Source organism: Bacillus rossius, chromosome 3, assembly GCF_032445375.1.
Source record: "Bacillus rossius redtenbacheri isolate Brsri chromosome 3, Brsri_v3, whole genome shotgun sequence".
Classification (NCBI taxonomy): domain Eukaryota; kingdom Metazoa; phylum Arthropoda; class Insecta; order Phasmatodea; family Bacillidae; genus Bacillus; species Bacillus rossius.
The window spans coordinates 127549998-127622086 of record NC_086332.1 but is presented as its reverse complement, the minus strand read 5'-3'; the positions used below and the strand labels follow the sequence as shown (position 1 = coordinate 127622086).

Below are 72089 nucleotides of genomic sequence, written 5' to 3'. Positions count from 1 at the left end.
CCCTCTCCTTAACCTGTGGGGACTGCCGCCTCTGGAATCTACCTCTGATGATGAGTCACTGGAGGCCGTGCTCGATAGTGTAGCGTGCAACCTCACGAAGACCCGCCAAGCTGTGGCTTATTTGTATAACGCTTCACGGAGACCTCATGGTTTTGTAATATGAGACCTTGTGTTGGTTAAGAATTTTTTGTTGCCTAAGTTGGCTGATAACATAAATTCTAAATTAATTCCTCCGTACGTTGGTCCGTACGTCATTAATAGATTCTTAGGTGACAACACTGTTTTGTTGCATAGTGCTGCGGGTTCTAAGAAATTCAAAAAGGCCCATGTTGGGCAATTAAAGAAATTTAATGTGTAGCCTTGATGGCCTGCAGTTGTTTTGGCGTGCGCGTCTGGCTTTGTTTTTTTTTTTTGTTTTCAGCTTGTTTGGTTATTGTTTCCCCCTCCCCCTTCCTCGTCGAGGACGCCACGCCCACAAGAGGATCCGCGCCGCTGTGGACCTGACGCTCCTCTGCCTGCTCGCACCGCCGTGGTTGCTGATGCCCGCCCGCTCGCCGCTGCGTCTACGAGGCCACCCGCCTCTTCTGCCGCCTGAGCCATCTGGAACCCCGTGTACGCATGTTGCTGTGCGGCCATACGCAGCCTCTCAGGGCAGGGGCCCGCCCTGAGGAGCCTTCTTCGTGTCACCGCGGTACGCTCGAGGCTGTGCTGGCTGAGTGAGCGGCCGTCTACTCTGCGACTCTGGCGTGCTGGCGTGCTGGCGTGCTTACTGGCGTGCTGGCGTGCTGGCGTGCCGGCGTGCCGACGTACTGGCGTGCTGGCGTGCTGGCGTGCCGGCGTGCCGACGTACTGGCGTGCTGGCGTGCTGGCGTGCTGGCGTGCCGGCGTGCTGGCGTGCCGGCGTGCTGGCGTGCCGGCGTGCTGGCGTGCCGGCGTGCTGGCGTGCTGGCGTGCTGGCGTGCTGGCGTGCTGGCGTGCCGGCGTGCTGGCGTGCCGGCGTGCCGGCGTGCTGGCGTGCTATCGTGCCGGCGTGCCGGCGTGCTGGCGTGCCGGCGTGCCGGCGTGCTGGCGTGCTGGCGTGCTGGCGTGCCGGCGTGCCGGCGTGCCGGCGTGCTGGCGTGCCGGTGTGCCGGCGTGCTGGCGTGCTGGCGTGCCGGCGTGCTGGCGTGCCGGCGTGCTGGCGTGCCGGCGTGCTGGCGTGCCGGCGTGCTGGCGTGCTGGCGTGCCGGCGTGCTGGCGTGCCGGCGTTATGGCGTGCTGGCGTGCTGGCGTGCTGGCGTGCCGGCGTGCCGGCGTGCTGGCATGCCGGCGTGCTGGCGTGCTGGTGTGCCGGCGTGCTGGCGTGCTGGCGTGCTGGCGTGCTGGCGTGCCGGCGTGCTGGCCTGCTGGCATGCCGGCGTGCTGGCGTGCTGGCGTGCCGGCGTGCTGGCGTGCTGGCGTGCCGACGTGCCGGCGTGCCGGCGTGCTGGCGTGCGTGCGTGCTGGCGTGCTGGCGTGCTGGCGTGCTGGCGTGCCGGCGTGCCGGCGTGCCGGCGTGCTGGCGTGCTGGCGTGCTGGCGTGCTGGCGTGCCGGCGTGCCGGCGTGCTGGCGTGCCGGCGTGCTGGCGTGCCGGCGTGCTGGCGTGCTGGCGTGCCGGCGTGCTGGCGTGCCGGTGTTATGGCGTGCTGGCGTGCTGGCGTGCCGGCGTGCTGGCGTGCCGGCGTGCTGGCGTGCCGGCGTGCTGGCGTGCTGGCGTGCCGGCGTGCTGGCGTGCTGGCGTGCTGGCGTGCTGGCGTGCCGGCGTGCTGGCCTGCTGGCGTGCCGGTGTGCCGGCGTGCTGGCGTGCCGGCGTGCTGGCGTGCCGGCGTGCCGGCGTGCCGGCGTGCCGGCGTGCTGGCGTGCGTGCGTGCTGGCGTGCTGGCGTGCTGGCGTGCTGGCGTGCCGGCGTGCTGGCGTGCCGGCGTGCCGGCGTGCTGGCGTGCCGGCGTGCTGGCGTACCGGCGTGCTGGCTTTTGGCGTGCTGGCGTGCTGGCGTGCTGGCGTGCTGGCGTGCTGGCGTGCCGGCGTGCTGGCGTGCTGGCGTGCTGGCGTGCTGGCGTGCCGGCGTGCTGGCGTGCCGGCGTGCTGGCGTGCCGGCGTGCTGGCGTGCTGGCGTGCTGGCGTGCTGACGTGCGGGCATGCTGGCGTGCTGGCGTGCTGACGTGCTGGCGTGCTGACGTGCCGGCGTGCTGGTGTGCGACCCTCATCTCACTCGTCTGGAGCCGCGACACTGGCCGTGAACGAGTCGCAAAGAAAGTCCTCGCCCCTGTGAGCATGCAACACGCTCGACAGGGGTGCGAGGTGAGGAGCCGAGTCAGCCAGGCACCCGTTTGCACGCAGTGTTGCGGACGCCTAATGCTTGCTGTGGCTGGTGGCGCGTCGGCTGTCGACTCTCGAACTCTGGTGCTCGAATCAATTGAACGTGAACTTTCCTGGGACGTCCCGCTAAATTCAAGATTAATCTTCAGCGCTGAAGAGACCAATGTAATAATAACATTGAAGATACCAATGTAATGATGAAGATACCAATGTAATTGGACTTTGTAAACATTCATTCAAGAAACTTTGGTCTATGTAATTGGCGTATTTAATCACGTGTATTTTGGATTGTATGTGTACGTGTTTGGACATTATTGGAAATTATTTTTGGACTGACAGTCAGACCTTTTCGTGGACACTTCAAGTTTTTTTTTGCAACCTATATAACTTTGAAATTGACATTGACTTTGTTGCTTACGAGGGCGGCGGGCACGGTTGTTCCAGGGCAGGGGAGTTGAAGAGTCAGGATCGCCGCTTCGTTCGAAAACCGCGCGTCAGTGCGGGCGTCGGCACGTCGTCCCCTCCTTCCTTCCCCCTCCCCGTGTGTGCTTGCTTGCTCCTCGCCTCCCCTCCTCCGGTCGGCGCATGCGCGCTGCACCGAACCTATTCCTTAAATACGGCTGTAAAGCCTTAATTCGGTCTTGTTTGTCTTGTCTTGGTCTCTTTCGGTAGCTCAAGTAGCTGCATTGTCTTTGTAATCCAGCATGTAGTCAGTTAGGCTTAAATTTGTCCGACGTGCGTGAGCGATCTCGGGGGAAAGAAAATGTAAGTTTGGAGTGAGGCGGTGGCCCTTGCCATAATGTAAGCTTTTGTATCTTTTTGTCTGTTTTGTTTAAATTCCCTTTCGATCGCCACCTAGAAAATTATTTTTATATATAATTGAATAATTTAACTTCACTTTGTTTGTAACTGTTCTCCCCTGAGACATCGACGTACGTAAAACGTAACATAATTGATCTGTTTTAAAATGTAACTTACGTCTGTAACGCATATAACGCGCATTATGTAGTAGGTTTTCCCTACATAACAACTTTGTTGTAATTTTGCTGTTTTCAATGCGTCTACCTTGTGACGCCCCTTTTGATGGTCCGTAATGGGACCGCGCACTGTTTCGCCGGCGTAACTCGTAAATCTAGACTGTTCTCTATTTTTGTGGCCTTGATAATGGCTCGTTCACTTGAAATTTTGCTGTGTGTATAATCACTTTAATTGATTTTGGATATTTTGTTGACCCTATTGGTTGTTGTTAATTAATTAATCAATTTGTGTTTTTTTTTGCCTAATTAAAATATGTTATTAATGTTGAATACTGTTGTGAAACAAATACCATTCCTCAATACTTGCTATGCTATGGCCTCCCACCCCGCCTCTATGCTTATAGGTATTTCACCATGACATCAGTGGCTCAGGAACTGTGATGAAGTGACTCTGGGATAGAAGAGGCCAGGGACACAGGACTATATCGCGGTAAGCCGTTCACTGCAAGCGGGGCGAAACGATACACTCTGAAGCTTACAGACTCGTGACTCCGCCAAGCTTACTGACTCGGCAATAAACAACATCCTGGAACAATTCTTCTTCTCGTACAGTTCAACTACTCCATCGAAACAACACACTTGCACACGTACTTACCTGTACAGTGACTCTCCCTGCTCGTATCGCAACCAGTTCAGCGATAACACCTCGTACAGTTTTAGTGTGCCATTGCGTTCTTGTCCTAACCCTCCTCTGAAAATACTACAAAAAATATATAGCATACATATAAGTTTTATGATCACAATAACAAAACATAATAAATTAATAATTATACACAGCAGTATACACATGAAACTTCTCAATAACAAGACATAAATAAATACACAAGTACCCTTCTCATCAAAACATAAATAGATAGATGTTTGCAACAATACATCAGTTGTTTACAAGATTATACATTTACAGTTACACATGTTTACATAGGTTAAATTAGTTGGCCCAAGAGCTCTTTTGTGTGTGTGTGTGTGTGTGTGTGTGTATATATATATATATATATATAATGTGTGTGTGTGTGTTTATTTTTTTAAAAGATTAGAGATTTAATGTTTTTCTCTATGGGCATATTTTTTTAATATTAATATTTAGATATGCATAACATGCATAACATTATGTTAAAAACACATAAGCACATGACAACACTTATTTACATATACAATCCTTACATACAATAATCAAAATTTTGACATTATAATTATTACATAATATTGTCTTCGACATTTCACAGGAAAACATTATAACATGACACAATACAACAATACAAAATACCCTAATTCACATTACAAACATCTTAATTACAATAGACAAGGCACAACGACATTACAATAAAAAACATATTTACCATTAAATAAGATATTATTTTAGTTAAATCGCAATTAAATGTCTCTACAGCACTAGCTATATGCTGTCAATTTATTACTGTCACATTCTTTTGTAGTGTTGAATTCATGCTGATGGTGGAGAATATAGTCTAATAGTACCTCTCCTTTAAACATCCATCATTTTGTCCTCTTTACACTGCAATAACAATATACCAGCTTTAAACACACGGCAAAATAAATTGTTCAGTACCTACTGAAGATTCTTCAACGAAATAAGTCTTCGTGAATCTCTTCCAGATATGCAGCAACGTACGAACGAAAAAAAAAAAAATTACTGTGCATACGTGTCGAAATAAAATATCCTGGTTTATTCCTGAGATCATTCACTAGCAGATAGACTTCAAGACGAGTTACATATATTCAGCCAACCAAAACGTGTGATGCGGTGCTAAATGTGTAACAGGTAGGTCATAGAGTCTTTACTGGCCTGGATGCATTATAAGGTCAGTAATTATGCTAAGTTTCTTCTCTGACTTACAGTGTGCTAGGATGTGTTAGGATGTTACAACATTTAGGCCTCTCGATACATTATTGTTGCCACTGTAGCATACGGCTTAGGCATACGTCGTTACAAAAAAAATTATCTTGCCAAATTTCTCAGATACAAGCGGCGTCCTCATTGTTTATGGCAGTTAGGACCGATCTAACTGGTGTTGTCGATGTGTACACACAGTACACAGGTTCGCGGTACATCCCCTTTAGGTCAGCGCCTAGGGACAAGAGCATTCTACTCTTGTACCGAACCCAAATAGTATAGGAAGATTTGGCTTCTCTAGACTACACATATCAGCTGAAACACAATACGACATCCCAGTGCTAGCTGCGGATTGCCTGTCCTCGTCACAGGACAAACACCATAATCCCTCGGTAGTTGCGTACAGTAATAAACAACATTATCTTCGCCTTGCACATTATTTCTCGTATAAGTAACATAATTTCTAAACGACACGTAGTCTAGCTTTCAAAAAAGCATACTCAGCTAGTGAACAAATGTACACAGTTGTTACAGTTGTTCCACAGGAGTGGTATACGGCCTTAAATGATTAATGTTGTAATTACCAACATGAGCTCCGGTGTTTACATCCTGAAGTGCATAGCAGTTCTCACGTAGCACTTTCGTAATCCTGTACGGGCCATTGTACAGAAGAAATAGCTTCCTTGTGACGTTCGCCCACTTTTGGCTGGTAGGCGCGGTGCGTTTCAGTACCAGTTGACCTAAATCTAGCTTGTGCGCATTACATTCGGACTTGTTGTGCTTTCGTTTTCGGGCTTCCGCTGTGAGCTTGTCCTTAATTAGCTCGTTTATCTCTTGTCTGCTAGGAATGTTGTCCTTGTTGTCGTTGTGTGTAGGTAGGTATTGTGGTGGTAATAAAGTGAACCGGACCAGAACCAGACAGATATCTTCGTGAGGGGTGACGCCAGTAGACGTGTGCACAGTGTGGTTAAGCACACACTCTTCTAAGGGGAGGCGATCTCGCCAACTTTGTTGTGCGTCATGACAGTGTGTGCGTAACATATTTCCTATCGAACACATTTGCCTCTCCACCGGGTTGCTTTGTGGATGCCGAACAGATGACGTTGTACGGATGGTACCCAGTCTGCGTACACCCTCTTGCCACCAAATCTCACTAGAAAACTGTGTACCTCTGTCGCTTAGCACATAGGCGACAGGACTTACAACTTCAGTGTAGTCTTTAAATTTTGCTAGTACAGTCTTAGCATTTGCTGTCACTATGGCATAATGTTTTGTGTATTTACTGAAAATGTCCAACATGACGAAAATATATTTCACCCTGGCCTTCGAAGGGGGTAGTGGACCGAAGAGATCGACAGATACCAGCTCTAAGGCTTTCTGCGGTAGGATAGACTGCATGTCACCGTGCAGCCGCTCATGCGGGTGTTTAGCTTTCTGACACAGATCGCATGACGCTGTCACTATCGCCACTGATCTAGCCATGTTAGGCCAGTACAACTGCCAGCAGATGGCTCCGGAAAGCTTACTCACACCAACATGACCTAGGCTCCTATGCAGTTCGCAGGCTATCTTGTCTTGAATAACTTCTGGCACCACGGGCCTCCAATTATCTTCAAAGTAGGCGGGTGTTTTGCTACAGTGAAACAAAACTCCGTCAGTAGACTTGCAGTAGACCAAATGATTGTGTGTGTGGGTTCACATGTTGCCAACTTATTAATAATTCCTAGGCAAAATTTATCACTACCTTGCAAAGTTTCTATTTCTGCTAGCATTCCCTTTAATTTTTATTTTTTTTTTTAGATATCTATGACCTTGGCTGGCGCGACTAAGAATTATTTCGCCTTCCTTTCGGGCAGTAGCTCGCCTGTTTCTGACGTTGGTAGCCTGCTCAAGTAATCGGCTACGGTATTGTCGGCTCCCTTGATGTAACACATATCAATGTCGTACTCTTGCATAAGTAAACACCATCTCGTTAGTCTATTGCCGAATACTTTTCCTGCTCGTAGGCACGTTATAGCTTGGTGATCAGTGCGTAGCTTAACTTTCTCGCCCAACAAAAGGTCATGTTATTTCTGTAAACTCCAAATAATTGCAAGGGTTTCCTTTTCAGTCACAGTGTAATTTCTCTCGGCTGCATTTAACGTACAGCTGGCCATGGCTACTGTTTTTTCTACGCCATTGTCATCTTTTTGAGATAGCTTACAACCCAGCGCATAATCAGACGCGTCGGTATACAGATAAAAATCTCTGCCTTGAACAGGGTGGTTTATAACTTGTTCAGCTAGGAATAGTTGTTTTAGCTCGGAGAATGCATTACGTTCCGCATCATTCCAGACCCATGGATGCTGCGTCTTTTTTTAACAATGTAAACAAAGGAAGTGCCGTTCCTGCGACCTTATCACTGCAGTTTCGGTAAAACCTCACCACTCCTAGAAATGCTCTCGATTGCTTTACGTTTCTAGGCTCAGGGAACTCTTGTATAGCCTTGAGCTTATCGGGTGCCGTTTTTATGCCAGTAGGTGTTAAAATATGGCCAAGGAAAGGTAGTTATTCGTGGCAAAACAATGACTTCTTGATCTTCATGGTCATTCCCGCAGCTTGCAATTTTGACAGAACAATGTTAATGTGAGACAAGTGCTCCTCAAACGTAACGGACATCATCAAGATATGTCTACGTAGGCGCGGGCGAAATCTTGGCACTCAGGACCGAGTGTGGCAGCTGTGCACCTTGTAAAATCCGCTATGGCGTTACATAAGCTGAAAGGTAGAACTTGAAATGTGTATTGTTGATTGCGGAATAGGAAAGCTGTATACTGGCAAGAATTAGGCTCCAAAGGAATTTAGTAGGTATATATAGTAAGTTCTGGTGCAGGGGTGGGGGGTGGGGGATTTGAGACGGCCATCTTGGATGACGTCACTTCTGGCGGCCATCTTGGATTATGTCACTTCCGGCGACCATCGTGGATTACGTCACTTCCAGCGGCCATCTTGGATTACGTCAAGTCCGGCGGCCATTTTGTTTTATAGAACATTCCACCATTTTGAGTTTCGTCCGCCATCTTGAAAATCTTTATTTATTATCCGATTTTAATGGAAAAAAATTTTAAAATTTAAAAAAAATTAATAATCAAAATTGTAAAATAAAATTTAAAAAAATTTATTTAATAAAATTTTAATTAAAAACCTACGCATCGAACACCCCACTCCTCTAAATTACAAATACATCATCTAGCACCCCCACCCCTCTGTTACAATAACATCGTCATCGAACACCCCACTCATTCCTGTTACAATTTCGTTACATTCACCATCTTGGAAAATCATAATTATTAACTTAGAAAATCAGGAAAAAAATATATACCATCGTTGTCTGCTGGAGGCAGCCATCTTATTTAGTGGAGACTGCCATCTTGATTTCATCTGATGGGTGTCGTCATCGGTTGTAGGTTTATAAAGTATGTTAGTGTATGTAAGGTCGAGTTACAATTCTCTACCAACATTGTTATGAACCTTATAGACCAAAATCCACGGAATCCACAAAATCCACAAAAAATACAGGCCTTTTGTTGTTGTAACCGACATTTTTTCATAAAGTCTTATCATTTATAGGTTTTAACTAAAATATATGTTATCAATACTATCGTTGTGGATGCGTTAGTTAAAGTAAAGATAATTTAAAAAAAAAAAACATTTATTTCTCCATCTTAGTGGACCAGAAATTTTTCAGATTTCTAACTCACAAGTAATAATCTCTTTTCATGTTTGCATACTCGTGTTTAAAAACTGCATGGAAGCAGATATTTTAATGTTTGTGTATAATTACATTTCACAATTCTGTAAGACATTTATAAGTATCAGTACCTCGTGGGATATAGGTTCTATATTAAAAATAATAAACAATATGTAGGTAAAATTGTATTTATTAAATTAAGAACACATTTTGCACAACAAAAATGGAAACTATACAACAAAATGAAAACTATAAAACAAAAACAGAAAAACTATAAAATAAATGGAAACAACCAAACTGCCAAACTATTTACATCAAAAACTATGTACAGAAAAAAATTATTCGTCGCCTCCAACATATCCGTGGGGGACTGTGTGGATACCATCTTCGCAGATCAGCCGTTTGTCGTCCTCCCACGTTATGGCCAGCTTATTGCTATATTTGCTGTATAGTATATGCTGCCGGGGGCGAATTGCTCTAACACCTGCCCTCATTGTGCGTTGTTCTTGCAGGGCATCCAGGTAGTCATCGAATGTGATGTGGTTTTTGACCACACATCGCTGGATACCCTAAGTCTTCTTCTCTACCTGGCCGCCGCACCTGTATGCATACAGTTTGGCCCGTAGGCTTACAAACTCCTCCATCACTTCTCCCACACACTCGTCCTTAAACTTTCCAACAACCTTTTTGTTGACGGGGGAGAAGCAATGGTGGTCGTAAAAGTAGCAGCTGGTGTCGAATTTAGCCATCAGTGTAGGGTCGGCTCTGAGATCATGGTAGAAGACACAAAACTGTCTGTATCCATATACATCAGGTGAATATTGTCATGGTATTTTGGTTTTATGGTATTGTAGTGGAAGTCGTACATGAGAGTCTTTGAAAGATCTAGTACGGCCAGTCCAATATAGATCGGCTTGTCGAAAATGATGGTCTAATGATTAAGGTGGACAAGACTCAAGTTTGGCTCGTACATCGTGCGGTCCTTGAAGGACGGACGACACACCAACTTCTTGAATCTCTTCTCAGAGCACACCAACTCCATTTTGAGCCTCCGTCTCTTGTTTTCCATCAGTTTACCAAATGTCGAGTTCACAGCTAGCTTAAAGAATTCCTTCTCGAACTCGTTGGCTGCTGCTTTCCGCTTGTTGGTATTCAGCCGAATATAGGGCTCCAACCATGCTGACTGCTCAAACTTTAGGACTCGGTGTATCTTAGTCACTCTAAGCCCATTCGATACTGCTTGCTGTAGGTTTTTGTAGTGAACGATATAATGCTCTTTATGTTACAGCATTGTCATCAGCTTTGATTGCTTTGAGCCGGGTGGACACTGATTCATGGGGAAAAATGGCAGGTCTTTGTGACTTTCGTGGAGTTCGTGAGGATACTCCACATCACACTCAAGAATGTAGCCTGTAGGAGAATCATCTGGGACAGACATGACATCAATGGATGTGTCTGCCCATTGGAAATGACGAATTGGAAGCGGCAGAGACATCGCCCACCCGTACAAGTTGTTTGCATCAATGTACTCCAGGAATGTGGATGGCTTGGATGCATCATATGTCTCAGGTATGTAGGAGTTATTGGCTATGCAATGATGTTTAATGCTTTGCGCTACTCCTCCCCTAATACCTGCTTCCACAAACATATACATGTCATAATCTGTGAGAAGATCTAGCTGCACACCTGTGGTACGAAGCATCGCATTGAAAGCGAACCCAGGACAAGAAATGTAGTGAGACGGATCTAAACTATATGTCTCCAAACATATGGAACGGAAATTTTCGAATACGTCCGCCAAAATCAGGACATCCGTCTTTAGGTACAAGTCAGCGTACTCCCCCAAAGTAGCACACTGAAACTTATCCCAGACTTTCACTGCATGAGCGTACTCCACCTCGGAAATACCGGAATCAGTAAGACTGTTGTAGAACTCATCGATAGGCGGAAGACTAGTATCATCTAGTCGAGCAAAAGAATCGACAAAATCATACGGGAAGACTCCCTTGCGAGTAACCAACTCCAACTCATCAGGCGCGAAAAACTCAGCAGTACTGACAAACTTGTCTGCAGGCAAGAACTCAGCGAGCGAAGCAAGACCCCGACTCATGAAACGGAACGTATCGACAAACTGAATGCTGAACTTATCATGCAACTTCTTAGAAAAAGTTATCAGCTTCTCCTCTGAATTCGGGATTATGAAGATGTCTTTACTGTCGTAACCCAACTTCCTGATAATGAAGTTCTGGTCGTATGCCAGGTTGTGGAATAACACAATCATCTTTTTCGGTCTGCGCCTGAGAAGGTTGCAGTCATTACATGCAGGCCCCAGATATTCACCAGTAAAGTGATTATGATCACGTACTTTCTTTGCAGTTCCTCCGAACTTTCCTCCACAGTAGCAACACATACTTGCTTGCAGAAAAGCAGTGTTCTGCGAATGTGTGAGCGGAGCCATAGAAACAGATGTAGAAAATATTTTTTGTACATCATGACCAATCTCCACAATGCGAGAAATTTACTTATCTTCTGCGTCACAACCTCGATACAATTCAGGCTCTGATGGAAGTGCTGAAGTGAGGTGTACAGGAATGATGGTGTTATCAGCTTTCACATAAATGCAGTAGCTGTATGCTTTATGCTTTTGATACTGCAGTGTGTATGCTTCATCAGGATTCGGGCAGCATGTAAGGATTTTCTCCAGAATAGCTTCAAAGTCGCAATATACCACGATGGGCATCTTATCAGCATGGTGGAAGTTTTTAAACTGCAGAACAGGTGGCTGCCCATTTTGAACATGGGATGGCATTTCCATTCGAACAGCAGCATGCTGTTTGCAGAGTTCACGGTGTTTTGCCAAACACTGAAGACCAGTGAGCCCGCTAACCCTATCCTGATCATCATAATGCTTGAAGCATATTTTATAGACATGAATAGCCTCAGTGTGTGTAGTGATTTGGGACCTAATCAATGCTGAAAAATTAGTTATGTAGGTGAAATGGGACGAATCGTCATTAACCAAGAGCAGAAGGTCGAAATGATTTCCTTTTTCTTCAGGAGCGACTCGTGCAGGTACAACATTCAGATTCTCGTCGATGCTGTAAATGTTGATGGAGACTCCAGGGTTCTGTTTTTCGAACAGCGGTATTTGCCTGATTGGAGTAGGAAAATCGATGTTCGTGAAGTTGAATTTCTCTTCCAAGTCATGGTATTGCTGGTTGACACGCTCTGGATTCCGCCCTTCCACGTACTTCACAAGAATAGACCACTTAAAACACATGTGGTCTTCGAGGTTTTGTGGATTTATCACCGCATGTCTTGACTCGATGGTGGTAGGCAGTTCGATGTAGGAGCTGGCACGGAGTGGATCGAGCTTGTTTATGCGAAGTTGAAGTCGCTTAACGGCCGACAAAGTCCATCCGGACCCTTTTCCCATGTAATCTTCCTCCTCCTTGCAGATCTTAGAGATGGACTCAGTAACTGCTTCCTCCACCTCATGAACTGCGTAGAGGGGCACATTAATGGTTTTGAATGCTCTCTTGTCTTCGCTGGCATCCACAGGTTTTTCGTAATCACACTCAAGCACGATGTTGAATTTGAGTGGACCGTTCTCCTCTATCTCCTCTACAAGTTGGCTCATTATTTTTGCCTTGATGGAGTTCAGGTACGAGCAGAGATCCTTGGCAGTACTTGATGTGTTTTCTACCATGTACGTCTTCAAGTTGCCTTTGAAACCTACTTCGGCGATGATGAAACCGTGGACATTGGCCAAACCCATGCCGGTCACCACCTTTGTTCGGCTGGTCGAAGGCTTGGGTGTAACTGCAGGCTTAATTGCTGCCATCCTCCACTTCTTTATTGGAGGTGGAGCAGGTCCCTTGCATACCTTGATGTGAGCTTTTAACTTATCTACCCTGGCGAACTCCTTAGCACAGTTTTGGCATGAATGTACTTGACGGTTTGGGTTAAGTCCGCAAGCCGACTTCTCATGTAGTCTGGCGACATCAGCACGGGCGAAGGCCTTAGAGCAGAAGCTACACCGCATGCCTGATGTCGTGGCGACAGCTCCAGTACATGATGCAAGGTGCTGCTGCATCTTATCGCTGCGTGCGACCATCTTTCCACATAGGTGGCACTGCTGGTGGTCACGATGCTGGTTCTCAGCACACTGGCGCTCGTGCCGGTAGAGGTTGTGTCCCAGCGAAAACACAGCAGGGCAGAAATGGCATTTCTGCATGGTAGATGCCATCACAGCTATCTGTAGACTGGTCTCAATGTACGGAACACGCAACGGTAGCTCGACGTACGGAGAACTATAACAAAAGAATTAAGAATACAATGTAGCTAAATGTTACACGAAAAAATTGCAAACATAACCTCAAAACTCTAGCCCTCAAGCTTACTAACCTAAACTGATAGTAAAGTTACTAAATGATTTAAGTTATGCACATAACCTCCAAACTCTAGCCCTCAAGCTTACTAACCTAAACTGTTAGAAATGTTACAAAATAAAAAAGTTACAAACATAACCTCAAAGCTATTCCTTCATGTACAATCTTAAAAATAGTAGAATATTAAAGTACTGATAAAAGTTAAAACTGAAAAAGTATTCAGTGTTAACTAAACATGATTGATTACATAACCTCAAAACTACTCTAATGCGCAACCCAAAAATGCTAGAATATTTAAAGTAGGTACTGTTAAAAGTTTAAGCTAAACAATTCCTGGTTACCCACACATAAGTGTACATAGAAAAAACTAGCTAGCAGATAACCGACGAAAAAGCTGAGAAACATAAAAATATTAACGAAACATGTAGCAAACCTCAGAAAACGATGAAGTGGAGCTGCAGAAGATGATGTATCGTTGGCGGTAATAATCGTGGTAGCAGCGAAACTCACACACGAACTAGCTCACTCAAACTCCAAGAACACAATGAAGCTCCGACAGCTAATCCTGGCCTTTTATAGCCTCGGACCTACCTGTTCTTGGAAAAACCATTAGGAACAGAGTATTTTTGTTGTATCCGCCAATAGGAATGTAGTACATGGAAGTGCCATTGTCTTCGGAAAAACACAGCATGACTCATGTGCATGTCGTAGCAGGTCTGTGAGGGGTGGGGGTAGAAATGTAACCTTACAGCCAAACATGGGAAACCACTCTCGGGTAAAACCACTAATGACCTATGTGATTAGAGATTAGGGCGCGAGGCACTGCCTGCATCGTGACTCATCACTCAGTAATGTCGTCTCGCAGTGCCGAGGGGACCCAAGAATACACTTTACCGTGTATGTCACAACAGGTACATTAGTCCGCGACTTTGTGGCGCCATGAGGCGCTCTGTCTGAGCCTGCCACAAACAGCTCGTCAAAGTGTCATCACGAAGCACTCGAGCTGCAGTCATGACGCGCATGCTACAACAGGCCCGCTAGTCACCGACTTCGTGGCGCCAAGCTGACGCTCGGGTAGACAGGTAGCTAAATGATAGTACTAGTAATGCAAGGAAATAAAAAAATCAGGTATGGTTAATACATTTATTTAAAAGTAAGAACACATTACAAAACTAAAACATTAAAAATTTATTCTACATTTATTATGACCAACATTCGTTTAAAAATTTTTAGCATTTCATTGCGAACAATCAGTTGAACATCCACAGTATGACACATTTTGCTGATGTTCCGGGAACCAACTCTTTTCACAACCATTTAAGGAGACTTTGTTTAAGCTCTCTTTTCATTGGTCAAATAAAACATCTCCCTCTCTTCCCCTTTTACAATGTTGCTGCTTCACCATCACACTAAAATTCTGTAAGACCAAAAATAATTTACTTCCCTTAAACCTTATGGTAGAAATTTCATCATAGGATGCTGTTACTGCATCTAGAAATTAAAAATTATATTATCTCATACAGGTTTTATTTACATGTTAGACTTAACCATCCTACCACACACACACACACACACACGCACACACACACATGCGTGCGCATGCATGCACTGAAATGAAATACATACTTACTCACATAATGTACTTTTATTTACAAATGCAACATATTAAAACACATAATATTTAAATTTTGTGTAGATTGGATGGTACCAGAAACCATATTGCAAAACGAGCGGACAACACTTGAGTCTTTACTAGGATTGGGCTGACGGATTGCCTCTGGAACGCCCTTGTTGCCTTCAACGACTTAGAATTAATACTTTTATCCATCAAAAAACAACAACAGTTTAACTAAGCAAACATACACCCCACAACACTCAAAAAATTGTTATTACACAAGGCATTATTTACATGGCAGGAGATTGCACATACGAATTGCGCAGCTTCAGGTTAGAAATATTGATTAAACTAACTGCTAAAGATGCTAATTTGTTTATGAAAAAATTGCACATGAAATACAGACACTTGGTTATTTACACACACATACATACATACATACATACATACATACATACATACATACATACATACATACACCCTGCATGGCTTCAGAAAGAATTACGATATTTTGAAAACCACTCAAGACTTAAAATCTGTTTATGGAAAGGAGCTAAAAATTAAAAAAACTTCAAAGTTAATTTTAGAGATGAAACATCATGTGCAAGTCCTTGCATGCGAGAACATTTTATTACGCAATTATCTTCATTTTCCCAAACCATAGGTCTGATGTCTGGATACCACACAAATCCCACACCTAACATATGCACTACGAGATGACTGCACGCCAGTCCAAGCCCCTGCGCTTAGAGACGAAACTGCACTAGAAGCGTTAGCAAGCATTGCAATTATCTCGCTTCACTAATGCAGATTCACCTCTAGGTGGACCTCCTGAAACAGTAAACATAGGACAGTGAAACACATTAAAATAATGCATTTAAAAATAATTAAATAATATAAAACACTGCATATTTCTCGAAAATCACCACGCAACTGACAGCCCTTTCAATCACAATTCTGCGAATACTATCACAGAATGCTAGATTTAGAAAGAAAGGATCATTCATTCCTTCATTAGGGAACACAGTAATACATCACATGAAGAGAAACAAAAAAAGGCACACACTTCGTTCTTAGACTCGTGCCGCCTCCTTGACAGAGAGAAAAGATTTTACACATAAAATAGTATATATTTCTTTTTCAGCGATGAAGCTGTACTAATATCACCTTGACAATCTTAGATCATCTAGGGAGAGACGAAGTAAATATATTAACAAAAAAAAGTCGACTAAAAATCATTTACAAACAAAATACTTAACATTCCTTCGATTACATATTTTTCTCAATTTAATAAATGAGAGAACACAAACATTTGCTTAAATCACTATTTATCAATTTTAAACTCTCGTGTACATTAGGAAAAAATATATAGTATCATTCATTATTAGTTGTAGTGTAAACAATGCAAAATCGTTTCTTTGTGGGATGTGGAATGCTCACTCACGATCGAAAAAAGGAGGGGCTTCGCTGTAACTCAAGGGGAAACCATCTTGAAAGTTGACGTTTCTCATATATTTGGATATATAGTAATCAAGCAAGTAATAACATTTGGTGGTATAATCTCCATCTGATTAAAGTTTATTTGCTAACATGAATTCACAAATTAAACGAATCTCTGAGTACATTTGCTTATCTTTTATAGAAAAAAAATGTACAGATTGATTGTTTTATCATGAATAACCAGGGGCACACCAAAAAAACCAACGAAATTCTCGCCAATAATTACCAACAGCACACGAACAATAGAAAATGGCTCGTAGTCGCGTAGTCATGATGTCTTGGAGCCTCGCATACTTGTAGCTACGTAGCCAAGTAGCCTCGTTGACTTGTAGCTATGTAAACAAGCAGTCATGTAATCTTATAACATAATGCTGCTGAAGTAGTTGGAGCTTTGTACACTTGAAGGTAGTTGGAGGAGTCTTGTACACTCGTAGAATTGTAGTCTCATAGTCTCTTAGAGTCGTAGCATTCTAACCAAATATCATTGGAGCTGATGAAGCAAAAGGCCGTTGGAGCCAATGACTGTTGGAGGCAATGACTGTTGGAGCCAATGACTGTTGGAGCCAATGACTGTTGGAGTCGATGGCTAATGGAAATATAAACTGTTGGATTCATAGACTGATGGAGAGATTATATCCTAACTTATCATTGACGATCGCATCCTACCAAGTTGAATGAACGAGAGAATGTGCCTCCTTTTCGTTAAATGAGCTTTCGTTTTATAGAATTTCCGTCCAAACGTGCTTCGTTTTCATTAAATGCTTGTCCTGCGCGAACGAAGCGTAGTCATTGTGTGTACATTGCATATATATTGCGTACATTGCGTACATTGCGTGTACTTTGCGTAAATTGCGTGTACTTTGCGTGTACTATGCGTCAATTGCGTGAATATTACGTGTTCGTTCCGTTTCCTGTGTGTACGTTCCGTTTTCTGTGTGTACGTTCCGTTTACTGTGTGTACTGTGTGTACGTTCCGTTTTCTGTGTGTACGTTCCGTTTCCTGTGTGTACTGTGTGTGCGTTCCGTTTCCTGTGTGTGTGTGTACTGTGTGTACGTTCCGTTTCCTTTTGTACTGTGTGTACGTTCCGTTTATTGCACGTAAATTGCATGTATTGCGCGTACATTGCGTACATTACGTGTTGGAGCTGATGGAGCTGTTGGAGCACTTGAAGCTAATGGTCAATTGAAGCATAGGAGCAAAATGTAGATGGATCTGATGACGCGAATTGTATCTCTTGGAGCCTGGCGTATATTGGAGAGATCGAATTTTTTTTTTCGATCAAATGATCCTCTTTTTTAATTTGTAGATTTGACTCTAGTATTATTGTAAATGGTTCTTGATTTGACTAGCGTATTATTCCATACGGTGCATGTATATAAGCGAGTCCTAGACAGCAGGTCGCTCAGTTTGTTACTGACGTCGGCGGTGTAAGGATCGCCAAGTTTGTTTCTTCTGGTGCATAAGTCGTGTCAATTAGCTGTTCTTGAGACCTTGATGGCATCTTTACTGTCTTTAACGTCGAACTCGATGGAGGTTGTACCGTCGACTACGGGAACCTTGACGACAGCTACGATGGAGAAGGTGCAGATCCCGTTGACAACGACGACGTCAACATTGGAGGAGATTTCAACAGATGTGATACCACCATCATCCGAAGTTTCATCATCGGCAATGGATTCTTCAACTAATGAAGAGCGTACATTGCGTCAGTGCAAATACTGTGACGCATCATTTAATATCACCTCAAATGCTCGCAGACATGAAAGAAGCAGTTGTTCTAATAATGTTAAAAGAATACAATTTCAGTGCAATAAGTGAAAAAAACTAATTTCACGTCTTGATAGCTTACATCTTCAATATAAAAAATGATCCGAGAAAGTTAAGTGCGAGTATAATGAACATGGTTATTGTTTTGACTCTTGTGTTGTACCGGCTGATGAGTCTATATAAGTGAGACCCTGGTGATATGGACTTCAGTCCGTGTCTGGCTGCGGTGTTGAACGGATCGGATAGTTAGACTTGTATAACATAATAGACCTGTATCTAGCTATTCCTGAGAACTCGATGGCATCATTACCACTATCTACACCAACCTGGATCGAAGGTCTACCATCATCAGTGCAGAGCACGATGACAACGACGTCTACAGCTACACCTGCTCTCTCAGCACAGCAGGAGATTTCGACGTGTGCAACATCTTCCGCAGAGCAGACCTCAACGGCTTCAGAAGTTAACATGTCAGCAGTGTTACAATGGTTGTCAACAGTTCCAGTGGCATTGATGAAGGAAGGAGCATCCAGCGGTGTTCCATCACCCGACTGCACGTACTGTGAGAAGATCAAAAACTTGAAATTACGGGATTATGTAATACACAATTGTAGTAGTAACTCTGAACGCATTAAATATCGATGCAACAGATGTTTAAGCAAGTTTATACTCTATGAAAGATTAAAAAGTCACCTCAGGAATTGTTATAGACTGGCTGTAGATTCATCGGAATCAAGCTGTATATTTTGTAACAAAACATTAGCAAATATTCAAAGTGCACAACGACACGAAATGTATCACTGTCCTTTAATGAAGTCGATAATTCGTCTTTGTGTGAAAATTGTGGTGAACCAATATGTCGACCTGATAAACTGAATAGACATTTAAAGTCATGTAAAGGACTTAGTCCGTATAGTAAGAAGACTGTTTGAATCGAGAGATCCACGAAACTTTGGTAATTTGTCTGTGTGTTTTTTGTACTTGTGGTAGTGTATAATTTATGTAATAAAAGTTTTTTTAAAAGAACTTGCGGTGTTTTTTATTTTCTCAAGCCTGACACTTTAGTGGTACTTTTTTAAAATATTAAAGTTGTTTTGTATCGGCCAGGGATCGAACCAAGGACCTAAGTCGATCTAATCAATCAGTATATAGATTACAAATTTATTTAATGAATTTTGAACTTTTTCCCGAATCTCTAGCAATATAATTACGAATTTTCCAAGATGGTGGTCTTGATGTCTTATAGGATGATGGTAGTAGAGGTTTTAAAGTCTCTTTAAGAATGTTGAACATGGTATATTGAAATTATTTTTTTTACATAAAATTAAACATTATTGCATCGATCTGGTATCGAACCAAGGAATGAAACTGGTCGAATCAATATGTATATTAATGAGTGATTTATTTAATGATTTTTAAAAATTTTCCCGAATTCCTAGCTAAATAATTACGGATTTTCAAGATGGCGTCTAAATTTCAAGATGGCGGGTGTCACAGTAATAATTGATTACTGCACTCTAGCGGGTGAGAATTCAACTAACATGGCGTCAGCGCACTCTCGCCGCCGATACAATGATGATGGCTTCCAGCATCGAAGACAAGATGGCGGACATGATGTCATACTAGGTGACGATATATATATGCTTTGAAAAAAAGTGGTGGGAGTCAGTATGCCAGCAGCCACCGCGGGGGAAGGATCGGTCTTCATTTTTATTTTTTTGCACTCGTCGGGTTCGAACCGAGGACTCTGAACTCCGTGTCGTAAAAGTATGATTTTTATAAAAAATTTATTAAAATTGTATTAAGTGAATTTTTTATAAATTTTAAAAAAAATTTCATTAAAATCGGATAATAAATACAAAAGTTAAAGATGGCAACCGTAACGGAAACTGTAACGGTGATGTCATCATCCAATATGGCGGAAAATGTTCGAGAACACAATTACGTCATCCAAAATGGTGGATCCAAGATGGCCGCCGTGATCTACTTGTCCCGTTGCAATGTGTCCCGTTGCAATGTGTCCCGTTACGCTGTGTCCCGTTACACTCATCCAAGATGTCTGCCGTGACGTCAGAATCAGATATGTGGCTCGGCTCCCGGCTCCACAGCATGAAGCCTGGGCCCGGAGCCCCTTTCCTATACTACTTTAGTACAATCTAACCTGTTGCAAAACATAAAAGTCCCGAAAAGTCCGTAGGTCCGATTAGATACAAACATACAAGTTACAGCATTGAATATGTATAATGTATTAAAGTCGCGAGCCCAGGTTAAATTTTCTGTCCGTTTTCGCAGAAGAATTGTAGTAGTAGCAAGCTCCGTCGCAGCGATCGCTTCAATCGCTGGGTATCGACAGCGCACGCCCCTAGCGGTGTTAGGACGTACTACGTTAACCAGCCAGTCATGCCACCTCCCTTCACCCTCCCATGTACGGGAAGCTGGTATCAGCACCACTCGGCGACCTTGACGATAAGTATTCCTTACCACTGCCTTTGAGAGCCACGAAACCCCGGGAGAAGACAGTTACTGAGATCACTGTATGGAGGGATTGTGTACCTTAGTAACGGGAAAATTAGCTCCTTATAACTTTGTACCAGGCCTGCAGTCAGTGCTGAGTTTAAATTATGATTTATTTTAAAAGTAAAATACCCATTTATTTTAACTTTATTTCGCATTGATAATTTTATAATATCAAACATTCTGAAGGGTAAAAAGGTGCGTACACGGGTTGTCAGAATACGAGGATCAGTTCACGAGGCACATCGATGTTCCGATGTTTCGCTTTCCAGTTAAAAATAATGACAGGGAAGTTGTGAATTATAACTTGCCAATTTTGTTTTACATTATTTTTCAGTTAGATACTGTGTAAAAAAAAAGGTTGACGCGAGTATGCGAGGAATGTCCTAATTATTTAGTGTGAATTAGTAAAGAATTATTTTCTTTTATATTTAAAATATCCACGTTTTAATTACTTAAAAAAACTAATTAGATTACAACAACCACATATTTTTAATTTCATAATTTTGACTGAAACCGAGTGAACGCTAGTTAATTTTCTATGTAAATTTAAATAAACACAAAGTTTTCGCCAAGTATTACCCACGTCGTCTGTTTCACATAAAATGCATTTGTTTGGCAAGCGTTTCAACAAAAATTTTAAGATCGATTGCAAAATATGTTTAAGAAATAACTAAACAATTAATTATTTGTGAGTAGATAGTAGTATAGGAATGGGCATACTGGCGCAGGGTCCAGGGTGAGGATTGAGGAGTGTGCCGACCGCCATATTGGATTGTGACGTCACGGCGGCCATCTTGGATGGTTGTGACCTTGACCTTTGACCTTGACCTTGACCCCGGCGGCCATTTTGGATCCGCCATCTTGGATCCGCCATTTTGGATGACGTCATTGTGTTCTCGAAAATTCCGGCATTGTGTTTCCGCCATATTGGATGATGACGTCACCGTTGCAATTTTCGTTACGGCCACCATCTTTAACTTTTTTATTTATTATCCGATTTTAACGAATTTTTTTTAAAAATTATAAAAAAAATTCAAATAATAAAATTTTAATAAAATACTTATAAAAAATATACTTTTACGACACGAAGTTCGGAGTCCTCGGTTCGAACCCGACGAGTGCAAAAAAATTAAAAATGGCGACTGATCCTTCCCCCGTGGTGGGTGCTAGCATACTGACTCCCACCACTTTTTTTCAAAGCATATATATCTTCACCTAGTATGACGTCATGTCCGCCATCTTGTCTTCGATGCTGGAAGCCATCATCATTGTATCGTCGGCGAGAGTGCGCTGACGTCATGTTAGTTTAATTCTTACCCGCTAGAGTGCAGTAATCATTTATTATGGAGGTGCCCGCCATCTTAAAATTTGGCCGCCATCTTGAAAATCCGTAATTATTTAGCTAGAAATTCGGGAAAAGTTCCAAAATTCATTAAATAAATCACTCATTAATTTACATATTGATTCGATGGATTCCCGTCTTTGGTTCGATACCCGATCGATGCAATAATGTTTAATTTTATGTAAAAAAAATAATTTCCATAAACCATGTTCAAAATTCGTAAAGAGACTTTAAATCCTCTACGAACATCATCCTATCAGACACCAAGACCACCATATTGGAAATTCGTAATTTTTATGCTAGAGATTCGGGAAAAAGTTCAAAATTCATTAAATAAATTTTTAATCTATATACTGATTGATTAGATCGACTAAGATCCTTGGTTCGAAACCAGTAAGAGCAAAAAAATTAAATATAACAATTTAACATAATAGTGTAAGGTTTGAGAAAATAAAAACACCGCAAGTTCTTTTAAAAAAACTTTTATTACATACATACTACACTACTACAAGTACAAAAAAAATACACAGACAAATTACTAAAGTTTTTTGGATTTCTCGATATCCGCATCAGCCACCCACGAATTAAAGCGAGGTGGAAAGCCACACCACTTGACGTAAGACCGTCCATTTCTTCGTTTTATAATCTTCTCCACCAAGTACATATCGGGATACAACGTAGGCTGAATCTCTTCGGCATAGAAGCCGCCATGGATAGGTTTGTGGTCCAAATCTTCGAGGTAGTAGGTCCTAGGCTCTGATTCACGAACATGCGTCACACGGAAAAGTTCGGGACTCCAGTTCGCAGTGAAACCTTTCTCGAAGATACCTTTCTGCTTGGAGATTCGCACAATGTCACCGACGTTAGCTTTACGCTTTCGTGGATCTTTCTTCTTCGTGTTGGAAAACACTGTTTGAAGCAGGCGATTGTCCTTTACGTCCTTTGGCTTCATTTTCGTGGTAGAATGCACAGTGGAATTATACTCGCTTATTAGTTTCGGCAAGATGTCAAGCCACTTGTAATTTCCGTTAGCTGTGAACTGTCGCCACATCTTGGAACGCAAAGTTCTGTTAAACCTTTCGACAACGCAGGCTTTGACGTTACTAAATGTACAGTAGTGTTTGATGCCATACTTCTTCATCAAAGCCTTGAAGGTCGCATTGTAGAATTCTTTCCCGAGGTCCGTTTGCAGGTGCGACGGTACACGTCCATCACGCAAAATATTGTTCATGGCCTGGGCTACGTCAGTTGCAGTCTTTGATTTGACAGGTCTCGCCCAAGCGAACTTGCTATAAACATCGATGACTGTCAACATGTACTTGAAACCTTTATTCAATCGGGAATACGGTATCATCTCAACAAGGTCCGCCTGGAATAAATCGTCAATTCCACGAACTATGACTTTGCGACGAAGGTATTTCCGTCTAGCAGGAGCATGAAGTTCGCGAGCGATTCCGGTTCGACTCATTGTATGTAGCCGGCTTCCCTCAGTTCTTCAAGTATGGAGACTATTTCGTTGATGTGCGAATAGTTTCCTACGCTAAGCGAAGCATGTAGAATTCTAAGGCGATCAACTAATTCATTAGGGTCGTCCCAATATACATAGTCAAATATCTGACCACTTTCTAGCTTTTTTAAACCTTCGCCATGTATTGTTAGTTCACTGAAGAGATTAGCGAGAATGTCGATTTTTTCATGATCTACGTCTTTATATACACCACTATCTGGATCGTTATCGCGAAAATGTGCGTTGGTTAGCTCTAGCAGTTTTTTGTACTCTTGTAAGTCTTTGTGAGAATATCCTTTAGGCTCCCTGCAAAACAGCAATTCGTACAGACCCGGAGTCCCGCGCGTTTTGTACTCTGCTACGCGTACGATGTTTCCTGGTAGAAAGTCTATTTCTTTAGCACCGAGGAACCACTTATTATATTTTCTGTACACTCCGTAGGTCGTGTCATTATTCCGGCTCGTAAACGATATCAGGTATGGTCGGACCATTGCATTAAATTGATGTCCCTTTTTCGGTATTTTTTTCTTGTGCATGGACTCTGTACTTGTTAAGTCCTCTTCTTCTCGATCTGGTTCATACTTTCTCTTCTTTACAGTCGGCATTTCATCTTCAACTTCTGTCTTCACAATGATGGCTGGTTCTTCCTTGTTTTTAAGTTCGTCGAGACGACTAGTGATTGGTTTAAATATCTCCTCATTTTCCATCTCACGTGCAAGTCTGGTTCGTCTAGCAAGTAGATATTTTTCACGAACAGACTGTATAGCTCGATGAAGGTCACTGGCCAGGTCCGACATTGTACTGGCTGAAAACTTATTGCAAGACCTCCTTTTATACTTTTTTATTCGTTCGCAGAAACTTCTTTCTTGTGTTTGGCTGAATCTGAATTTGTTGACAAGTGAGATAGTGATGCTTTCAGACTACTTTGAAAAGTTCTCAGATCGTCACGTCTTTGTGCATTCGATACTTCGATCATGTCGCGAATGCGAGAATCCGAGGCTTCCACACGCTGGTCGATGGCAACGAGGTACTCAAGTAATTCCTTTTTCACACCGTCTACTTTTTGAGCCAGTAGCGAAATGTATTTGCGGATATCGTCGTCATGAGACTTGAGAGCAGTACGTAAGTCTCGACTGCTACGACCGAATTTCGAAATGCTATGACTCATGTTTGGCGATAAACTGATCGAAACCTCGTCTGTACCTGCCCTTATATAGAGGCCAGTCTTTGACTATAACTAGGAATCCGTGTTCTTCTTTCCAACACAAGGAGCACATGTCTTTGAATTCCTGGAATGTCATGTCGGTGTTTACATGATCATCATAAGCGTGGCGCAAATTAAGTTCGTCCATGCGAAACAAAACTATGACATTTGCGTTGTCTCGTAGGAGATGTTTTGGAATACGACTGTACGTCTGACACAGGTATACGCAGTCTACCTTGGCGTGTCTGCCCATGGAAAAGTACTCTTGTATTATGCCTTGTTTCTCGCACATTACATCGTCGAAAACAAACACGGAATTGGCTTTTGCTTCGCTTGGAGGTACAACATCGGTATTATCGCTAAACGGAAAATACTCCAGACCATCCACCGAGCGTAGAACAGTTGCTAGGCGCTGGTACTTTGGCTGTTGCAACGACTTGGAATACAAGTAAACGTTCTCGAACCGAAGACCATTTGGTTCCTCCAGTAAACTCAGTAAAACACACTTCTTGCCACAGTTTGACGGACCCGCCATTATGCATCGTACGGCAGAAGGCAACAGTAAGCCATGTCGTGATTCACGTGCACTAAATACATCGTCTTGCGTAATGCGCACGGGCAAACACACGTCTTGCTTGACGACCTGCATTGTACTAAAGTAATTGTATAAAAGAAGCGTATTTATACTTTCTGGTCAGTTGTGCGTAATGACTCGAAGAGGTAAGAACAAAAAACACATCGGTGCGGGACTCGTAAACTCGCTGATAAACAATCTACCATTCGAGCTACACATTCCCGGCTACAGATTCTGCGGCCCCGGCACTAAACTAGCGAAAAGGTTAGCTCGCGGTGACGTGGGCATTAATTCACTCGACGAAAAGTGCAAGCAGCACAATATCGCATATTCATTAAGCAAGGACCTGGAATCCAGACACCGGGCCGACGAGATATTGGCACAGGAAGCCGAAGATATAAGCAAATCGTCGAACGCGGGACTAGGAGAGAAAATCGCGGCCTGGAGCGTATCTAAAATCATGAAGGCAAAGACGAAATTAGGACTGGGTGCTCGTCGAGCCAGCTCCATCAAGTCAAAGACTAACTCACGCAAGACCAAACGCAAGATCGGTGCAGGCGTGCAAAAAGCCAAGCAAAAATTACAGACTCTCGACAAGAAGATTATAGGAGGATTTCTTCCTTTGCTTTTGCCTGCATTGGGTGCTCTCGGCGGCCTCATCGGTGCAACGAGCGGTATAGTGCGGGCAGTCAACACTTCGAAGAATGAGCGCAAGCAGTTAAAAGAAGCACAATGACACAACGCCAACATGGAAGCCATTGCCATCGGTAAAAAAAACGGCGCAGGACTCTACTTGCAACCTCACAAGACAGGACGAGGCATGAAAAAGAAACGAATGAAAAAATCCTAAGTTCCCTACCGAAACGACCGCTCACCAACGTAGATTTAATAAAGTACGCACGCAAACTGAAAATACCAAATTTCCGCGGCGTGTTTATGCGAGACACTTTGCCCAGCAAGCCAAAGACACGTGAGCGCGCCATAATTAATTTAGACACGTCGTCGGGTCGCGGCACGCACTGGGTGGCTTATGTAAAGACGGGGAAAAAAGCAACTTACTACGACAGTTTCGGTAATTTACGGCCTCCGCCAGAACTGCGACAGTACCTGGGCCGGTCCACTACATTGTTTTACAATTACGAAACGGAACAGAAGCCTAATCAAACAAACTGCGGACACTTGTGTCTTCGCTTTTTAACAAACAAAAATTAGCTGACACATAAAAAAAATTGCTACTTAAAGGTTGTGCAGTGATGATAATTTATTAGTCATGTCGATAACACTTACCTTGACAGGTCACGCATCTGAGCTGCGGGCGGTTCATTTCCCGCTCCTGGATTTAGACGGAGAATGGTGTATCGGACTCGTAGATTTTCAAATGTATAATGCCATACCTAATATCGACGAAGAAAATTGCAAGATCTGCTTCCTGAAAAGCGATGGGACCGCTCATGAAATACGGTTACCTGTTGGCTCTTATGAAATTGACGACATTGCAAATTACATCAGGGATATGTTACCACAGGATGTATACTTTCAACTGCGTGGAAATCCAAACACTCAAAAAAGTATTCTAACATGCAGTGAAAATGTCGACTTTACGAAACCTGGCACCATAGGTACGATGCTCGGATTCGAATCAAAGGTGTATGATACAGGAAGAACGTACGAATCTACGCGCGCAGTAAACATTTTTCCTGTGAATGTCATAAGAATAAACTGTAATTTGGCAAGTGGAACGTATCTCAACGGAAGACTAAGCAACATGCTGCACGAGTTTTCACCGATGGTCCCGCCAGGATATAAACTGGTAGAAGTACCGCAAAGTATCATTTACGTTCCAGTCGTCGTGAAGTGCGCACAAGAAGTCGTCGTCAGAATCGTTGACCAGCGAGGACGATTGGTGAATTTTCAAGACGAAGAAATTACATTACGTCTGCACTTGAAGCGATGGGCATAAAGTTCGTAACACCGAACAATTATAAAAGAAATCGTATTGTCGTGAATAAGAACAGTTCTATACCAGACATCGGTGCATTAACACCTGACAACATAAAGTATCTTCTCAGTATTGGACAAGTGCCGAATAAATATGGAAGACGAAATCCTCAACGTGGAAGATCCGGTCATTTTTGATGACAGCATTACGAAAATGGAATTGCACGAGTACCAGCCTTTCCTGCTCGGACCGTACGCACTACCATCAGAAGTACCTACGCATTGCAGTACAGCACCAAGATATTTGTACTTTACCTTCGCAGTCATTTCTACGTATAAGAGGCATGCTTACAAAAGCGGATGGTACACATCCGACAACGACGACAATATCCTGCAATGGTATTCTACACCTAATTGAGCGTATTACTTATGTACTCAATGGCGTCGAGGTAGACCAGACGAGAGATGTAGGCATAACATCTGCTATGAAAAATTACCTTTCGCTCACTCCAAATGAACTGTCTGCTGCAAAGATGGCCGGTTGGGCTCTCGAGGATGAATATAAGCTTCCGGTTTATGCCGAAGGGAAGTTCGAAGTTTGTGTTCCTCTGTCCATGCTTCTCGGATTCGCTGAGGACTACAAGCATATAATCATTAATTCGAAACAAGAGCTCGTACTGCTTCTAGCCAACACGCACATTAATGCAATTGTCGCCGCTGCAGAAAACCCTCAAGATGTCTCGCTAACACTACAGTCTATCGAGTGGATGCTGCCCCACATCCAAGTGAGCACCGTTGAACGAGTCAAGATGTTGAAAAACATAGAAAATGGCAAGAACTTCGATGTGCCATTCCGATCCTGGAGCCTGGAAACTTATCCCGGCTTGCCTCATAGTCAGCGTATCAATTGGATAGTAAAGTCCAGCTTCGCTACGGAAAAACCAAGATACATCATCGTCGGGCTTCAGACCGGAAGGCAGCTCAATGCAGGAGTAAGTCGCTCCGTATTCGATAACTGTCAAATACGCAATGTAAAAATATTTTTAAACAGCGAAAGTTATCCGTACATTGACATGAACATGGATTTTGAAAGTGGAAGATTTCTTCTAGCATATCAAATGTACGCCAAGTTTCAGCAAGCTTACTATGGGCGGATACAGTCACCGATACTGAGTCCAGACAGTTTCAAGAACAAGGTTCCGTTAATGGTGTTTGACGTTTCCAAACAGGATGATCGAATAAATTCAAACATCATCGACTGTAGGATCGAGATAACGACTAGCGGAAATATTCCCCCAAACACCTACGCTTTTTGTCTGATACTTCACGATCGGCTTGCTTCGTACAATTGTCGAGACAAACTTGTGAAAATTCTGACATAAATACCGTTTCGTTTTCTATGATAATTTAGTTACGACCGAGCATTGCTAGCGACAAGATGTACTGCAACCTGCAAGGTTTCCAGAGTCAAAATGGATTCGTGCTCAAGGAAATTAGCGTCACCTCCGGAGACAAGACTCGAACCCGCAGCTTCCGACCTCCGTATCCGTGGAAACTACTAGACGAAAAAAGTAAACGGTCAAACGAATGGCTATGTAAATACTACCATGGCCTGGAGTGGGACGAAGGAAAAATTCCGTACCATCAAGTGAAAAACACACTTCAAGATTTACTACTGCAAAATCCGCGTGGTATAATCTACGTTGCCGGACCTGAACAGAAGAAATGGCTACGAGAACTGTGTGACGACGGAGCAGCTGAAATCGTAGATATACAGACCGACTACGGCTGTCCTTCCCTGCGCAAACTATGTTCAATGTACGAAGTTAAGCATCCAAACGACGAGTTTGAACGTGTCTGTGCCTGTACAAACTCGCAGCTAATGCAGAAATGGCACGCACAATGTTAGTAGGAGTCTGCATATATAAATGACGTACCTACGTACGTGCCTTCAGTTGTCGTTCGACCTGCAAGAAGATGTTTACGTTTCATCCTGCTAACGTGTACGTGAGCGCAAGACCTAGCTTCAGCAGTATCGAGTACAGCTACTGGGATTCCGGGTATCTACGTACATATACAGAAACCTGTGATGGAGGCGCTCAGCATTGGCGGTTTGCGCACTTTCCCGTGTCCTACGAACCGACTCAGCAGCTAGTAGATTGTTGCGAACCTGTAAACTGTGCCGTCTATCACATGAGACCACACACAATCCTTCCTGCTAGCATCGCTGAGGTAGTCGCCTCGTCTTCACGTGCAACACCCAACATGGTCGTGTTGCAACCTGTTGCGACCTGTGATGCTTCTACGCAGACGTCCAAACGGTGTGTGTCTCGTCGTCGCAGTTCAGGCAGTGAATCTGTCCCAATTAGCACTGAGCCAAAGCCCAGGCGTAGACGTGGTCACAGACGTCACCGACCATGTCTTGTCGGAGTTGACGTTGCAGAAGATGACCAGCTGGAAACCTGTGTTCCTGATACCATGACCGGCGAACCAGTTGGAACCGGAGTCAACGAACCAGTTGGAACTGGAGTCGACGAGTCAGTTCGTGCGACATTAAAGACTTTGCTTGTGAAAATGCTTGATTCCTTAACCTAATATGTATTTGTGTACTCTTTATAAATAAATGTGTAAAAATTGTACTCGTGTGTTTTTTATTTCTACAATTTTTAGGTACCTAATAAAAAAAAATTTAATACAGACAATATTTTGACTCATGTAGTATACCAGTAGACCATGGGTATATAAGCGAGGTTCAGACGACTGGACCCGCAGTTCACCTCTGGCCGCGGTGCAGTACGGACTTGCTCTTTCCATTAAGTTTCGTGAGATTTAGTTATGTCGACCGGAATAGAATGTTTACCGACAGCAGCGGGAACCTCGATGGCAGCAACGATGATGGAGACGGAGATCCCGATACCATTTGCAGAGGAGACCACGGCAGCGGAGAGCTCAATGGCTGAGGTGTCGACAGCTGTGGAGATCCCGATACCTGCTGCAGAGGAGACAAAGATACGTGCTGTTTCACCATCAGCTGACATGTCATCATCTGCATTCCAGACATCAAGTAATGAAGAGCGTACATCGCGTCAATGCAAATATTGTGGTGCATCAATAACCTGCAGTAGGTCTCTGAAAATCTCTCGAGAGACATATAAGTGCGACAAATGCGATAAGGTTTCTTCGCATTGTAACAGTCTGGACAGTCACAAGATTATGTGCATAGGAAAAGAATCAAGTGATAGTATGCTTCCATACCATCAGACATCATCATTTATTGCCTTACCTGAGGCGATAGTCAACAAAAGAGCAGTAGTCAATTGCCAAAACTTGAAGGATCAGTTTTGTTTTAAATGGAGTATTTTGGCAAGATTTGTCGAGGGGAGTCATCAAAACCGTGTTGATAAGAGGTATTATGCTTTGGAGAATAAGTACAACTTCGATGGACTGTGCTATCCGCCACCATTACATCAGATAAAAGTTTTTGAGAAAAATAACCCTGAAGTCTCAGTTAATGTGTATGCGCTAAATGAGGATAATAAGGTGTGTCCGATTCGGGTAACCAAAAAAGAAAGAAAAAATCATTTCGACTTGTTGCTTGTGACAAATGAAAGCGGTTCTGCACACTACTGCTACATCAAAAACTTCTCCCAACTTGTGAGACCCCAGGTTACAAAACATCAACAGAAGATTTATATGTGTAAGATGTGCTTTAAGTATTTCGCTAATCGACCTCGAAAATCAGGACTCACAGCTATACAGTGTCTTGAACAGCACAGGATTAAATGCGGAAATAAATCTTAGCCAAAAAACTTTAGTAATTTGTCTGTGTATTTTTTTGTACTTGTAGTAGTGTAGTGTGTATGTAATAAAAGTTTTTTTAAAAGAACTTGCGGTGTTTTTATTTTCTCAAACCTTACACTATTATGTTAAATTGTTATATTTAATTTTTTTGCTCTTACTGGTTTCGAACCAAGGATCTTAGTCGATCTAATCAATCAGTATATAGATTAAAAATTTATTTAATGAATTTTGAACTTTTTCCCGAATCTCTAGCATAAAAATTACGAATTTCCAATATGGTGGTCTTGGTGTCTGATAGGATGATGTTCGTAGAGGATTTAAAGTCTCTTTACGAATTTTGAACATGGTTTATGGAAATTATTTTTTTTACATAAAATTAAACATTATTGCATCGATCGGGTATCGAACCAAAGACGGGAATCCATCGAATCAATATGTAAATTAATGAGTGATTTATTTAATGAATTTTGGAACTTTTCCCGAATTTCTAGCTAAATAATTACGGATTTTCAAGATGGCGGCCAAATTTTAAGATGGCGGGCACCTCCATAATAAATGATTACTGCACTCTAGCGGGTAAGAATTAAACTAACATGACGTCAGCGCACTCTCGCCGACGATACAATGATGATGGCTTCCAGCATCGAAGACAAGATGGCGGACATGACGTCATACTAGGTGAAGATATATATGCTTTGAAAAAAAGTGGTGGGAGTCAGTATGCTAGCACCCACCACGGGGGAAGGATCAGTCGCCATTTTTAATTTTTTTGAACTCGTCGGGTTCGAACCGAGGACTCCGAACTTCGTGTCGTAAAAGTATATTTTTTATAAGTATTTTATTAAAATTTTATTATTTGAATTTTTTTTATAATTTTTAAAAAAAATTCGTTAAAATTGGATAATAAATAAAAAAGTTAAAGATGGCGGCCGTAACGAAAATTGCAACGGTGACGTCATCATCCAATATGGCGGAAACACAATGCCGGAATTTTCGAGAACACAATGACGTCATCCAAAATGGCGGATCCAAGATGGCGGATCCAAAATGGCCGCCGGGGTCAAGGTCAAGGTCAAAGGTCAAGGTCACAACCATCCAAGATGGCCGCCGTGACGTCACAATCCAATATGGCGGTCGGCACACTCCTCAATCCTCACGCTGGACCCTGCGCCAGTATGCCCATTCCTATACTACTGTAGATAGATTGCAGCTGCATTAGTATTTTTTTGTTTATTAGGTACTTTATAATATTAAGATGTTAGTAGCTTAATGATCGCTGTCCAAAAACGTCATGTGAAAAATTTTGCGTTTATTTACCAGAGAACATACTTTGTAAGTGGATTAGTGTAAGAAAAACATAAGTTCGAACTTTTATTTTATACAAAAATAAAAACAAAACTGTGGTAAAAATTGGTCCACACAACCACCTCAGTACTTTTTTTAAGTAGATAAAACTGTTTACAATGCATTGAATTCTACCGTTATTACCTAAGCTATGAACAATTTAAATTCCAAAATATTTTATTATGTATCCAGAAAAAAATTAACATGGAAGACACTTATATTGAGATTCTAAAAAGTAGGTACTCATTTAAACACGAGGTGCTATAGACTTCTAGCCCAGTCAAAGTATACTATGTGCTCAAATTCAATCCGATATTTATGATTTTGTGTTACAATTGTTCATTGGTCTGTGCGGAATGTCACATCAACAGTCATGATAAATAGGAAATGATAATGTAATTGATATATTTTGGGCAAATAGAAGAATCAGTACCACTAGCGGCTATATGACTGTGTAGTAAGAATCCACCATTAAGAACAAAGTCAGCGTTTTTCAAGTCCAAATTCTCCCTTGTCACCTAAAACATGTACAGGGTTGCTTTCTTGGTTTTGCGTATCCCAGCTTCGTCAAAGAGAGCTAAATTAAATGGAGCCAACTCATACTGCATATACATGATCAAGTCATGCTATTTTTCTTCACTTATCGTTATCCTCTGGAAAACTAACAACTGATGAATGCGCTATTACAATTGAAAGTAATAGTGTAGCTAATATTCGACAGAGGGAGAGCTTGATCTTTTCGTGACAATGCTTGATTAGAATTTTTCCAACATTACTCTGTATTGATTGTTTGCCAATTACTATAGCATTGAAAAAGGTAACTGTGGCATCCCCTACTAGTCCAGTTGCTATAGACATGATTTGTTGTGATACAGGAAATGGTGGGTGATTATTTAGCTAAGCAGAGATCTTAAATTAATCTGTGGCATCCCTACTTCTTCGAGATTGTCAGAAATCAAGTTCAAAGATATAAAATGAGTACCGCATAACTCTTCAATGATGAACAGATGCAGTTGCAGTCATCCCCAAGGTCCACTCGCTCAAGAACTTATCGTGTGAGGCTTCCAACAATTTTCATGTTACGCATAGAAGTCTGTTCTGTGGTCTGTCTGACCAAACGCTATCAGTTCTTTTCTTTGAGAAGCAACCCTGATATGCAAAAATGTTGAATTCTGTGATTATCATGGACTCTAGCTTAAACATGTCTTGTAAAGTCAAGTGACAGCATTTGGCATACGAGAGGCACGGTTCACAAATATATAGGTCAGTTGCTATAAGAAAAAGGTTTGAGATAAAATAAAAAATAAAAACTCATTTTTTAAGCAAAACTATCTCAAACAATATTGGAGATATGAAAAAAGTGAAAATAATCTTTTATAGGATTTTTAATGCTCTTTCATTTTTTATTAAAAACGTTTTCTTTTAAGGTTAATCATTTACGAGATATTTCTTTAAAAATCAAAAACAAATGGCTTTTTTTAATAATCCTTTCTAGTTTCTGACTACCTCACTTCCTATTCATCAGGACTTTTGATTTTAATTCCCCTGGACACTACTAAATACGTGTAAAGTGTAACAAAAATATCGGATTTAATTCGACTACGAGCGAAATTTTAGCAAAATTTGACTGGGCTATTCCTTCATTAGAACTATTGCTAGTTTGAAAGCTTTCAACAAACGTTTCTGACAAATAATCTCAGTCCTGACATATGACAGTTGATTATTCCTCTGCGTTTTACACGATCATATTTTTACATATTTCACAGATGATGAAACAAACACGTACATTTTCTAACGAGTCATTGATTTATAAACCTCCCTCTATACGTGTCAGTGATTGCACGTGTGTAAGTCGTTTGCTAAAGCTCGACAATGAAATATTTTACATTAGTTAATGTTTTAAAAAAAATAATGAGATTATTTTACTTAATGTATAAAACGTATACGTAACGTATACGTAACGTACACCTATGGACAATAACATAATAGTTTTGTTAAATGTCATTAGATGGCATTGTGCATGTTTCGTATCGTTAAGAATGTACGGAAGTAAAAGTTACAAAATTTTTATACGCAATGGAAGAGTTTTATATACTGATATTTAGAATGAAATAATTCTTAGAAATTTATTTTGTAATGTTTTTTTTTTTTAAGTTCTTAAGTGATATTTAAATTTATTGTGCATATACATATAATATAAGGTAAATACAGCTGTGGTACATGGGAACTTACACGATTACAATTTCGCTCAAAATTACTGTGACCCATTTAGCCACAGTCTGTTTCACTTAAGGTGGCTTTAAATTACATTTATTGCGACGGCTTAAGTCTTTGGCCGGTGAATATTTTACTGTAAAATAAACAAAAATTATTAATACATGATTAACTAGTCTTGCACTACATGAATATGTGTTAGTTTTTTTTATATTGCTTTACAAATTCTTAATGCTTTACGTAATTCATATGTCAAAGTCTCAAATTTCGTTGTACGACCTGTCAAAAATGTTAACTACTATGATAGGATGATTATGTTGCTTTTTTTACATTGAAAGTTTTTGTGCATGTAAATAAACTCTTCAAAAACTCTAAAATGCAGAGAACTGTTTTTCGCAAGAGTTTTATACACCAACTTAACTCAAAGTTACTGGGCCCTCATTATTTGGAAATTATAAGTACGTATAATCATTTGTTTGTGGTATTTTTATTTTACTTCCACCCATTTTTAATTTTTTTATGTGACTTGTAATGCAATTTGATGCACTGTGTTGTATAATGCTCCTGAAGGAGAATTTACAAACCAACCTTACTTCTGAAAAGTATAGGTAGTAAATATTTTTAAAATTTTCTACAAACTTTTTTATATCTAGCCATGTTAATAAAATATTAATTTATCACTGCAAAATAATATTCACTGCACGTATGCAAACATAAATAATATGCATGTACATGTTAACTGTTTAGTTATTTCTTCAATATATAATTTGTTTTTTCCCGATAAAAACGAGTTTCTGGTGTTAGAGCTTACTAAAGTTTTTATGAATGTATGACTAAGTTCGTGCACAGATTTACACTGATCAATTATTTATATAATAGTGTCCGGTATTTTATAATTTCCGCTTTGCATACATTTGGTTGAATATATATTAAAGTGGATTCTTTGAGTTACCTACTTTAATTAATATGGTGAATAAAATATTTATTTTATATCCAATTTTTATTCAAATACAATTATTATTACACCATCTGGAATCAAACACTAATGAATTACTGATATATGTGGCTGTTTTGAAATAATTGTGTAATATTTCAAGGATTTATTTTTTGCTTTCGGTTCTTTAAACAATTTACGCATCGTTTTGACGAGCATAACCTCCCGCCTTGTCAATGCGCTGGCTCTCCACACAGCAACGGAAACAATATACAAAAGATTGAGAGAGAGAAAGAGATAATACGCGCGCGACCTTGAGACAAGCGATACTATAGCGCTCTAGTGTGGGAGACACTAACCACGAGCGCCTTCTTTTCGAAAGCAGAGCTGTCTGGCGGGGGAGCTTCCAACTACCTCAGTTTGGATTCCAAAACTGGCAGAATAAATCGTATCCTCTCGCGACTTCTATAAGTTATATTTATTCAATGGTTACAGTCACTTATTAAACAGTTATGACGTGGTTAGATTACATGTAGAAGTTACACATTTAAATTAGATGAAAGTTAGATACGTAGATTAACGAATTAGAACTCGACACACGAGGCTGGCTAGAAGCCTTTGACGAGAATGATTACTTGGCTTTAAAGCCTTGAAACTGAGTAAGACTCATTTACGCTGTCCTTAAACTCTGGACAGGAAAATTACGTAAAGAGTTGAAAATCTCCCTGTTGGTAATAAATGATTAATTAACGAGTCGCACGAAAAGACGTGCGACTGAGTGGGGTCGGCGCAGAGCTGCTAAAAGGATTTGAAGAACTTACACTATTGCTGAGACTTGGATGAGGCGCGAAATCTGAAGGCTCTGTGTTCACGGAGCGACCGACCCCTGCGAGTCCCCGACGGAAACTGAGCGCGAGGGCGCCCTGCGACCTCGCGCCGAGACACGTGAAGCGCGGGAAAACAGCTCCGACCAGTTCTGGACTTAAATGACATATTTTACAATATATGATTATAGAACAATTGGACATAATTTCCCTTGAATTAATTATCATTTAATTGTTATTAATTTGGTTGTTTTTGATTTAAAAGAATAATTACTGCTTTAGTTTAGCGCATTGCCACACCCGGCCGGGCGCTGTCGTCGCCTTGGTGTTCGTCGCGGTGCACTTTCGCCCACCTGGCGGACATCATGCTCGGGCGTGTTCGATGCACTTAAGAGTAAGTGTTGTTGTGACATAACGGCCTGTGAGAACCAGAGGGAGCACCGGCGGTTGGCGTCAAATGCCCCCCTCCAACGAGACCGTTATGCTCAACAACACTACTCTCCATACGCATGGAAGTGGTGCACTGGGTCGTCGCACTAAGCACTAACCTTGTGTATCCGGCGGCGTCGTGGTGTGTGTGTGGGCCACACCTGTTGCCATGGGGGCGGCCTAGGAGGGCGGCGGCAGCGTTGTGGCGGTGCCTTCAGCGGCAGGCGGCGGCGCTCCCAAGGTGGCACGCATGGCGTGCGGAGGTGGCGTGGCGTCTTCAGCGGCGCGTGTGGCGGGCGGCAGTGGCGCACCCTCAGTGGCGGGCAGTGGCATGGCACCTTCAGCGGCGCATGTGGCGGGCGGCAGTGGCGCACCCTCAGTGGCGGGCGGTGGTGTGGCACCTTCAGCGGCACGTGTGGTGGTACGCCCTTGTTGACGTGCGTGGCTGGCATGAGTGGCACGCCCTTGGTGACTTGCGTGACTGGCGTGAGTGGCACGCCCTTGGTGACGTGCGTGACTGGCGTGAGTAGCACAACCTTGATGTGCATGGCTGTGAGTGGCACGCCTTTTATGACGTGCGTGGCTGGTGTGAGTGGCACGCCCTTGATGACGTGTGTGGCTGGCATGAGTGGCATGCCCTGGGTGATGTGCGTAACTTACATGAGTGGCACACCCTTGATGACGTGCGTGGCTGGCGTGAGTGGCACGCCCTTGATGATGTTCGTGACTGGCGTGAGTGGCACGCCCTTGGTGATGTGCGTGGCTGGCGAGAGTGGCACACCCTTGATGATGTGTGTGGCTGGTGTGAGTGGCACGCCCTTGATGATGTGTGTGGCTGGCATGAGTGGCACACCCTTGGTGACGTGCGTAACTGGCATGAGTGGCACGCCCTTGATGATGTGCGTGGCTGGCGTGAGTGGCACGCCCTTGATGACGTGTGTGGCTGGCATGAGTGGTACGCCCTTGATGACTTGCATGGCTGGCGTGAGTGGCACACCCTTGGTGATGTACATGAGGTGGCGTCAGGCCGACTGTGAATGGCTCGGCAGGTGGTTGATCCCCAGGAGAGTGCTGCAATATCGTCGTTTTGTGCCACCGCCCTGTGCCAGCCGCTTTCTCAGCGACTGTGGGCGGCGCCATCGGAGTGGTTCCCCCCGTTTATCTTCTGTCGTTGTGGCCTCAGTGGTCTTTGTCGCCTCAGTGGTCGTTGTCGCCGCAGTGGTCGTTGTCGCCTCTGGCGGATGTGGCAGCACGGCCGGTTTGCACCGCGTCACTTCCCCGGGAGCCTTCACGGCAGTTGGGGGCGGCGGCGTCGGGTGCGGCGTGATGGTCATGTCATTATGTGCAACTGCTTCGGCGGCCTGTTGGCTGGCTGGGAAGCGCGGCGATGTGGCCCAGTTGCGACGCGGCACCGCACCAGTAGTGTTCTCGGCAGTCGGTGGCGGCGGCATCGGGGGCGGCGTGATGGTCATGGCATGGTGTGTATCTGCTTCGGCGTCCTGTTGGCCAGCTGGGAAGCGCGGCGATATTGCCCAGTTGAGACACAGCACCGCACCAGTAGCATTCTCGGCAGGCGGTGATGGCGTCGGGGGCGGCGTGATGTTCATGGCATTAGGTGTAACTGCCTCGGCGGCCTGTTGGCCGGCTTGGAAGTGCGGCGATGTGGCCCAGTTGAGACGCGGCGCCGCACCAGTAGCGTTCTTGGCAGGCGGTGGTGGCGGCGTCGGGGGCGGCGTGATGTTCATGGCATTAGGTGTAACTGCCTCGGCGGCCTGTTGGCCGGCTTGGAAGTGCGGCGATGTGGCCCAGTTGAGACGCGGCGCCGCACCAGTAGCGTTCTCGGCAGGCGGTGGCGACGGCGTCGGGTGCGGCGTGAAGGTCGTGGTATGGTGCGTATCTGCTTCGGCGGCCTGTTGGCCGGCTGGGAAGCACGGCGATATTGCCCAGTTGAGATGCAGCACCGCACTAGTAGCGTTCTCGGCAGGCGGTGGCGGCGGCATCGGGGGCGGCGCGATGTTCATGTCATGGACTGTCGTTGCATCAGCAGCCTTGCAGTGTGTTGTCTTGATGTCGCTGCTGCCCGGCGTCGCACCAGCAACCCATTGGTCAGCTGGAGGCGGCAACGTCGGGGGCGGCATCTGGGGCGGCGGCGGCGGTTGCAGTGGCATCGGTAGTATTCTCGTCTCTGGCAGAGACATTGTGAGCAACATGTCGGCGTCCGCACAGTGTGACCACTCGGCTTTCGTAGTCGTCTGGCCCCCAGGAGTTGTGGATGTGTGAACTTCCGGGGGCGGCGGCGTGACGATTGCGGCAATGCCTGTACACAGCTTCGTTCGGCAACGGTCACACCTAAATCCAAACATCCACGCCTCTTCTCGAGCGATCGGATGTAAACACTCCTCATGCCATAGATTCCTGCACTCCTCGCAGAACCACCCCTCAGGTGTCCCGCCGGGGCATGATTGCGCATTGCACATTGTCATGCCATACGTCCAGTACTCGTAAAAAAATCCACATTCATAATTTGAGTAGTGATAGCAATTCTCGCCTGGCTCTGGGAAGTCGGCATCGGCCCAGGACTCATATGCTTCCTGGAAGTCGTTCATGTTGATAACGACGTGCGGCCTCTGTCACGCGGTTGCGGCAGACTGATACGAGCGACGGATCAGGACGTAGATGACAGGGCGCGAGCAGCTAGGGAGGACCACCTCCCCTCACCACCAAGTCAGTGTCCCGTGCTCGCACGCCTCCTGTCCCGCGGAAGCCTGGTGATGCATGCACAGCCGTGCGCGGTTGTCTGTCTGTGTCTTCTGTGACGTCACTCTGCGCCGAGCAGCTGTCCCGTGGATGCAGCGCGCCGTTCCCGCGGTGCCAAGTCGTAACTGATCGCGGTGAGACATCGTGTAACTAATCCCGGCCGTATCTCGCGGTGCCGATGTTATCACGTAGCGGGGAAACCGATCCTCGTGTCTCCCGTCGCTATCTCCCGGCGTCGTCTCCCGTCGCTATCTCTCGGCGCCGTATCCCGTGACCTCCTGCCGCGCCGGCTTCCGCTGCCGCCTTGGCGTGAGACTGTCGTGTTGAATTTATGAAAATAAAATAAAATTTTGTGAAATACAAAAATTCTTTAGTGAATAGTCACGAATTGTTACAAAAGTCACATGAGCTGAATGCCACTTGTCGGCCTTAGAGCTAACTCGTGTTTGATTAATTTTAATGCATTTGAAGTTTGAAAGACGTTCGAACGTACGTTTTTGAAAGCCCCACATTGGGCGCCATTTGACGCAACTCCCGCCACCTGTCTATGTTTTATAAGTAATTGTTAGTTTGAAAAGTGTTCTCAGGGGAAATAATGGGGGTTCGGCCTCGTGGTTGTAGGCAGGAGCGCATCGTGGTTTGGAATCTACCTGGGCTGTTTATGCCACCCAGGATGCCTTATAAATAAATAGTAAACTGCTTGACACGACACTGCACTTTATTAAGAACCGTTACATATACTGGTCCAAGTACTGGCCGCGTCTGTTGTCTGACCGTCGCGGCACGCAAGTCTCTATGCGTAGACGATGCGCGCGACCAGGATAGTTGGCAAAATGGTATGTGTGGGATTATACTGTGGTCGTTATCAACGTGAAAGATGCGGCGGATAGTCGCGGAGTTGCTATGCTGCAACAGCTTATGCAGAGATTGACGTTATTATGCAAGACAGCACATACCAATTGAATGTCCTAAAGTTAGTTGCAATCTAACCTGTTGCAAAACATAAAAGTCCCAAAAAGTCCATAGGTCTGATTAGATACAAACATACAAGTTACAGTCACTTATTAAACAGTTATGACGTGGTTAGATTACATGTAGAAGTTACACATTTAAATTAGATGAAAGTTAGATACGTAGATTAACGAATTAGAACTCGACACACGAGGCTGGCTAGAAGCCTTTGACGAGAATGATTACTTGGCTTTAAAGCCTTGAAACTGAGTAAGACTCATTTACGCTGTCCTTAAACTCTGGACAGGAAAATTACGTAAAGAGTTGAAAATCTCCCTGTTGGTAATAAATGATTAATTAACGAGTCGCACGAAAAGACGTGCGACTGAGTGGGGTCGGCGCAGAGCTGCTAAAAGGATTTGAAGAACTTACACTATTGCTGAGACTTGGATGAGGCGCGAAATCTGAAGGCTCTGTGTTCACGGAGCGACCGACCCCTGCGAGTCCCCGATGGAAACTGAGCGCGAGGGCGCCCTGCGACCTCGCGCCGAGACACGTGAAGCGCGGGAAAACAGCTCCGACCAGTTTTGGACTTAAATGACATATTTTACAATATATGATTATAGAACAATTGGACATAATTTCCCTTGAATTAATTATCATTTAATTGTTATTAATTTGGTTGTTTTTGATTTAAAAGAATAATTACTGCTTTAGTTTAGCGCATTGCCACACCCGGCCGGGCGCTGTCGTCGCCTTAGTGTTGTCGCGGCACACTTTCACACACTCGGCGGACATCACGCTCGGGCGTGTTCGATGCACTTATGAGTAAGTGTTGTTGTGACATAACGGCCTGTGGGAACCAGAGGGAGCACCGGCGGTTGGCGTCAGTATAAATACTTCACACAGAAGTTCAATAAAATGAGAACCATTTTTCAGTAATTTTTATAACATTACCTTTAAAAAAACCTATCATCAGTAGATACGTATTCTGTTAATCTACTCTCTTACTTGTGACAATGGCCAACTGTTTAAAAAATTCTGCAAAATTGTATGAACAGTTCCTGGTAAGGTTATATTGTTAAACAATACTTAAAAATGGTGTGAGTAGTTGGATTGGCATTTTTTAATTCAACAAAATTCTTTTTTATGCTATAATCCAGCTTAATTATGAACACCTACTTTCCTATCTTAAAAAATCATAAATATTTCATATAGTTACTATTTTACAACTTACGTTATTCCATACATAGCTACGCATTAAAAATTGTTTTGTGAACCTAATACTTAACTAACCAATTGTTTGTCATATATATTAATTTGACTAGAATACTAGTAACTAAGGGCGGCTTGCAGAGTCGTTCCGAGGATTCTCCGAGTGCGAGTGGAGTTTGAGTGGAGGAATTTTCATTGCACAGTCGAGAACGGAGTAAAAACGAAGTAATATCCGAATGAAACCGAGTAAAAACGAAGGAATATTGGAGTGTACGCGCAACCACACTCCGAGGGCACTCCGAGGGCCCTCGGAGTGAAATATGGAAAAGAATTCAAGATGGCTGCGTTATTAGAACCAATTGTTGTGGAATTTCTTGATTAAATTGATGAAGTATTTCTAGAAAATGAAGGAAGAAACGTTGCCAGGGATCCACGTCGATATTTGAGGGATTTTGAAAATCCACGAGAGTGGTTTAGTGACGTGCAGTTCAAACGACGATATCGTTTTACCAAGGATGTTGTTCGGCATCACATTCTGCCTTTGCTAGTGTTTGAAGAACCACGGAGTCGTCGAGGATTACCGCTACCGCCTGTCCTGCAGTTGCTAATTGCCTTGCGATTTTACGCAACAGGCAGTTTCCAGGTAAGCAGTAGAAATCATAGTTACTAACCAATACCTTTTGTTTACAATAATACCATCTCTCACTCTTTGCCTAGGTTAGCCTATTGTGCACTTCAGTATGTGGTGTTTAATTTGTGGTTTACATAGGCACATATCGGCACAATGTGAAATACTATTTACAGATGGTGACAGACGGTAGCGAGTCCACAGTTTCCCGAATGATCAGACGTATCTCTGTCGGTTTAGCGCAACATGCACGACATCTGATACGGTTTCCCACAGGCGATGAATTTCGTTTGAACAAGCTACGATTTTAACACTTTCCCGGTGTTACAGGAGTGACTGCACCCACATTAAAATCAAAAGCCCCGGTGGTGCTCTGGGAGAAGTATACAGGTACGTAGGTAAACATTGTTAAGGCATTTTGAAACATGTTTAGTGACGGACCTTAATATGAAATGTGAACTGTGAGATAAATTGTAATAATTTGTCTAGTTTGTATTTATTTCAATATTTAATACAATATTCATGTTAGCACATAGTTATTTCATGTAGGTAGCTTGATTGTAATGTATTTCAATTTGTCAAGAGCGTTTTCTTGAATCTGGTAATTCTAAAAGCCACCCTTTATTATGTAAAATTAAAATCCTCAAATTATTGTGTCAATTTCCTTACATTTTTGTATTATCGAATTAAATTGATACCTTACGTAGCTTTGAGTATTTTATAGCTTTTACAAGTTGTAAGGATGTGTGTATGATATTAAGAAAAAGGTCTGTTTTGCAAGGTTAGGTACATGTAAATAACCTGGAAATAGTGTTATTGGTTAGGTCACCTACATGGTAATTATTCCATATCACCTTACCAAGTTCATTCCTTGGCTCTGAATTCATCATTTGGTACATAATGATGTTTTAAATTACTATGTCAAAAGATCCTTGACATTAAACCTAGAATTTTGCTATACAAACAAATTATGTCTCTGGTCTTGTGGAAATGCCTTTTTTGTGTGTGTTGATACACACACACACACACACACACATACATACATATATATATATATATACACACACACACACACACACACACACACACTAGATCATAATTAATTGTTACATGACAAGTGTTTTTTTGTCCATTACCTAGTGACATAGTAATTGAAAACAGCAAACTTCAATTATCTGAGGATCAATGTATACAGGATCCTGCCATCAGGATCAAAGGAAAAATATGGATATGTGATACAGAACTTAAACCTCATACTATCCATTCTTTCTAATGTATAGCATTGATAACATAGCTAACAAACTGTTCACTTGTATTCATGATTTGTTGACATGGCCAATGTAACCAACTCATCTCACCATTTACACTAATATTTGTGTAGGTACATAAGGTGTAATAGTATGTTCTGAAAGTATGATTTTAAGGAAATGTAAATGTGAGGAAATATTTAAAAACAAAGTGGAATTGTATGTTTTTCCACTGAAAACAGACTGTTCTTCAGAATAACATCAAATTGGTGGACAGGTGTGACATTCGCTCCAATCTTTGCTCAGGAAAGCATAATGTGCCTTACCCAAATTATTTCAGTAGTGGGAGTGGCGCTTTCTGGTATATATTTAGACTTTATACACATATATAAATAGCTGTCACAATTGTATGTACTACTAGTAACTATAAAAACATGGTTAGTTTGAACAATTTGTGTTTATGATATTCTTGAAATGTTCTCTAGCTTATTCCTTGAGTTCCTTTATTGCTTTTAATTTACTTACAAAGTGAATTATATCAAAGAATTTGTAATTTGTTATTTTTCTATTCAAAACATAATTATTGATATTAGTGTGTTTCAGAGAGGTCTACATTTTGCCCCCGTAATGTGTGCATATAGGTTATGCATCCATCCTTGTTAAAATGCTTTCACTATAATCCAGTGTTAACTTTGTACAGTACACAACATTCAATCGATAAATTAAACGTAAAGAAATACACAACTTGTGATGAAAATAAAAACTTTCGTCAAAAATATGAACATTCTTAAAAAAATAACTAAATACACTAGTAAAAGTTAATGTTTTTTTATATATATTTTATAATTGTCCAGGGAATGAATGAATAAACTATAAAGAACACTTTGAGATTTTAAATAAATATTTTGAGTAAATATTGTAGTGTTTGCTACTTGACTTTAATGTATGTAATGAAATAAACTGTATGTTTTTTAAACATGTTTTAGGAATAGAAAAGGATACTTCTCTGTTAATGTGCAAGTTGTTGCCGGGGCTTCCATGGAAATATTCGATATTGTGTGTCGCTGGCCTGGCAGCGCACATGATAGTCGAATATTTAACAGCAGTGGGCTGAAAGTCAAATTTGAAGATGGGCGTGTGCAGGGACTGCTGCTGGGAGACGGTGGTTACCCACAGTTGCAATACCAGTTCACGTACAGATGCAGAGCAGAGGTATGACATATTTCATAATAACATTAACAGCATTTTTAAAGCTGCAAGTGTGATTAAATTAAATAATGTGAAATACATATAATATATTGTTTACAAATGTGTCATAACTGGACTAATCTCCATATAACTCTTAAAGCTCACAACAAAATTTGTTGCTCCAACACCTTAGCTTTACTCATTTCTAAACTTCAACGTAGTAATTGTTTTGGCAAAGTGAAATATGGTGCAAATAGACTACAGCAAAGTTTTGTAGGTGCAAACATCTATTATTGTAAAACCACCAAGCAAGGGAGAAACATATTCTTCTACAGCCAAATAGTTATTGTTATGAACATATTTTCAATTATTGTTAAATTAATGTTACATTTTGGAAAGTATATTAGATAGTTAATCTATACATACAAATATGTGTTTACACACACACACACATAGATATATGGTATTAATACATTCTTTGAAAGTTATTTGCACTAGGGAAGATTAATTTAAAACTTTTGTGACATTCACCATTGCTGGTTTACACTGTGATATTAAGGTTGTCTCTATTGAATACAGTGTGAACCAGCATGTTGTACATGTGTATAATGTACATATTATGTGTAGTAATGATACACATTAAAGTAATCACACAGGTACTCATGGCTCATGCTCGGACGAGGAATCTGGTGGAAAGGATGTTCGGTGTTTGGAAGCAGCGCTTTCCCTGCTTGAAGCTTGTTTTACGAAACAAGCTGCAGACGACAGCAGCTATCATTGTTGCCTGTGCCACGTGTCACAACATTGGTATCAGGCACAATGATTATGTGGAAGAAGCTGAGCTGCAGGTGAGAAGTGTTTTGTTATATATTATTAATTAGTATTGGCGACACCTGGGTTTTCTTCCCTGTAACTTAGTGTATTATTTGAAAATGAAGTGCATAGTACAAATACTTGTTCAGTTTGTGAATTGCAATGATGTTTATTACATATTACTTCCTCTTTGAAAATACAAATGTTTTTGTACCTATACATGTGATATATAAACAGCTATAAAATAGGAACACTGTACAAATATTTGAACAGGCAATGGCAATAAACATTGAAGCAAACTAGATATCTTGGCAGCCAAGGTCAACTGGCAAAATCCACCTGAAGAAATCTGCACATGAGGGGCTCGAATGGTACTAGGTACATTACAGAAAGTGGCAAACCCTAGCATGCCAGATGAAAAGATTTTTGCTGTATTTTTCTGATGGTGTTTTCTGTTGTTTATACACAACTTGCGTGTGTAGGTGTGTGTGTGTATGTGTGTGTGTATATGTGTGAGTGCGTGCATTTGTGTAAAACAAACATGTTTTATAATTGAAACAAAGCTAAGGTAGAGACCATTTACACTACAGTAATGATAATCTACCTATAAACAATAATTGCCTGCATTCTAATATATTGATTGGTTTGTTACAGGCAACAATGATGTGCAAATCCCACCAGTTCCTCCCCGACCTGGGCGCGCATGGCCATCAGGAACGAGTTCATCATCCGGCATTTCAGTTAGCTGCTTTGAAATGATTTTTACACACATTGTTTCATGTGGGTTTTTGAAATCCGTGACCTTGATCGTACCATTTAATAATAGTTTTGTTTGGCTGGAATGAATATTTTATGATTTTTGCACCCAGTGTTATGGCTACTAATGAATAATTCAATGATATCTTCATTTGTTGCTAAGCCATTCCATTGCAGTTTCTTTAATCCTTCACATACCTACAGGCCCTGGCATTTTGTTTCCAACTTGTAAACAAATGTCAATTAAATGAAGAAATTTTACATGAACTTTCTAATAATGCAGCCTTCTACAAATGTCTGAGTAAAGAGGTACATTTGTTTATATTTTTGCTTTTCGATTCTTTTGTATTATAACTTGATGAAATAGGTAATGTTTTGTTAAAAGTATTATTGTGCAAACATATTTATGTTGTTTCAAGTTTCATTTTGTTCACTTACCTATGATATAGGATTGTATTGCAGGATCTTATTTCATTTTACTTTTGTTTAGTCAAAATGGTTTATATCTTAAGAAAGAAAAGTAATATAAAATATATTTGTTTAAAAACATTTAGATATACAGGTGTGTTGATAATAGGTAGGAAACTGTGAATTCAACTATGTATTATGCAAAAACATTGGGGAATCAGTTGGTAAAAACTGGTTTTATTATTGAAATACTCTCAATGTGTTGGGTAAGAAAGTTTCCAAATGGAACATTGAAAATTAGTTGATTGTTTTGCAGTTCCTGTTGCTGCCGCCAGTCGTGGCTCCACTCAAGTGCTCGGTGCTGCCCCTCAGTGGCAACGTGCAGTTGCTGTGTGTGCAGAGCAGTGTCATCATCCTCGGTGGGCATGACCAGGAACATTCATACATGCAGGAATTACATCATATTGAAGATGATTTATTATTTAATGATTTTGCATGTTATTTAGACAAACACATTTCAGGGAAATTGTGGGCAAACTTTGCCTAGGCTTGTAGTAAGCACTCATGTGGTTTACCACTGAACTACCCTTGTTTGTTTAAAAAAAAATAACAATATTCTTCTACAATGTTTTTTTTATTTTTGACAAGAAGTGTAAAGTTATGAAAATACAAAAGTACAGCTACAAATCTTTTAAATGCAATGCCAAAAGCACAGACTTTACATTTTAAAATTTTCCTTGTTACAGTTGTTTTAATTGTTTAATAATCTTGCATTAATACATAACAAGATAATATCAAGAAATATTGTTATGGAACCTATTGAACTATAACTTTTTAATGTATATATATAATTGATTGTGTAGTGTATGTTATTTCTTGTGGCAACAATTTTTAAGTTGTTAATTTTATTCACGATCTTAGTATTTCAATACTATTAACACAAATCACAACATAGTACACAGTGTTAAAAGCCCTTCATAATTCTTGTACATTTATGTCTGATGTTTCTCTGGAGACCTTTAGCCATATCTGTTTGAGATCTGATATTGACTGCTACTATATATGTATTTCATGTATTTATAATATGGTTACACAATACAAAATACTTTATGGTCAACTTTGCATGTTATTATTTATTTAAATTGTTACTTTTATTTAAACGCTCTGCCACACACATTAATTTATATTGCATGCCAAATGTAATTTCCATCAGCTAAAACATTTCATGTACACATACATGTACATTACATACATATTTCATATACATGTACATTACATACATATTTCACATACCGCTACTTTATGTTTATTACTTTCAGTATGCATCTGACAATTTCTGTGAGTTGATGTTTTTGGATTTTGAATTACGGGATGTGGTATTAATGTGTGTTTCTTGACATGACTTTGAAGAAACCTCGTCATGTGCTTCGTACCCCTTTGAGTAAACCTGTAATGTTATTGTAACTAATTCTGGCTCATACGTTTTGTGATTCAGCACACCCTGTTTTATTATAATTTTATATATATATATATATTTGTACATAAATAGTAAATACTTTTGTCTCTTATTAAGGGCCACTTCAAAGTCCTTTGATTTTCATAAGTGCTGTGGTCCAAGTGAAAAACTTTTATGTAGGTATAACAAAACTGTCCAATTAATTGTTCATTTTGTTGACCTTTAAATAAAAAATGGCACATTTTTCTGTCTAACTTTGAACCTATTAAGTAAATGTAAGTGGTGGTTTAAGTAAACACCAGGGCTATAAATTTTAGATATACACTATGCTCATATTTGATGTGTGGTATCAGAGAATTGTACAATTGGGGTTAATCACTGAAATAACTAGGAACGAGATTTCACTTTGAAATTTGATAACACTAAAATATCAGTAGATACATTTAACGAAAACAAAATTCATAAATGTACAAATGGATGGAAAAGTTAATTATGTTTCCCAAGTGAAGATTGACTTATTCGTCTCAATTTTCTCTTAATGGTGTTAACATTGTTGCATGTATTTAACAATGCTCCATTCACCAACTTTACGTAAAGTGAAACATCATTATTGCCACTGGGTAGGTAAGTTGATGACTCATGAGTGTGTGATGAAAAATAATATATGAAAAATACTACATCTGCTACGAATAAGTTGTTGTGTTTTAATTACCATAGTTAATACAAACATGAAATTCTTAAAGCAACAATACAATTGTCTGCTTTGTATGTAATATATTACTTAATAATAATATACCTACGTTATTTGGCATGCAATTGACTCTTGAAAATTATACACCCAAATACAAAATAAAGGTTTTGTGTGAATTAGCAGCTGTAGTAGAGCATCGAGGCTGAAGAGTAGGAGCAACATCCTCACAAGAACTGTCTGAAACTGGGTCTTTTGAAATATACAAAGAATGCAAATATGTTTAGTGAGGATGAAAAACAAAATGTAATCATCTGCTGTGAGATTAATGTTTAACAAATTTGCCTCTAAATTAAGAAGTTTATTGAGATATGCCAATTAGTATTCACCTTTATGGTTTGGGTTTGAAGATTCTATCACATAAATGTTAATTATTTAAAATTATACAACATCAGCCTATAATTTCTAAGTGCACGAATGAGATAGAATTCAACTAATGCATATAAATTTTCAGTCTGAATTGGGTGTAGTATTAATCAAATATGATTGAAACATGCATTATAAAGTGTAATTTGGAACCAGACTTCAGATTGATGGTGTCAGTCATTCCTAATGTTGATAACTACTACGTTATGTACTATCCCTCTTTTTCCCCATTACTTGTACAATATTCTGTTTGTTATCACTTACAATAAGTGGCTTTTGCACAATCAACCAACACAAACTATTTTGCCATCTACCCTTAGCAATGTATTAGTTCATCGGGGAGCATGATGATGATATGATGCATTATTTGTACACAATTGTTACAAAAATACAATTAATTGTAATTATTTTCTTCACAATACTGGAATTAGAATACCTACTTTCAACAGTCGTAAGCAATCTTTAATTTGTACGTTAAGTAAAACAAATGATCTATTATTCAGAATCACTAAAAATTACAATACATATGTGAGGTTATTTCCTGTATTAGATAGCACAATAAAATTAAAAAAACACAACTATACATAACTTAATTTTTTTTTGTGGTTAATAATTATATTGTTTCAAGTTAGTTTTTTTTTCCTGCATTATAAATTTGTAAAGAAATTATTTACTAATTGTTAAATGTTGCATGTTGTGTGTATTGTTTTTGTTTTGTTGTCTTGTATTTTGTACTGTTTTGTTCTGTCTGTATGTATCTGTGTTTGTATCGTGCCTACCACCCAAGGCCATAAGCTGTAGGTAGGCACGCAGCAAATATTAAATAAATAAAATATGTGGCATTTTAATGTATTTATCCTGACCATTTACTTTTAGGAATGAAAAATTGTGTTCTGCAGGACAATCAAGCATCATTAGTACTCAAACCACCATTTTCTAATTTCTCAAATGTTTTCAGTCAGTACACTGGACATTTTGCTACTTTTGAATGAAGTATGAGAACAGACACAATACAATATTCAAATAGTTGCCTTGGGCAGAAGTCTGAGGGACTGGTGCAGTTGAAGCAGCAGGAGCTGGATCACGAGGCACATCTTCCACAGCAGTCTCCTCTGGGACAGCAGCTGCCTCTTCCACCGCAACAGCATCACTGTCCCAGAGAAAACCAAGATTTTCCGTTAAGTGAGGCACTGCTGCATCAAGTGCAGGCTTGCTGAGGATGAAATGTCCACTCCCTGTTCCCATTCTGTACCGGGATTCTGCAGCCAGCTCCTTTCTCCTCATCTTTATATTTTCCCAGCATATTTTTAGTACAACGAAGTGCGCTATAAAAGAATAAGCATAAATTCCTAAAATAGTGACTAAAGTTAAATATGCACTAGATATTTTAGTGTGTCCAACTTTCTTAATACTTAATTGTTAAAAGTTAAAGCTGAAATAATAACAAATAAATAAAAGTTTATTGAGTAAATGTTCAGTGTAATATCAAAGTTTATTCTTTCATTCAGATGGAATGATCTTGTACCGTATATATTGTATCTGTGGTACATGATGCTTGTTTTAATTTAGTACATTGAAGGAACCTGGACAAAAACTTGTAGCATTATAATGATAATAGTAAAATGCACATCAAGAAAATTATTCCCACAAGACCCTGAGATTGTTTGTAGTATGGCACCCAGGTTTTTGTTATCTTCAGGCTCTTTCAACACACTCAAGCATCGTGTAACACATGATCATGCCATCAAGATCAAGGAGTAAACTTGGATATGTGATATGGAATAATTACCCCGACACATATTTAATTCAATTCAGTTGTGTACTAGCAAAATAATTGGTCACAGCTTGGGGTCATACATAATGATTGGTAAAATGATGAATTATCTAACGATTTTTATAATTTCAACTGGCATACATGTAGGAGTGTACGTTTTAACGCCAGTAGCAAGTAGCATACACATGTTTGAAAAAAAGCAGTATTAATTTACAAACATACCTTTCTGTAGTGTAAAGTTAGGCCATTAGACAAAAATTATTTCAGATAGGTACTTTAGTTCTAACCACCGATAAAACTATTGATTAAAATTGCGTACAAACCTGGCGATATTTTATCATGCATCCTTATTGAACCTAAACTTTACCTTTTGCACGAATTCTTGCGCATTGAATTCCGTCACAACTTGCTCCCAGGCTTTATTTTTTGCTGTCACTGATGTGACATCGCTTCGCTTGTTTTCAAGGCATTTATGATTATGTACTAGCTTGCACAATATATCCTTTTCTTCAGTACTAAACTGTCTCATACCCATCGGGTCCATTTTTCAAAATTTAAAGAGTGAAGCGGGAAAAAACTATCGATGTTTCGGATGAAATCACCAACATAACAAAGACAAAAATTATATTTACAAGGCGGTGAACATCGAGAGAAATATTTTTCCCCGTGGGCGTGTGGTAACAGTTCCACTCGGCTTCGAGGAACCTCCATTTGACGACTCTGCAACGCACGGAGAAATCTCGAGTAATATCATTCAATTCTATCTCGAACTCCACTCACACTCCACTCGCACTCGGAGAATTCTCGGAGTTTTGAGGCGGGACTCTGCAAGCGGCCCTAAATTAAGCAATTCGTGTGACAATATTTAAATAATATTACAATTCAATACTAAGCTATTTGTCGTCCCGATGTAGCTACAGAGATAGGTTAAAAACTTTATTTGAAGAGACATTATCAATTACTTTGTGTGTATCACCCCGATATTATCGTTATAGCATGTAAATTACATGGCATGCAATCCCTTTATAGACAAATTTTACAAAATTATTATTTTAAAAGCAAACAATTTCCACGTGCATGCATGCCCGCGTGCAGGAGTCGACTTCTGATTATAGCAAGTAAAACAAATTTTGTATAAAGTATTTGTTTAGATTTTACAATGAAAAAATATTAAAATTGTACTCACTGATGAAATGTCACCCCAGGAATCTTTCTATCTGTTCTATTTGTACACCCAAACGCAGCGCACGTAACCATGAAAAGCTGTGAAGACGCAATGTTTTGGGCGGGTACACAATGGCGATGGTGACGTAGCATGTGGCTTCAACTACGTCACAGCATGCCATCTCCTGACAATTCCTAACTCCATGGTTGTAATTATCTGTTATGAAATGGCCAGTAGAGTTTGAATTTTTGATGATGATAATAACTTTGATAGTGTTGGACTTGTGTTTTTTGTGAATATGATGCACCTGTTTAAACTTAAAGTGTTAGCAGTTTTTTTTGTTTAGGTTCTCATAATGTGGATTTGGCACTTGTTCCATTTTCTGCACCTCCTGTGCATTTTCTTGTTTGGTGGCCATATTGTTTTCAATAACTTGATTTAGCACTCCAAAGACCTCGCCTAATGAGTTGGTTAATAATTTTGTTAATATTGGTAAATATATTAAGCATTCAAATGTAGCTTATAAATGTTGGCTTTTCTAGCCTAGAGCTTATACCAAAGAAAACTATAAGTAAGATATAGTATTTATTGTGTGGTAATTATAATATTTATTTGGACTAACTAGTAATCACATATATAACTATTTTTGTACTGGAAGTTGTTTATGAGATATGTTAAAGATTAACAATAAACGTTGGAACTAATTTTATGTGTTTGGTCAATGTTCTACCACCTTACACTTTCAGCATAGGTTTTATCCCTTTGTTTGAATTTAATATGCAGGTTAGGCCCCATCTAGCCAGTGTTTACCTTGTGGAAGGTAACAAGAGTTGATGCTTGCAGTGGGAGTTGGGACTCTGATGGGGCCCGGCCTCAATGTGTAGCGAAAAATATCATTTTATTCATATAAAAAATGGCCACAAAGTCCAACAAACGTGCCAGTAAACAGGGCAGTATGTTATAGATGACGAAAATTAAACGTTATAAGAAATGATTGAGTACAGACACATCAGGTACATATCAATATATTTAAAAATGAAAAGGCAATGCATAAACACAGTGATAAAATATGTTATTAAGTTAAACAAAAAAGTTACGTAGAATTATACGGGCTACAAGTGCTATAATAATTTACACAGGCAACGCGTGCATTAATAAAACATTACAGTGATTATAAAAAAACTACGAGACTAGAAACATGATGCATCATGACCTAATAAAGTGTTTCAGTGTAGTGGGCGAGTGGCATACATTCAGCCCAAACACAATATAGGCTCGCCCAAATAGGTCAAGGTAAAATTACATGGCCAAGAGACAAACAATAAAAGTAAACAAGAATGATTATGTGGCAAGCGAAACAACCTATATCGGTTTAGGCATGAGGAAGTTAACATTACAAGGAAGCAAGTAAAATATCATCAAAGTGGCAATACAAACCACAGTTAACGAAACTGTTTGCATTGTGTGACACAAAAATACAGCCCATATAAAATATTCAAAAGCAGGTAAGGCTCATGCAAAATTACGCAGTGGCAAAACAAACTGAAAATTAAAGGGCTTAGCAAACATGTTACAAGCCAAGAACGGCCACATCGTGCAACAAACTTACAGTTACTGTGTCGTACATGAAGTTAACATCATCGCTGATACTGACCAGAGCTGTAGAGCTTCACCCAACTGCAACCGAATGACCCAGATGACAGAGAAGGAGCCGAGGTCGATTTTTTTCCTAACCTGACTAAAACTAAATGTGTTTGGGAGGGTTCCGGGTTAGGGAGGGAGACAAAGTGCGTCTCAGGCCGAAGCCTATACGCTCTAAGCATGCAGGAGGGGTAGCTTGCATCATGTGCTAGGAGGGGGATTGGCCGGCCATGGCAGCGATTGGCACCATGACTAACTCCCTTCACTGACTATTCTAGACTAAAACTAGATAATTTGGGCCCAAGTAAAACCTGCATAGACACGGGGAAAACCCGGGGCACTGACATGTGGGATGCAATTAATATCAAGCAGGATGCTTACAGGAAACAGAAGGTTGGTTCTGGAAGATGAGTTGGACAGAGTAGAAAAGAGTCTACCATGCGGGGGGTTGGGGGCTTGGACATTGCTGTCCGCATTGATATGGGTGGCACTGGTAGTTTTGGGGGCGACTTTTTTCGATTCCCGCTGGGCTCCCAGCCAGCCCACTTAAATTATGGAAGTGCGAAGAAAGTTGAGTTAAATAATTAAAACACTGAATTAAACCCTGCAAATGTTTGTTATGCAGCATTCGATTCAAAATCTCGCGCCTTTCAGGACATAGCCGGCACTGGAGGTGAAGCCTACCAGGCGAGTCATGCCATCAGACATGAGGGTCAGTACTAACACAACAGACAGAAAACCCGAGGGGGCCGACCATACACCTGTGTGCTTCGCACTATTTTGAATCTTGCACTACGGTTTGTTTATTTCGATTTGATTGTAATGTAATTTCAGTGTAATAAAAGCTAAATACTCAAAATTATCTATGACGAACTGCCAGCAGTACAGTGTTTATGGGCAAAAATTTCCCACCAGTCCTCAACAGCTAGGTTGGGGTACGGCCTCAGCCGGGTGCAGGGCGGCTGTGATTGGCCGGCTGCTCGAGTAATCGCACTCCGCTTAGGGGGGCGATGCACAAGGATTGATTTCGAGTGTTTGTCTTTATGTTAGATGTCTGGATCATAATTTCCGAGTGAGGAGACACATGAGTAGGGGGAGTAGGCTGGTCTGATGACAACTAAGACTAGAGGGATGCAGGGGGAGTGAGGGGAATGGTAAACAGTGGCCCCCTGAGGGCAGTGTGGGGGTAGGGGTGTAGTATATGGCATGTGGGTATTCGAACGAGATGCCAGAAGGCGACCACCATATTGATTTCGTCTGCTGGAGGCCACCATCTTGTTGATGTCCACCATATTATTTCCAACTTTCGCTCCCAGAGTGTGCCACCTTCGCTCTGATTGCAGGAATAGTGTACAAAGAGCCGGGCGGCTGGGATTTGATACGGGGTACATGAGCACGTCGTGGTTAGAAAGCAGCTACCTTAGCCACCAGACCACGAGACAAGTTGAGGGGTAGAGAAAGAAATAAGAAATATAAGCTTAAATTCTCAACAAAAAACCCACTCTGAGTATGCTTAAAACAAATGCTGCCATACTGATATGTTTAAATCTCAAAAGAGTATAGTACTAGCTATGTTTAAATTTCAAAAGACCACTCCGAGAGAGCACCACAGAGTACTAGTAAGGTTTAAATTAAATGCTACCATACTGCTATGCTTAAATACAGCTCCCAGGGAGCGCCGCAAACTCTCACCGCCATCTTTAATGCCAACACATGCCACCATAGTGCACTGCCATATTTAATGACAACAATCACCACCAGAGTGCTCCACAGAGGAAAGTGCCACAGACCTTGCCATCTATGTGTCGTCTGCTGAAACTCCACGCACACAGTGCACAACAATAATTCCCCACATCATATTTTATATAATACTAATTCATAAAAATAGCATAGCTATGTCTTTAATGTGTGAAGTATTGAAATAATATAAAAAATATAGTATTAGTTCACATATAAAGACTATTAATTTACAGTACTAGCTCTCTTCAGTAGCATTATGAATAGTAATATAAACATTATAATGTTGGCACCATGCTGTGTGTTATGTTCTAAACCAAATAGTAAGAAAAAACAGTACTAGCCCTCCTCCAGTGTGTCAATTAAAATATATAATAAGCATATGTGCAGTAAACATATTTAAAATAAGCATTATACAAATGCCGTGTAGGAAAGTCTCTGAGCTGGAAGCCCGCTCGCACGCCGCGACCGCAGCCGGAGACCGGGCTCGTTGACATATGCACTGCCGCGAGACAGGGTCAGTGGGTGGCAGGGAAAGTGTTTACTACCGCTAGCGCAAGGCTGGGCCGTCGCCCGAGGGGGTTGGAGGAGAAATCTGTTATTGTCACCGGCCCGTATGGCTACCGCACGGTCGTCAGCGAGGCATAAGAGGTGACACACGAGTGTTGGAAATACAGTTGAATATCACCGGAATTATTCCACGTATTTACCGACAAAGGAAACCCCTTCCACGACACTAGGAAACGTCCGCTACACTTTCTGTGAATTTTATTCACTAAATAAGAGTCAGGATATGCTGTTACTTGAATCTCAGGACCATAAAAGCAGCCTTTAATTTCGTTGCCATCCAAATTACTCAATTTAAACACACGTGGAAAACTAGGCGTAACTCTCACTTCTCTGAAAACCACATGTGATCACGTTGGTTTAAAACCTTCCTCAAACATCGTCTTGTGTTTTGAAATACATACGTAGGAACCCACACGAGTCTTAGGCCGCCTAGAATCTACTTTCTTAACATATCTGTAAACAGTTTGTAGTAAAGAGTTATCCCTCACATCGTTTGGATCCATGCCTATAGTGTGGTGGAATCTAATAATGTAGACACAAAGTATTTTCGGTAAAAGTGTAAGCCACTTATACCTTCCTTGTGCCGAGAACTCACGGTAAAGCATATCCTTAAAGGTTCTATTAAAATGTTCTACAACAGCTGCCTTGACCTCGCCAGTAGGGAGACCGTGCCGGTTTGGGGACCGTGTCAACAATCAAACAGGTGGGTGTGGCACCACGTGTCTGGGTGGGCATTGCCGGGAGCCACGTGGAGGGAATCTTGAGGTGGTTGTTGATGTTACGTGGAGGCTGTGGCGATGGTTCTAAATTAAGAAGCTAGGGAGCGCTATTTTTATAAGTACAAAAATGGGAGGCGGCAGCGGGGAGTCGATCTTTCATCCTTTGGAATGGTAGTCAGCGATGCTAACCAAACGGCCACGAGGCCATCTTGGAATAATAATTTCAGATGTTGTATATATGCTTATAAAAATTTTGTGTTGTGTAATTTTTAAAAACAGATGTAGTCCGCCATGTATATATTTTTATAGTGCTAGGCGGTAAATTTAAACGAGCCGCATCGGCTGCTAGTCGGCCGCCATGTTTATATTTTTAAAGTGCTAGGCTGGAAATTTAAACTAGCTGCATTGGCTGCTAGTCGGCCGCCATGTTTATATTTTTATAGTGCTAGGCAGGAAATTTAAACGAGCCGCATCGGCTGCTAGTCAGACTGCATGTTTATATTTTTATAGTTCTAGGCGGTATATTTAAACAAGCCGCACCGGCCGCCATGTTTATATTTTTTATAGTGGTAGGCGGGAAATTTAAAATATATAGTGTCGGCTGCTATGTGGCCGCCATGTTTATTTTATTCGTCAACATTGGAAGAAAAAAATAATTTCGACTGCTATGAAGTATCTAGAACAGCCAACTTTAAAAATAAAATAATATTTTATATGACAATCGATTGCTGTAAGCTGCCATCTTGTAGCACAGCATACCAGGCCGCCATCTTGTGGCACAGCATACCAGGCACTATCTTTTTTCCCATTATAGTCATTGTTCTTTTTCATGTTTGAATTTAAAATAAAATTATTATTTCGGCAGCCACTACTCTATGACTATAGTAGTATTACTAGGCGCCAAATTCAAAACACACACTAGAGGGCAGCCATGTTTATTTTTATAGTACTAGGCACCAAATTCAAAACACACACTGGAGGGCAGCCATGTTTATTTTTATTATAGTACTAGACCAGTATAGCATATTATGCTTAATTTGTTGTGTAGCATGTCTGCCATCTTGGATACCACTATAAGGAAAAAAGCTATAGGCATTACATATGCTTATATGAATATTTATGTGTTAATAAAAATATACTTTACATATATTTAGTACTATTCGGCGAATTCAAATACCATTTTATTAGAAGTATTTTTATTACGTCACACACAGTTGTCATTTAAAAGAATGTTTTGTGCATATATAGATAGTATTCTCTCTTATAGTCATTATATTAAAAAAAAATTTTAATATGGCCAAGCGCTGGAGTCGCGAGAGAGCATCGCAGACGTGTCGCGATGGCGCGTTCCCCCTTGTGATTTAATAATAACCCAGACACGGCCTCACGCGGCATAGGGACGCGCTGCGGCGTGAAGCGCTCGCAGAGAGCTGTATATAGTCTTTCAATTAATATTATTTATATTTACCTCAAGTTAAAGTACATACTTTTTTCACACTTAAAAAATTTTACGTGTATATGAGTAGGGGGAGTATAAGGATACTGTGACCAATGTAAACAATGAAATGTAAACATTGCTAAACATTACGCAAACACTGTTATGTAAACACTGGTCACAGTACCCCCCACCTAGGGGCCGCCATCTTGTTTCATGGAGGCCCGCCATTGTTGTTGACATTGGTTACCAGGGTGCGCCACCATCTTGTTTCATGGAGGCCACCATCTTAGTTCATCCTTTGGTTACCGGAGCGCGCCACCGTCGCTCCCTAGGCGAGAATTGTATACAAAAAAAGCTGGGCGGTGTGGGGATTCGATCTGTGGGACGCAGAAACGTCGTGGTGACAAGCCAGACGCCTTGACCACTACACTACGGGACCAGATGAAGTATGGGGAATTAAATAACGAATATAACCTTAAAAGAAGCTATGCTTAAAAGAAGCCATGTCTTTAAATTTCCAAAAAACAAATATACCGCCATGATGTATGCCTAAAGCAAACCCCCACCATTATGCTTAAAGCAAACCCCCACCACTCCACAACCACTGCCATGTTTAAATATCGAAAAAAAATATGCTTAAATAATGCAGCCATACTAGCTATGTCTATAAACCCCCACCACTCCACAACCGCCGCCATGTTTAATTTCCAAAAACAAACATCGCCACACCCACACTCCCAGTATGCTTAAAACACCTTCGCCCCATGTATGCCTAAAAAAACCCGCCATACTAGCTATGTCTAAAACATTTGCCGCTATGCTTAAATAATGCCGCCATACTATCTATGTCTAAATAGAGTGCAACATAACCTCAAAACCCCACGCACAGAGTGCGACCACCATGTTGTCGCCGCGAGGACATAATGTAAAGTGAGAACAAAAAAGAAACCTCAAGCCATCTTATAGTACTTGTCCAGAAAGAAAAAAAACGTAATGTAAAATATGATTTAGTGGTAGCACTTGTGCAACACGCCAAATAATAAGCATAGTTTAAAAACATGTAGATCACCGTATAATAGTACGGAACCAAAGAGAGATAAAATATGTCATAGCGATAGCATAAATAAGCATAGAAACGTATTAAGCATAGGTAGGACAAAGACTATTACTTTACGTCAAGTAAAATAAATATTGTACAAACGTTGTGTAGTAATTGGCTCTCTACCAGTGTGTTAAGTAATAAGCATAGAAATGTATTAAGCATAGTTAGGAATTAAAATCCCACCCCATAATAGCTATGCCTAAACCGCCATGTCTTAATTTTAAAAAAACACTTACCGCTATGCTTAAACCGCCATGTTGTATGTGTAAAACACCCACCCCCACCCCAAGTATGCCTAAAAGTATCCCCGCCATACTAGCTATGCCTAAATCAAACGCCGCCATATTTTAAATTCCGAAAAAAGAAATTAAACCGCCATATGTAAATTTCGAAAAATAAATAAAATTCCGCCATTTTGTATGCTTACACCACCATATACAAATTTCGAAAAGAAACGCCGCCATAGTTAATATCTCACCGCCATATTTTTAAAATTTCCAAATAAACCATTTGCCGCTATGCTGATAAGCCCCGCCATACTAGCTATGACTAAATAGAGCACAACATAACCTCAAAACTCCGCGCAGAGAGAACGATATGTTGTCCGCTGAGATGTCTCGCACAAAATCAGCAATTATAATTCCCACATCATATTATAAGCATAATAATGTCTTTAAATACTTAAAAATATAAATTTTACCAACACTGTGTGTGGAACAGAAGCCCGCTCATGAATAAGCTTTAGTGGTAGCACCGGCTCTCTGCAAATGGCATAAGCATAGATAAAATCTATAATATTGTAAAGACAGAAAATAAGCATAGTTAAAATTTATAATATCGTAAAGATAGAAAATAAGCATAGTTAGGACAATGACTATTATTTTACGTCAAGTAAAATAAATAATGTACAAACATTGTGTAGTAATTGGCTCTCTGCCAATGTGTTAAGTATTAAGCATAGTAAGGACAAAGACTATTATTTTACGTCAAGTAAAATAAATATTGTACAAATGCCATGCTAAGAGCCTCGATCGTGCGCCGGCGAGCAGGAATGTATTAAGCATAGTTAGGACCCCTACAGTTAACACGTAGCGTTAAGTAATTAAAAAAATAAAATGAAGATGCGGCACGATCAACATAAGTTACCGATGTAATAAAAATAAACCAAATAGTGTGAAACGACATATACCAATAAGCATACATAAAAAAAACTCACGGGAACACACCCTGCCTACCCTGGCGACGTGTAACAAATAAAATTAAATAAATGTTGAACAAACACCCGTGTAGGAAAGAGTGTTGAACGATCGCTCGTGAGCCTTAGCGTTAAGTAATAAACATATTTAAAATCAAAAAAACCGCACGGAGTGTGCGAAGACCCAGAAAAAACAAGAACACCAACCCGCTCAGCTGCGGCACGAAGCAAATAAGCATACATAAAAGAAAAAACTCACCGGAATGCATCCAGTCCAACCCGGCGACGTGTAATTAAAAATAACAATGCAGACGAAAAGATATATTAAAAATAGTAACACCTATATACGCCGTGTAGAGTGCAACCCGCACAACCAACAGCGTTTAACGATAAGTAAATTTATAAAATATATTACAAAGCGGGAGCGTTAGAGAAACACGTCTGTACTCCGTGTATGCACTCCTGAAACTGTTGACAAAATTCTCGCGTGACGGAAGCCAGGAGAAGGGAAAGTTGTTTTTAACACTGGACCGCAACATTCTATAGTAGCTTGCAGGAGAGTCACGGAACACTAAGCGTGGAACACGATTAAAAACGTAGAGCCCAGTAATACATGAACCGCCGAACTATAACTGTGACAAAAAAATTACCAAAAATCAAGTGTAAATACAAAAAACCTATTAAAACATTATAAAACAAAACAAAATTATATAGCAGACACTCACAAACACAATACAGCGGAATGCATATAAAACCTCAGCAGCGAAAACTAACATGAAATAATACTCGCTTATTGAGACACCATGATGCAAAGAGTAAAACGACATCCCTACACGTAAATAGGAAAACTATAACAAACGCGGAACCGCGAAAAAACAAGCATAACCATCTACAGCAAAAGCAAGAAAGGTAATAAAAATACTAATTCAGTTACACATTGAGGAAATAAATAAGGACGGAAAACCCATAGTTCCCCCCAAAAAAATTATACCACTAGGCTAAACACATCCCATAAGTAAATCACAATAAACCAAAACCAGAATTTAAAAAAAAAAAAAAAAATCTATCTACGAGAACAATATCATAAAAATACCACACTCTCCAACACTCCAAATGGCATGGCCCGAGAAATGACAACACAAATAAATACCAATAACCATAAAATACCTACATAATCAAAATAAGTTATTAAACAACCGAAACATAAGAAACATACACAACAGCCCACATAAGACCTCGCGAGCGAACGGCACAACACCAGAGACAAAACATGCGATTCCCATTTATTAAAAAAAATAAGACGCACATACAAGTCTTTAGTGCTAGCCCCAGCTAGTATACATTCATTAATAAATAAAATCTGTTATAGTATTATGTGTAGGCAATAAATGGGAAGTACAAAGCGATATAGCCACAAGACGAAATTAAATAAAAAATATAGTAATAAAGTGTATGTATAGCCATTAAATAATATATATATATATATATGTGTGTGTGTGTGTGTGTGTGTGTGTGTGTAAGTAAAACGTCTTATACCCTAAACTAAATATGTTAATGTTTAAGCTCATATAGTCAAACTTTGTAGGAATATAAACATAAGTCGTTTTAACGCTCTGTATAATACTTACAAATGCTTATAGATCATCAGCTCTTACTAATATGTCCTTCATATAAGTAAACTAGTTCCCGGCTATAAACATAGCATGTTATTCTAATAATAAAAATAAACTATGTATCATTATAAAATATTTAAAACAACGTTTCTAATTAACCATACTATTTATTTATACAAAAAAAATTAAGTGCTATCCATCCTTCCCTTTCGCTCATGACATATGCATAGTGTGTGTTGTGTTCTAAATAAGGAGTGTTGACACCCATAAAGGAATATTATATGAGTCATGTTGTACAGTAACAATGCTTATAAGATTATTGTTAACTTTCCATCAAGGTGTACTGCTAAATTTCTTCGGTGTGTTCTTACTGCTGGCGCCAGTGCCATTAATAGTACTCGTTGATTTATAAATAGACCCTTTTGTTGTGTGTGTGTTGTCGGGACGGTATACACTGGCTGTCACTATTTTTCAATATATATATATACATACATATATATATGTGTGTCAATGGTACTGTTATGCTCTTGTACTCTGACCCTTAGAAACATGCATAAAATGTTATTTATCCTAAAACACACACTCTTGGACACAGGTAGCTAGGTAACATATATCAACACATAGGGATAGAATTCAGGTTTTTATTATTAAGAATAAAATGGCTATTCATCAGGGACAACTAACATAGGTGTAGAGATAAAAATCAATATTAATATAATTAGATAAAAATCACAGAAAAACAATCCAAACGATACTGAACATGACTCGTGGATATGCGCTTATGTAAATTAAACATCAGGAAAATACGTAGCACACATGAATCGTTCACAATAGTTCGTTAGTGTAAGTTCAGAAAATCAATCAAATGATGTTTTTACGGACGCATTCTTACATAAAAGAAAAGAAATGTTTGAAATCTTAGCACAATCAATTAATATGATTTCTATTTATGTTTATATTTGGGTTCGTATTTGCCTTGGCTTAACTCAGTTTATATGGTAGAGACACGAAACTAGTACTCCCATTTCACCTCTGGGTATCACAAAATAAAATAATAATTTAAATCTTGGAAATAACAATTCATGACGTAGTTCAGGATAATTGACACCTTTTACGTGAAAACTAATCAGTTTGTAGTTAAATCGGAGTTATTTACGACGAAGTTACATACAGCTGGGTATGTCTATGGGCGATAGAAAATGCAAGATCTTTACTTACAGATTTTCACTCCTAATAACATATCCGTCAGAATATGCCCTTATAATATTACACATTATTTATTTATACGTCGTTTAAGCTCATCCTGAGTGTCAGATGGCATAATCTAGCCAGCTATCTTTCAAATTTAAAATAGGCCTCGCGCCTTTGCGTCGGCATCAGACGCCTTCATACAACCAACCTTCTTATTAATTAAGACGTTCTAGACGCCTCACATCTAAAACACGGCCTCTCATTGGCCGAAACCAAAATCGGTTAACGTAATTTACAATATAAATACTGTAAATAACACTTATTAATACAATTGAAAACACAAAAATGCGGTAAATTTAAAACGAAAACTTCCAACAATGAAAATTTCTTTAAGTAATACCCTGAATAAAATCATCGTTTATTCGTTAAGTTCATTAGTCCTTAGAGGATTATACTCAATTGACTGTCCATATAAGTCAATTTCAGGTCATAGAGCATAGCTCTCGTAGATATACATAATTAATAAAAATATATTTTAATAACTTTTGCGGGCGAACAATATACAAATTAAATAATAAAATTTCATAATAATATTACAAACAAAATAATAAGATTTTATAAATAATAGTATCATTAAAATAAATCATTACTTTCTGTGCATTATGAAAATAGTAACAGCACAAATGCTAGAAAAAAACAATCCCTATATAGTGGTACATGAATAAACAGAGACCAACTATAGTCTTCATACTAGTAAATAATAATAAGGATATATCGGGGTAAATAAAAAAATAACCTATATAACTACATCCCAATAAGCATAGGAAGCTCTGGCGTTAATAACAAGACGTAAAATAAATGGTTACTGGTTCAGTTTTAAATAAAAACTATATTCTACTACTATGCATTCCATTAAGCATAGGAAGCACTATAATCCCATTCCGACGAAACCTGAATAGAACACACCAGTAACGTTTGTGAAAGAACACACGAGGATAATCATATCAATAACCACTTAGCCAAAATCGTTTACAGAATAACAGACATAGCAATTCCATGCCTCAAACACCGCTTCGCTTTGACGATGGTCCAGAACACGACAGTCGCCTCGGCGGACCACTAGTAACTTTCACTTGCCGGAGGGCAGACGGAAATAAGTATTGTTTAGTACAAACACGCAGCGTCCTCCGAACACAAGCCTCCAGCTGTAATGCTGGATAAAATAATATAATAAAATATGTAAGAAACAAGGTTGCCTTGCAAACTATTAATTACGCCACCCATGCCTTTAAACCAAGTAACGTGAACGACGAAGCCCGTCAACGACTTTCAAGTGACAAGGAGTAAAGAAGGAAATATTATTTAAATGAAAGCATACGCGTGCGCACGGTAGGTGCCACAGGTGCCTTGGCACCACCATTAGGGTTAACGCTATTTTGTTTTTTACAAGCAGAAATAATACATACTTACAAAAATCCGTATTATTTCCAAAAAAATATGTTTTCCGATCGTGTCGAGTTACAGATATGTGCTCATAACACCATCAGTATAGCAATTATCAATTGAACCAACTATACACACGGAAACAAGCCAGGTGCAATTACTTGTGTTGTACACGCGGGCCGCGGCTACGAAACTACCCTTATTTGTGTATTTTTATTATTTTAATATTTTACATATTTTAGGTATGTTACAAAAACTCCCTTCATTTGTTGATTTTAAAACTTAACATTTGAGAATGTTTTTCTAGCATTTATTTGGCGTCTTCAGAAAACATATAAGTACGGTTTATCAAAGCCACCAGCATGAATTCAGTGCAAACAATTTGTGCAATTTACTTTAAGGCTCAACAAAGCTTAAAATTGTAAATAGTTTAGTAGTTTTCCTGGTGATTATAACGTTCAAAGCCATAATTTGTCATAAATAATGTTAAAATTTTTACATCTGTGCATTTAAGGTTTTTGTTCGGAAACACCTTAAATAGGACCATTTTGCACTTTCAAATCCAACTTTTTCCGGGGGAGGACCCCCGGACCCCCCGCTTTAGGCTCGGTGTCCGTGAATGACAGGGCTGTTGTGTAATCTGGCACCACCAATACTGAAGTCCTGCGCACGCCTATGAATGAAAGTAAACATGAGGTGTACGAATACTCATTGCCCACCAACTATGTACTACCTACTAGTGCTAATAAATTTATTGCCAGACATAAAATAACCAATTATTACTATATAAAATATCTTTACATTAAAATAAATATAGTGTCAGGAGAATACTAAAAAAAAAAATAAGTATTGAAATAACTGAAGCGTTTACACAAACAAAACTGTATATTTCTCATCATAAACGTTCCTTGAATTTGTACCCCACACATAGACAATTAGTTAATATTACCGTAATATCGTTATCAGTAATAAATAACAAGACAACTCAAAAAAAACCAAACAACGCCTACAGGCATATTGCAACCTACATCGAAACAACCACTAGATTCCCAACCCAAGACTCAAACCCAGACACTTCATAAACCCACAGAGATGGCCAGGAGAAATTACATTCCACATACTACAGAAGCTGTACTAAAAATACACGAATATGCCAATGAGAACAGGTGTAACTACCATAACTGAAAGTATTATATAAAAGAAACAATACATTAATACCACAGCCTCAAAAATAAAAATAAAAACACAAAACCGGTAAATGAACTAAAAATACAATTTCAAAAGTCTAAACTGAACAGAAAATTAGGTAAATATCGACGTATACACATGAGAGTACAATTAAGTAGAAATATATATATATATATATTTTAAAAAATTACATTACCTAACATAAGAAAAATGCATTCCGAAAGACCAGACATCGCTTCCCCTCGCAAAATGTTCGATGGTAATAGTCACAATCCCTAATAACATACCTGTGAAATAGAAAGAGTTAGACACCGACTATAAAAAGACAAGCACTCGTTAAAGACGCGTAAAAGTTAGACTAAGCTAAATGAATATAATGAAGCCACATATACGTTTGCCACAAAACACGTTTCCTATACTAAATGTCACATCCCAAATAAATTAAATTCATTATCTAAAAGAAAAAGTTTTTTTTGTTCACCTAAACGAAACCTAAGTTAAAAAATCCATATGGAAGAGAGATTCCGCATTATATTTAAGTATATTGAAAGGAATTTCGAACTCTAGAGACCCACCTTGTTCGCACAAATCATTTTAATTAAATTATGTATGTTCGCTGACAAGTTGAGAAAAATGGATTAGTTTAAGGCATATGATGTTTGCTCAAGTGCTATGTAGTGACAAGAAACGATAAATACGGAATTATATACATATTTAGATACCAACCATACAATAATAACAATTTAAATACGAAACATATAAAAAAACCTCGCGTATGTCGTATATCTAGAACCATACTGTCATGATCAAAGATGACACCAGTAGTTCCCTGTACACATAATGAAGTAATAATAAAACATCCAGTGGTTACAAACATAAATATTACAAAAAATATACACCTAACAATGAGTCCCATCGCGGATAAAGGACGATAATCATTACAGTAGCACACATTGTCCCACATATGTATCGAAACACAGGGTTAGATCGTAACACACACACACACACAACTTAAAGGATGTTTCCACCATCATGTTTGGAACCTTTATACTAATTTTAAATTTAAATTTACATGATTAGCAACGAGATCCTAAAATATATAAACAACAGCACCGATAGTAGCTAAACACAACACATTTAATAGAATATTCTCCATCACTTTCACAAACCCATCCGTGAAATAAAAAATGAAGCAGCCAAGAAAAAAGTATCGATATAAACACCTTAAACTCTGCCGGCCACCACAGCCCAGCATGAGTTGCCAAACGTGTCCTTCACAGACATAAGGGGTTGCCAGTGCGCAACCAATATGTAATTATTGTAAAAGACTCAATTAAAAAAATCAAACATGTACGTTAACCCAGGCTAGCATTCTCATAGTTTAAGTGAAAACAGGTCGGAACACAACTTGGTAAAATAATATTCCTAAACCTTAAATACATACAATGTAAGAAATCGCACTAGCCAACTTAACACTCATATTCCACGAAATATAAGTTCACCGAGATACAATGACACACGAATATATGCATGAATGATAGATAAGTACTATACAAGACAAAAAAAATCCCCCAAAATTCAAAAACATATTTATCAAAGTATCCTTTCATTAATAACCCAATGAAACAGAAAATTACATTACATCTCAACCATTCTATGTATATGAAAGTAAACACAATTGAACTAGAAAAAAATAAATTAAAAAAAGCTAGCGAACACACAGAAAATTTTTTCTATAAAATGAATCCACGTATAACCATAATTTTTGATAAGAAATCAACATAGATTTAAATTAATTAAAAAGTTGTGATATTAAATTCTTAAAATAAATTTATTTCCTTTAACAAATTAACATATAGGTTTCAATTAATTAAAAAAAATAGTTTAATAATAAATGTTTAAAATCTATTCATTTTTTATTATAAAACGACTCTGCTTTTAACCATTAGTTTTTTGATACTTTTCAACAAATAAACATAAATTTAATTATTAAATAAATTAATTTATAACAATATTTTAAAAAAAAATTATTTAACATTATTTTAATGTTTTATCTCACATTATTTCACTACCATCGACCGACAAATACTACGTTTTTGTTTTCATCATTTACTTTGAGATTATTTTTTTCCTTTAGGTTTTTTTTATAAAAGATGTTGTAAAATTGCAGCCACTACGTAATGATTTTCCAGAGTTTTTAACCAATGTGTTTGCTCGCGTTAGCACTATCGTTCTATATTTAGGTCACTTGTTATTGTGTTTAAGCGGAGGTATTTGCCTTTTGCTCGGGGTTCGTATCCCATCCGGTGGGTACGAGTGGTTAGTTCTGTGTGTAAATGTGGCGGACGTTGCTGTGAGCCTGCGAATGTTCTCGAGTTGCTCTCGTTTCCCTCTCAAAAGCGGAATGTAGTTGACGTTACAATGCATCGGTGTGGGGGTTATCTCTAAGTTAATTGTATCAATCATGGAATTTCGCAACCAGTATATAGAGCGAATAAGAGAGACAAAGAGAGAAAGAGAGAAAGAGAGAGAGAGAGATATATATGAAGAGAGAGGTTATGTAGGTTTTCATTAATGGTTTTACAATTGTGAGTTAGCACACATACTTTTTAATAGTTGTAATTATTTTTTTTTAATACATGTAATTTTATCCTCCTAATTTTGCTGCACAACGATTATACACTAAATGATTTCTGTGTGGTTAGTAAAAGTATAATTATATATATTTTTTTCTTAATGCATGTGGTCGTAAAGATGAAATTGATGGTACTATCTTCTTTCCAACCAATGGTGCTATGATGAATATTTGTCTGTGTGTTCGCTAGCTTTTTTTAATTTATTTTTTTCTAGTTCAATTGTGTTTACTTTCATATACATAGAATGGTTGAGATGTAATGTAATTTTCTGTTTCATTGGGTTATTAATGAAAGGATACTTTGATAAATATGTTTTTGAATTTTGGGGGATTTTTTTTGTCTTGTATAGTACTTATCTATCATTCATGCATATATTCGTGTGTCATTGTATCTCGGTGAACTTATATTTCGTGGAATATGAGTGTTAAGTTGGCTAGTGCGATTTCTTACATTGTATGTATTTAAGGTTTAGGAATATTATTTTACCAAGTTGTGTTCCGACCTGTTTTCACTTAAACTATGAGAATGCTAGCCTGGTTTAACGTACATGTTTGATTTTTATAATTGAGTCTTTTACAATAATTACATATTGGTTGCGCACTGGCAACCCCTTATGTCTGTGAAGGACACGTTTGGCAACTCATGCTGGGCTGCGGTGGCCGGCAGAGTTTAAGGTCTTTATATCGATACTTTTTTCTTGGCTGCTTCATTTTTTATTTCACGGATGGGTTTGTGAAAGTGATGGAGAATATTCTATTAAATGTGTTGTGTTTAGCTACTATCGGTGCTGTTGTTTATATTGCGACGTGGCTCCGTCACACGTCCCGCGTACACCTATACACAAAACAATAAATAACCTATAACATTGGGGGGGGGGGGGGGTAGTTAGGCAGAGTCGAGGTACTAGGGATCAAGTTTTCTCCCCATACGGGGAGTGTAGGGAACTATTTATGCACTGAAAAGGAACATTATTAATTCATTCAAGCACAGATTTTATTTACTAGACCCGATACTGGCAACAAAATAAACAAACTCTAAAAAAAAAGGTTAACAAATAAAGTAATAACAAATAAGTTAACAAATAGATTCAGGAATAAATAAATACATTAAATACACATTAAAGTGAAGTCAGCCGGCAAACAATTATCGTTACAACAACATGGCCGTTCTCTCGTCGCCGCAGCTCCGCTGAGGAATAGTATACTTACCAGTTACCACTACATACATGCTTATATCCAGAAGTCGATTTTTCCCAAAACAAAAAAAAATAATAAATAATAGGGATGGAATAATACTACATTATTTCTTAAAAGATTAAGTACAGGACGAAGATCGTCCAGCCCGAAGCTTAGTCTCCCTATCCATCACTGCCAATCACTTACCCTCTGACTGGAGACGGAGAAAAGTTGTTTCAAACCGACGTGGACCCGGCTTCCAGAGAGGTCCCCAGGCAAAAAGCCTCGGCCCCTCCCTGGAAGGAGGTTTTAACTACAAAATTAGGCCACCCAAACAAAAAAAAAAACACGAACACCGGGAAAACTTAGCCACGGGGAAACTGGCTGTCCCTCCCTCCCGCAAGAAAAAAAAACAAACGAAGTCGACAGTTCCTTCTGCGCAGGCGCGAGCGAGCTCTCCCTCCCCCTCTCGCGCTGTCCGATTGTTTCTGTCCACGTTTCCAAACTCGGACGCAAGATGGCAACACTAATCAGGACAGAGTCCTCGAAACGAGTACACGAAGCCGAAAATGACAGAGACAAACAAAATCGACGTTACACAGCGGGTTTTTCTGGAACGGCGTGTTGCAACCTCTCAGCGGGCCCTGGCCAGCGACCCGCGAGAATTAGCTAACCACGCAGCCTCGCAAAAGCCCGCGGTGCCTGTAAACTAATGTCACAGCAACCTATATTTCACTACCCGTGTGTCGAAATCAACCGGCCGAGCCTGGAAACGAGCACGTACACCAACACGTAAACCTAACGAGAAACAAAAGTAAAATAAATTTAAGAAAAAAAAGTAATGAAATTTTCAGACCGCGACAATATATTTTAGGATCTCGTTGCTAATCATGTAAATTTAAATTTAAAATAAGTATAAAGGTTCCAAACATGATGGTGGAAACATCCTGGAAGTTCTGTGTGTGTGTGTTACGATCTAACCCTGTGTTTCGATACATATGTGGGACAATGTGTGCTACTGTAATGATTATCGTCCTTTATCCGCGATGGGACTCATTGTTAAGTGTATATTTTTTGTAATATTTCTGTTTTAAACCACTGGATGTTTTATTATTACTTCATTATGTGTACAGGGAACTACTGGTGTCATCTTTGATCATGACAGTATGGTTCTAGATATACGACATACGCGAGGTTTTTTTATATGTTTCGTATTTAAATTGTTATTATTGTATGGTTGGTATATAATATGTATATAATCCTGTATTTATCGTTTCTTGTCACTACATAGCACTTGAGCAAACATCATATGCCTTAAACTAATCCATTTTTCTCAACTTGTCGGCGAACATACATAATTTAATTAAAATGATTTGTGCGAACAAGGTGGGTCTCTAGAGTTCGAAATTCCTTTCAATATACTTAAATATAATGCGGAATCTCTCTTCCATATGGATTTTTTAACTTAGGTTTCGTTTAGGTGAACAAAAAAAACTTTTTCTTTTAGATAATGAATTTAATTTATTTGGGATGTGACATTTAGTATAGGAAACGTGTTTTGTCGCAAACGTATATGTGGCTTCATTATATTCATTTAGCTTAGTCATTTAACTTTTACGCGTCTTTAACGAGTGCTTGTCTTTTTATAGTCGGTGTCTAACTCTTTCTATTTCACAGGTATGTTATTAGAGATTGTGACTATTACCATCGAACATTTTGCGAGGGGAAGCGATGTCTGGTCTTTCGGAATGCATTTTTCTTATGTTAGGTAATGTAATTTTTTAAAATATATATATATATTTCTACCTAATTGTACTCTCATGTGTATACGTCGATATTTACCTAATTTTCTGTTCAGTTTAGACTTTTGAAATTGCATTTTTAGTTCGATTACCTGTTTTGTGTTTTTATTTTTATTTTTTAGGCTGTGGTATTAATGTATTGTTTCTTTTATATAATACTTTCAGTTATGGTAGTTACACCTGTTCTCATTGGCATATTCGTGTCTTTTTAGTACAGCTTCTGTAGTATGTGGAATGTAATTTCTCCTGGCCATCTCTGTGGGTTTATGAAGTGTCTGAGTTTGAGTCTTGGGTTGGAAATCTAGTGG

The 72089-nt window shown here is 40.1% G+C and overlaps 1 protein-coding gene and 1 long non-coding RNA gene across 3 annotated transcripts; one reads left to right on the top strand and one right to left on the bottom strand.

The window, feature by feature from the left end:
• Positions 1–37881: 37881 nt before the first annotated feature.
• On the bottom strand, positions 37882–39057 carry LOC134531376 (uncharacterized). The gene has a single exon (XM_063367078.1). The coding sequence runs from the start codon at positions 39055–39057 to the stop codon at positions 37882–37884; it is 1176 nt and encodes a 391-aa protein (XP_063223148.1).
• A 6583-nt stretch (positions 39058–45640) lies between these two features.
• On the top strand, positions 45641–47287 carry LOC134531493 (uncharacterized). 2 transcript variants are annotated; one of them, XR_010075011.1, is made up of 3 exons: positions 45641–45693; positions 46313–46398; positions 47139–47287. It is a non-coding gene; the product is annotated as an uncharacterized LOC134531493 (long non-coding RNA). The 2 variants fall into 2 exon arrangements; XR_010075010.1 differs by having other exon boundaries at positions 46313–46438.
• The last annotated feature ends 24802 nt before the right edge of the window (positions 47288–72089 follow it).

Coding starts and splice junctions, on each gene's coding strand:
- LOC134531376 (XM_063367078.1), bottom strand. CDS start 39,057: ATGTCTCTGCCAGAGACGAGAATACTACCGATGCCACTGCAACCGCCG.